This window comes from Triticum urartu, chromosome 2A (assembly GCF_056163025.1).
Source record: "Triticum urartu cultivar PI428250 chromosome 2A, HENAU_Tu73, whole genome shotgun sequence".
NCBI classification, from domain to species: Eukaryota; Viridiplantae; Streptophyta; class Magnoliopsida; order Poales; family Poaceae; genus Triticum; species Triticum urartu.
Genome location: NC_141874.1, coordinates 477717316 through 477789404, shown reverse-complemented (window position 1 = coordinate 477789404; position 72089 = coordinate 477717316). Strand labels below are relative to the sequence as shown.

The 72089-nt window shown below is 44.0% G+C and overlaps 1 protein-coding gene across 1 annotated transcript; it reads right to left on the bottom strand.

Annotated features, from left to right (window-relative positions):
- Positions 1-39653: 39653 nt before the first annotated feature.
- On the bottom strand, positions 39654-41774 carry LOC125541631 (Histone superfamily protein). Its single transcript, XM_048704987.2, has 4 exons — positions 41583-41774; positions 41397-41468; positions 40303-40383; positions 39654-40117 (listed from the first exon to the last, which is right to left on the bottom strand). Exons 1-4 carry the CDS (start codon positions 41725-41727, stop codon positions 39990-39992), a joined length of 426 nt encoding a protein of 141 aa, XP_048560944.1. The 5' UTR covers positions 41728-41774; the 3' UTR covers positions 39654-39989.
- Positions 41775-72089: the final 30315 nt, after the last annotated feature.

The window sequence follows — 72089 nt, the reverse complement described above, 5'->3', positions numbered from 1 at the left end:
ACAGTCCGAGGACAGTATCCAAACAGGCCCTGTATGCAAGATACTTCGAAGGAAGGCCTCGCAGGCGGGGGGGGGGGGGGGGGGGGGGCGGTGCAGAAGACATCCGGTGAGGTCTTATGAAGACGTGAAGTTTATCAACCCCTTGTCTAGAGTGCTCCAATTTTTTGAGTGCTCCAATTTTTTTCACTCAAAGATGGCTCTGTCCTCTCCTCCCTTCGCTCTGCCTCCTTCCTCACCCTCCTCTCCGACGTCCTCTCCCTCGAGTGCCTCCTGCCCCCGCCCCTTCCGCTCCTCGCACTCCCTCGCAGTCACTGGTTCCTTCCTCCCCCTTCCCGGTTCTCTTCCCTCCCCCTAGCGGCTTTGTTGGCCGCCCATCTCTCGGCCCCTGGATCCATTTCCAATCGATCTTGGGCTTTGGATATGAAGATGGTGTGGATTTAGATGAGGAGACCTCCCTAAGGGGAGGTGCTCTCGATTAGGTTTCGTCTTTTGTACTGGCGACGATGGCGGCCAGCTTGGTGGGTGTTGGTCGGCGCAATTTTCCCCTGGTGGTCGCCTCCCCGCTCGTCGTGGGTTCCCCTGCGCTCCCGATCCATCCTGGGCGGTGGTTCCCGGCACTCGCGGCCCGTAAGCTTCTCCAACCGTCGGCGGCGAGCGGTTTGCTTGGTTCCTGTCCTGGCTCCCCACTCGCTTCCACATCTGCTTCGTGTTCCACCCCCCTTGTCGTGAGCTAGTGGTGCCGACCGTAGTGGCGGCAACAGTGCCAACATCACCCATTTTCGTGTTCGGTATGAAAACCCTAGTGGGGGTAGGCGATGAGTTGGTATTGGTCGGTGTGTTGGGCCCTGTTGCGGATTGCGTGGATTGTAGCTTGGTTCCCGCCCATTACTTTCTTTCGATCTGCTGTCCTCTGAGGCGTTTCCTCCCTTCTTGGGCTAGCCTCTCTCGCAGGTGGGCCCAATCGGTCTGTATGTGGCTTGTGCTCCAGACCCGCCCGTGCCTGCTCTGTGTGGATATTTATGGATCCCCAAGGGCTTTGTCGACACAATTTTCTTGGGTTTCCTGCCCCGCTGCCGATACCCATAGATATCACTCTCCTCGCACAATAGTTCTTCTTCCTCCTGCCTCACCACTCCTTCGCTCCTTTGCCGAGGTGTTATTCATGTATCAGTCCGTGGATCTTCCAGTGAGCGGAACTCCAACAGTAAGTGTCGTCGAAAAGGTTTCGGAGGCCGATGTGGAGGCTTTGTCGTATGAGACCGAGCTCGCGCTAAGCTTGAGCGCGAGCAGGCGTTGCAGGATCGCGGAACCAAGGAGCGGAAAGCTAGGGGCTCCCCATCAGCGTGGTTTCCTGATGAGGAGCGCCACAAGGAGAAGCGGGATCTGGAGGAGGAAAGGCTCGAGACGGCGCGACATAAGGCCTCTGTCGTTCTTTCTCTGTCGGTGCCCACTGTGGTGTTGCCAGATCTGTGGGAATAGATCGTGGTTGGCTCTCAAGCGCCTCCTTCCGATGTCGTCCGGCCACCTGCTGATAGTTCACGTACCCCACCTCCCTCTGGTGTTGGGGGATCAGGTCCCCACTATGGTGTTGGGCAGTTTAGATCTAATCAAAGGTATTGTGGCTTCAACAACTATTAGAACTACTACCCTCCCAACAAGAATCGAATGTTTTGAACTCGTGAGCCCCGCTGGATCTGGTGATGGCATTTTACCTCACCCCCCCCCCCCTCGTTGAGGACCCCATGCTCCTACTGGTGGTTCTAGCACGATTAAAGGACCAAGGTAGGGATCAATATAGAGGGTTTACAGGCACAAGATAAAGGCTGTTCGTGGAGTTTGCAAAAAAAAAAAGATTTCCCAACAACCCCAAAATGAAGGTCCAATATCATGGATGTATCAAAATTTTCGATACGAATCCAACGAGCCGAAGAACGTCAAAATCAGAGTTCGTATGAGAAAATGGCCACCAAAATACGAAACTCCACACGTGTAGTCCAGAGAAGAAATTGTGTGTGGCACGACCGTGCGTGGTCGTACCGCAGCTCGTAGCGAGTGCTAGGAGCTATGTAAATAGGGTCCAATCTCCATGATTCTTCGTGGATTTCATCTCTGTTTGTTCCCATGACTTCCTTGGACACTAAGGGAGGTATTGGGATATGATTTGGCTCATCTAGAGCCCTTGGATCAAAGGAGATAAGTCACATCCACAGAGGAGACTTGTGGAGGTCTTCTATATATACACCATCAAGTGTAGCCATCAGCTATGATCATTGTCATCAGGATCGTCATGCCCATCACGTTCGTTATTGCTCCAAGATCAATTCCACCATATAGGAATGTCCAAGACCAATAAGAAGGAAGAGGGAGGCTTCGTCGATGCCCCGCACTGACCTTCGGGCCGATGTCATCTCCACCCACGTTGCCATGTTCTTCTTCCCCAACTCGACAATGGCATGTAACTTGACTCTCTCTTTTATGTTTTCCCTTTACATGTTTGAGTAATTGTATTAGTTCTTAGGAATATAGATGAACTCTAGTACGATTAGAATTGAATGCCCATAAGAGATCCAATATCTTTATGTGACAACTTATTTATTCCTCTTGATGTTGTGTAAGGTCAGTCACTCATCATTTTCCCTTTTATATTTGAGGAATTTACTACCTGTGCGATGTTGGGTTGAGGATGCATTTAGTGACAATATTTATTTCCCTCCTTCCCCGATAAAAGAGCATGGTGCCCCCATGTTTGGTTTTGATAATTGATGACAATTCCTATGGACTAATGGTTGCCTTGAGTTATATTTGAAGGGTTTGTCCATATGCATTGCTTGAATACCATTTGTTGGTTTCAAGGTTATTACAAGAATATTATGTGTTAACCAAGGTGCTATTAAAGGAGTTGTCCAAAGATTGGTCATGTGAGAGTTGAGGCTATTGCAAGCATGTCTTGAAGAAGAAGATTTTGTGAACATTCATGTTTACCTTCAAGACATCATCTTAATGAAGAGATTTGGAAATATACAAGGTTGATCAAGACTAAGTACAAGAGTGATTCAAATTCATGAACACACAAGGCTAGAAGATGTATCGAGTTGGATCAAGTGATCTCATGGTATAGTAAGCATTGTCCATTACACTTTGTGTACTAACCCATTGTAACCCCCCGGTAGTCAAGCTACAGCAAGCACACCCTAATGGTGCCATGTCATCACAACTAATTTGCTAAGCCTCACTTTGATCCAAACCAAGCTCAAATTCAATTTTTTTAAAATAAAGTAAAAATAATAGTTATTCAAAAAGCAAGATAAAAATGTTCATGGTATTACAATTAACCACTAAGTAATTGTAATATAAGAATAAAAATATTTAGAAGTAATTAAATGCTCCTAACCTATTTAAAACAAGATCAACAACACTAAATATGGCCTTTTCAAAATTTACAAAAGGCTAGACATTTTCCAGTTGACCCCAAACTTTGTGGACAACCCCATAATATCGCAGGATATTTATGGGACAAGTATCATATTTATCAAAACTCGTTCTTGTATTAATATAAAGTACAAAGGGGAGAGAAAAATATAAAACAGAAAGGGAAAAAAGAATAAGGTAAGACTTACCTGCTGGACTGGGCCGCAAGTGCACAGTGCACGGCTCAGCCCAACTCACCTGGCGTCTCCCCCTGTTCACGCGCCCCCCGTGGACGCAGCGAGCGTCGTCCATAGCCGGATCAGCCACGGGGCGACCATCCCGCGCCTCCCCGTCGTTCCCCGCGACGGATAAGGCCACCCCGCATCCCCCTGCTAACCCTAACGCCCCCACTTCCCTCGTTTGCCCCTTTCCTCTCCCTCTCGCATGAGCCGCCCGAGCTCGGCCGTCACCGCGTCACCGTCGTTAACGTGCACCGGAGCTTCCCCAAGCTACAAGAAGGTGCCCAGGAGCCTCGTCACCCTCGTCTCCTTCGTCCTCGCCTGTGGATCGAGGCCAAAATGCCGCGTAGCTTCGTCATCGGGTCGTCTTCCCCGCCACGGCCACCGCAACACCGCCGCTCGATCCGCCGTCATCTGCCCACATCGAGCCTCCCCTGAGCCCGCTTTACACATCTGCAGGGGCGCTGTGAGCTCCTCTCCTTCTCCCCTTACTCCCCTGCTCATCTCCGCGCTCGTAGCTGCCGACCACGTCATGGCCGTACTCGTCGCCGTGGACGAGCTCGCCACCGTGACCACCGTAGCCCGAGCTCGTAGGAGCCCAACGCCGCTCCCCGCATCGCTTGACGTGCCCCCACATCGCCGTAACCACCAACGCCCGAACTTCGGCGTCCGCGTAGCCGCTCACCGCCATGACGAGAGCTCCGCTCCCCGTGCGTGTGCGCGCTCACCGCGCCTTGTCTCGCCCCAGCCCCCCCCCCCCCCCCCCGCGCGCGCGTGCTGTCGCTAGCCGTTACGGTCGGTTGCTGCTACTGCTTGCCATGGCCGTGCGTGTGTGCGCGAGTTGTGCGTGCGTGTAGTGTGTGTGCGCGGTGTGTGCGTGCAGTGTGTGTGTGCGCTGAGTGTATGGCCGCGCCCACCTCCGGCCTGGCCGGCCTCGCCACGCCGCCACCGCCGCTCCATGTTGCTGCTCTGCCCGCTGCACTCGGCTGCTGCTCCTCTGTTACAGTAACGTTCAGTTATTGTAGCAGTAGCCAGCTTTGCAACTATTACACTGACTAGCCCTCTTGACATCCTCAAAACAACAACTAAACAAAGCTTAACATAGCTAAAATAAATATGTGCAGGTAGTACACTTGACAAGGTTCAAAACATCCCATTGGACCAAATTCAAAAGATGTAAGGATTAAATCCTATGAAAATCACAAAATCCTATGTTCGTATATTTTAACAGTTTTTGGAATTAACTTCAAGTGGCACTTTTCAAATGCAGTTTCGATTAAGCCACTGAACTCTAACATGGATGTCAATGATACTGTCATGTAGATCACAGAAAGATGATAAAAATTGGTAGAGGGCACTAACCCATAGGATGGACAGAACTACCGTTATAGCCTACAGAAAACAACTAAGTGGTGTTAAAACTGAGCGATTCTTAGACTTAGCCAATTTTCAAGAAATTCCAAATAACTGTTTAAAACTTTGAAAAATCATAGAAATTAAACGGTAACTTGGATGAAAATGTTTTTTACATGAAAGTTGCTCCAAAAAATGAGACGAATCCGAATACGTGGTTCGTTTACTTATCAGATGCCTCTAACTATGTGAACATGGAACATTTCCCCCTCCGGTCATCTGTCTGACACAGGTCCGGAACCGGGAAAACATTCGCGGTTGAATTCCCCCTTCACCTATCGTGCATCACTTCGTTAGGTCGACCCTAGTTATGCTTCTCGTCATGTCACGCTTAGTGGTACCCCTGTTTGCTCTGTATTTACTGTTTCTTCCCCCTCTTCTCTCTGGTAGACCTCGAGACCGATGTTGATGTCGCTGTGATCGACTATGTCACCGACGCCCCTTCTTCCTTTTCAGCAGAGCTTCCAGGCAAGCAACCCCCCCTTGAGCATTCCGATATCGCACATTCCCTTCTCTCTTATGCTTGCATTAGAACTGCTACTGCTTTTTTTATGATCCTACTCTATTGCATGGCCTGTTTATTGTAACCTGTTGTTGTTACCTACCTGCTTATCCTAAACTGTTTAGTATAGGCTGGGTAGAGACCCATCGGAGACGCCCACTTTGTCCCGACTGCCCCGCTGGATTATTAAAAGACCTGATCAATGTGATCGACGTCCAGGCCCCAACACTGCACATCACCCCCCTTAGTTGTACGACTCTGCAGAGTTATTATCGAGTGCTGAGGGTGATACCTCATCAGCACTTTTGATGTTAACCCTATAGTGTAGCTATTCGGTCGTGGTCATCGAGGGTGATTCCTCCTTGACCACTCCCAATAATGACTCTGTCGCGCAACCCCTCAAGTGTTGACCAACGAGGGTGATTCCTCCAAGTCCACCTCGATGGTTACATCGAGTGGGAATCCATCGAGGGTGATTCCTCAGGTTTCCCCCTTGGTGTTAGACACACGGTTACTATGGTTACTATGACTTTACACTAAACCATGATACTAAAGACAGGTCAGTCGTGAGGAGTACCCGCGCGAGCATATTTGCGAGTGATGAGGAGTCGGGTTGACCTGGAGGGTGCCCGCAAGATAATTACAAGGCCTGGTCGGGCATTCTTAGCCCTTGCCGCAAGTCCTCGAGACGGGGTGATAGGGTCACATCTTTCGTGAGTCTCTGCTTGTTACCGTGGGTTCCTAATCCACTACGATTTGGATATTTGATCTGAGGGGCCTCTGGCCTGATAGCACTAACCATCACATGGGCATAGTATGGGCGTTCTGCGTCGTATACATCAGTTGAATCTTAATTGATGTTAGCGAGGAGCGGCCCATGCCGGATTGGACTGGTTAAGCTCGCGCTTGTATTAAGGGGGCTTGGTCTGCTTCCGACCGTGTTCGCAACGCACAGGAGTCCCCGGGGCGAAGGCCCAAGACCCCTGGGCGCATAGGTTAGTCCGGCGTGCTGACCTCTCTGTTAAGTTTTCGGTCAGGTTGCGGCGTATCGTTTGGCCAAGGCCGGGCATGACCCAGTAAAGTGTGTCCGGCCGGAGTTAATCGAGTGTGGTGGGTAAGTTGGTGCGCCCCTGCAGGGAAGAAAACATCTATCGATAGCCTGTCCTACGATAACGGACGCTTAGAGTTGTATCCCGATTGATACAACTAGAACTAGATACTTGTGATGAGAAATGGATAATATGGCTCTGGGATTGCTTTCTCGCAGGCAGTCAAGGAAGAATCTCTTGGTGAGGTTGATAACACTACTACTACTTTACTTTATGCTAGTATGCACTCTTCTAAAGCTGCAAGAACGCTGAAGATGCTGAAGATGCTAGTCTTCGATAGGACTAGGATCTCCCCTCTATTCTGGCATTTCTGCAGCCCAGTCCACATATACAACCTTCCTTTGATAATGTTGCATATGTAGTGTAGATCCTTGCTTGCTGAGTACTTCCGATGAGTACTCACGTTTGCTTTGCTTTCTCCCCCCATATCCGTTTGATGAAACCAGATGACGGAGCCCTTGAGACCGCTGCCCCTGCCGACGACTACTACTACTACCCCGAGGGTGCCTACTGCTACGTGACGGATGCCGGTGACCAGGAGTAGTTAGGAGGCTCCCAGGCAGGAGGCCTTGCCATTTCGATCGTAGATGCTTTTGTGCTGGCCTTCTTAAGGCATACTTGTTTAACTTATGTCTATTCTCAGATATTGCTGCTTCCGCTGACTCATTTGTATTTGGGCTTATGTATTCGAGCCCTCAAGGCCCCTGGCTTGTAATATAAAGCTTGTATTAATTTAAGTTGTGTCTAGAGTTGTGTTGTGATATCTTCCTGTGAGTCCCTGATCTTGATCGTACACATTTACGTGTATGATTAGTGTACGATTGAATCGGGGCGTCACACCCATGGTCTGTGTGAGAGTTCCTAGTGGGGTTATGTATGTTTCCATGGGCGTGCAACAAGATATCATATACCCATAGAGGATGACATCAAGTGGTGATCGTCATCAAAATTGCGGTGTGCAAGTTCAAGTGGAGTATCACGAAGAGATCATGCTTGAAGCTTGTCGTCCATTCTCGTGATAATGGACATGTGATGTTGTGCTGAAGAGAGGCAAACCCATAGTGGAGTATGGGGGAGCAATCTACTAGTCTTCATCGAGCCAAAGCAATCAACAAAGGTGGTCCGACTTGAGGAGGACAAGATCGTCATCATCTAGCTCAAGTGGACTATGTGCAAGGCAAATATTTTTCCTTGATAGATTTTCTATTTTTTTACCGGTCTCATGGTGTTAGTTGGAAGATCGGGTTATAGGATTGATTATCATACTATCAAGGGGGGATCTCGAGTGAGTATCTTGCTAGTATCGTTCGTAGAGAGCTCAAACCATTGCATCATTGGCATCATCTTTCTTGGTTCTTGTTTGGCTTTTTTGCTTTGTGAGTTTTGGAGCTTGTAGTCATCTTCATGCCAAGCTCAAGTTCATTGAAAATGGATTTCGTATGCATCATCTATGATGTTTTTGATGTAGGAGTTTTTGCTAGTTCTTCACTCATGGAGGTTTCAGACCTCTATATCATTGACATGTTTTCTCTTACCACTTCCGAAGATGTCGTGCTTTGACAGCTCTTGACGTTTGCTTTCTATCAAGCTTCAGTTCGTCGAAATTAGAGTTCGTTTGGAGAAGTTACGACAGTTTTGGTCTTTCCTGCATCCATTTGTTTTGCTTGGGCACTTTTGCAGTACCCAGGCGGTAGTACCACTTGGCTCAACGGTAGTACCGCTTCGCCGGTACTTCTGTTGTGAGCTACCGCACCAACTACCATTTGGGATTGGACTTCCATTAGCTTACCCATAATAAACGCAATAAAACGGTAGTACTACTTGCGCGATACTTTCACGTTCTATTGTCGCTGCTACGTACTACTGCTTATTTTGGGGCTTCTGTTTCCCTTTGCAACTTTTACGGTACTAGGGCGGTAGTACCTGAAGGAAATATGCCCTAGGGGCAATAATAAAGTTGTTATTTATATTTTCTTACATCAGGATAAATGTTTATTATTCATGCTAGAATTGTATTAACCGGAAACTTGATACATGTGTGAATACATAGGCAAACAGAGTGTCCCTAGTATGCATCTACTTGACTAGCTCGTTAATCAAATATGGTTAAGTTTCCTAGCCATAGACATGTGTTGTCATTTGACGAACGGGATCACATCATTAGAGAATGATGTGATGGACAAGACCCATCCGTTAGCTTAGCACTATGATCGTTTAGTTTGTTGCTATTGCTTTCTTCATGACTTATACATGTTCCTATGACTATGAGATTATGCAACTCCCGAATACTGGAGGAACACTTAGTGTGCTATCAAACATCACAACATAACTGGGTGATTATAAAGATGCTCTACAGGTGTCTCCGATGGTGTTTGTTGAGTTGGCATAGATCGAGAATAGGATTTGTCACTCCGATTGTCGGAGAGGTATCTCTAGGCCCTCTCGGTAATGCTCATCACTATAAGCATTGCAAGCAATGTGACTAAAGAGTTAGTTATGGTATGATGCATTTCGAAACGAGGAAAGAGACTTGCCAGTAACAAGATTGAATTAGGTATGAGGATACCGATGATAGAATCTCGGGCAAGTAACATACCGATGACAAAGGGAACAACGTATGTTGTTATGCGGTTTGACCAATAAAGATCTTCGTAGAATATGTAGGAGAAAATATGAGCATCCAGGTTCCGCTAATTTTTATTGACCGGAGATGTGTCTCGGTCATGTCTACATAGTTCTCGAACCTGTAGGGTCCGCACGCTTAACGTTGATGATGATTTGTATTATGAGTTATGTTATTTGATGTACCGAAGGTTGTTCGGAGTCCCGGATGAGATCACGGACATGACAAGGAGTCTCGAAATGGTCGAGACGTAAAGATCAATATATTGGAAGGCTATATTCGGACATCAAAAAAGGTTCTGAGTGATTCAGAAATTTTTTGGAGTACCGGAGAGCTGCGGGAATTTGCTGGGGGAAGTAGTGGGCCTTAATGGGCCATACGGGAAAGGAAAGAAGGGCCTCAAGGGGTGGTCGCGCCCCGCCCCATGGCAAGTCCGTATTGGACTAGGGAGGGGGCGGCGCCCCCCTCTCTTTCCTTCTCCCTCTCCTACTCCTTCCCTCTCTCCCCTCTTGGAAAAAGGAAGGGGACTCCAACTAGGATTGGGAATCCTAGTTGGACTCCCCCTATAGGCGTGCCCGTCCTAGGACGGCCTCCTCTTCCCCCCTCTTTTATATACGTGGGCAGGGGCACCCCAAAGGCACTCCAAGATTTTTCTTAGCCGTGTGCGGTGCCCCCCTCCACAGTTTTCCACCTCGGTCATATTGTCGTAGTGCTTAGGTGAAGCCCTGCATTGGTAACTTCATCATCACGTCACCATGCCCTCGTGCCGACGAAACTCTCCCTCAGCCCCAACTGGATCAAGAGTTCGAGGGACGTCACCGAGCTGAACATGTGCAAATCGCGGAGGTGCCGTGCGTTCGGTACTTGGATCGGTTGGATCGCGAAGACGTTCGACTACATCAACTGCGTTACTAAACGCTTCCGCTTTCGGTCTACGAGGGTGCATGGACACACTCTCCCCACTCGTTGCTATGCTTCTCCTAGATAGATCTTGCGTGATCGTAGCAATTTTTTTGAAATACTATGTTCCCCAACAGTGGCATCCGAGCCAGGTCTATGCGTAGATGTTATATGCACGAGTAGAACACAAAGAGTTGTGGGCGATAATAGTCATACTGCTTACTAGCATGTCATACTTTGATTCGGCGGTATTGTTGGATGAAGCAGCCCACACCGACATTACATGACCGCGTTCATGAGACTAGTTCTACCGCCGTGCTTCGCACACAGGTGGCTAGTGGGTGTTTGTTTCTCCAGCTTTAGTTAAATCGAGTGTGACTATGCCCGGTCCTTGTTGAAGGTTAAAACAACACACTTGACGAAAAATCGTTGTGGTTGTTGATGCGTAGGTAAGAAAATTTCTTACTAAGCCCGTAGCAGCCATGTAAAACTTGCAACAACAAAGTAGAGGACGTCTAACTTGTTTTTGCAGGCCATGTTGTCATGTGATATGGTCAAGACGTGATGAGATATAAATTTTTGTATGAGATGATCATATTTTGTTAAAGTTATCAGTAACCGGAAGGAGCCTTATGGTTGTCTCTTTATTGCATAAAATGCAAGCGCCATACAATTACTTTACTTTATCGCTATGCGATAGCAATAGTTGCAAAAGCAATAGTTGGCGAGACGACCATGTGACGACACGTTGATAGAGATCAAGATGATGGAGATCATGGTGTCATGCCGGTGACGATGGAGATCATGACGGTACTTTGGAGATGGAGATCAAAGGCACAATATGATAATGGCCATATCATGTCACATATTTTGATTGCATATGATGTTTATCTTTTATGCATCTTATTTTGCTTAGTACGGCGGTAGCATTATAAGATGACCCCTCACTAAATTTCAAGGTATAAGTGTTCTCCCTGAGTATGCACCATTGCGACAGTTCGTTGTGCCGAGACACCACATGATGATCGAGTGTGATAAGCTCTACGTTCTGCTACCTCTTGAGCATGCGTTGGTTTTCCCTTGAAGAGGAAAGGGTGATGTGGCAAAGTAGCATAAGTATTTCCCTCAGTTTTCGAGAACCAAGGTATCAATCCAGTAGGAGACTACACGCAAGTCACCTAGTACCTGCACAAACAATCAAGAACCTTGCAACCAACGCGATAAAGGGGTTGTCAATCCCTTCACGACCACTTGCAAAAGTGAGATCTGATAAAGATAATAAGATAAATATTTTTGGTATTTTTGTTGTATAGATTGGAAAGTAAAGATTGCAAAATAAATATTAAACTAGAATTGTAGATTGGAAACTTATATGATGTAAAATAGACCCGGGGCCATAGGTTTCACTAGTGGCTTCTCTCAGGATAACATATATTACGGTGGGTGAACAAATTACTACCGAGCAATTGATAGAAAAGCGCATAGTTATGAGAATATCTAGGCATGATCATAAACACAGGCATCACGTCCGTATCAAGTAGACCGAAACGATTCTGCATCTACTACTATTACTCCACACATCGATCGCTATCCAGCATGCATCTAGAGTATTAAGTTCAAAAGAACAGAGTAACACATTAGGCAAGATGACATGATGTAGAGGGATAAACTCAAGCAATATGATATAAACCCCATCTTTTTATCCTCGATGGCAACAATACAATACGTGTCGCTTCCCTTTCTGTCACTGGGATCGAGCACCGCAAGATTGAACCCAAAGCTAAGCACTTCTCCCATTCCAAGAAAGATCAATCTAGTAGGCCAAACTAAACCGAAAATTCGAAGAGACTTGCAAATATATCAAATCATGCATATAAGAATTCAGAGAAGAATCAAATATTGCTCATAGATAATCTTGATCATAAACCCACAATTCATCGAATCTCGGCAAACACACAACAAAAAGTATTACATCGAATAGATCTCCAAGAACATCGAGGAGAACTTTGTATTGAGAACCAAAGAGAGAGAAGAAGCCGTCTAGCTAATAACTATGGACCCGAAGGTCTATGGTAAACTACTCACACATCATCGGAGAGGCTATGGTGTTGATGTCGAAGCCCTCCGTGATCGAATCCCCCTCCGGCAGATCGCCGGAAAAGGTCCCTAGATGGGATATCACGGGTACAGAAGGTTGCGGCGGTGTGAAAGTGGTTTCGTGGCTCCCCTGGATGTTTTCAGGGTATAAGAGTATATATATGCGAAAGAAGTAGGTTGGTGGATTTCTGTGGGGCCCACGAGGGTGGGGGCGCGCCTATCCCCCTAGGTGCGCCTCCCTACCTCGTGGTCGCATCGTTGCTTCCTTGACCTCCACTCCAAGTCTCCTGGATTGCGTTTGTTCCAAAAAAGATCCTTGTGAAGGTTTCGTTCCGTTTGGATTCCGTTTGATATTCCTTTTCTGTGAAACACTGAAATAGGCACAAAAAACAACAATTTGCACTGGGCCTTTGGTTAATAGGTTAGTCCCAAAAATAATATAAAAGTGCATATAAAAGCCCATTAAACATCCAAAACAGATAATATAATAGCATGGAACAATCAAAAAATATAGATACGTTGGAGACGTATCAAGCATCCCCAAGCTTAATTCCTGCTCGTCTCGAGTAGGTAAATGATAAAAACAGAATTTTTGATGTGGATTGCTACCTCACATAATTTTCAATGTAATGTTCTTTATGGTGGCATGAATTTTCAGATCCGAAAGATTGAAAACAAATGTTTAATATTGACATAAAACAATAATACTTCAAGCATACTAACCAAGCAATTATGTCTTCTCAAAATAACATGGCCAAAGAAAGCTATCCCTACAAAATCATATAGTCTGGCTATGCTCTATCTTCATCACATAAAATATTTAAATCATGCACAACCCCGATGACAAGCCAAGCAATTGTTTCATACTTTTGATGTTCTCAAACTTTTTCAATCTTCACGCAATACATGAGCGTGAGCCATAGATATAGCACTATAGGTGGAATAGAATGGTGATTGTGGGGAAGACAAAATGGAGAAGATAGTCTCACATCAACTAGGCGTATCAACGGGCTATGGAGATGCCCATCAATAGATATTAATGTGAGTGAGTAGGGATTGCCATGCAACGGATGCACTAGAGCTGTAAATGTATGAAAGCTCAACAAAATAAACTAAGTGGGTGTGCATCCAACTTGCATGCTCACAAAGACCTAGGGCATTTTGAGGAAGCCCATCATTGGAATATACAAGCCAAGTTCTATAATGAAAAATTCCCACTAGTATATGAAAGTGACAACATAAGAGACTCTCTATCATGAAGATCATGGTGCTACTTCGAAGCACAAGTGTGGAAAAAGGATAGTAGCATTGCCCCTTCTCTCTTTTTCTCTCATTTTTTTATTTGGGCCTTTTCTTTTTTTCTTTTTTATGGCCTCTTTTTTTTCTTTCTTTATTTTTCGTCCGGAGTCTCATCCCGACTTGTGGGGGAATCATAGTCTCCATCATACTTTCCTCACTGGGACAATGCTCTAATAATGATGATCATCACACTACTAGGAAAAGGCCTACTAGTGGCGCACCAGTTTTGCCTACTAATGGCGCACTACTGGTGCGCCACTAGTACCACACCACTAGTATTTTTTACTAATGGCGCACCACTGGTGCGCCATTAGTATCTGGTATACTAATGGCGCACCACGTCATGCGCCATTAGTATAGACCACCATGCGCCATTAGTATGCCTCCTAGGGGGCCATATTTACCCACGTGCTTTGGCATACTAAGGGCGCACTGTGGGGTGATGCACCATTAGTATCCTTTGGCATACTAATGGCGCACTGTGGGGTGATGCGCCATTAGTATCCTTTGGCATACTAATGGCACACTGTGTAGTGATGCGCCATTAGTATCCTTTGGCATACTAATGGCGCACTTTGAGGTGATGCGCCATTAGTATGAATATTAGGTTTTATTTTTTTTACTTTTCTGATTTTTGCATAGGTTACAAAATATATTATTGGACAGAATATAGACAGCAGCACAGAGCAACAACAGATTCATCGAATACAATAGAAGATTAGTCTCCGAATACAATTCATCATATTAGTCTCCGAATTCAAAAGACCAAACAAAGATAAAACATTACAAGTCTCGAGACCGCGAGTAGCAAGTTTGTCTTTACATTACAAGTCGATATCGATCATCTAAACTACCATCACATAGAAGAGAGCTGCGGTCATCACGATGAGCATCATTGCGATGAAACTGGTCTTCATCCGGTTCCTCCAACGCTCCCTCCTCTCTCCCGCTAGATAGCGGGCGTATCTAGATTCTGCATCCGCCCTAGTGGTGTACCCTTTGTAACTGTTACCGCTGACTCCTCCCAGTCGTCGTAGACTCCGGGAACCTTACCCTTGTACACGACATACGACGGCATCTCTATGCACAAGCCAAACAACAGACAATACATAAGCAATATATAAGTATGCAACAAAAGGATCGGAAGAGAAAAGCAAGACATTAATAGCATGATTCATGGTCCTACTAATAAATAGCATCGATTACATCTAAGTTGAACGACTGTGCAAACCAAAGAGACATACAATTCATTAAAGTTTAATTACAACATGAGCTAATCAATGTTTCAGAACTACACATAGCATCACTACTTTCGACTCGACTCATGGGACCGGAGCATGGATGAAGCCGCCGTCTGTCGTGATGGTCATGAAATCGCGGGCGTTGTCAGCCTGCATTTGTAGCGTTGTGTCTATCTCACTGTTGGACGGTTGATATCTGAGGTAGAACTGCCCCGAGGTATGAAGGACATCTTGATGGATGATTTCCGCTAACTCTGACTAGATGCGCAAGAATTCTTGTCTGATGTCCGCGTCCTGGATTGCCGACAAGCTCGCGGCCCAATCTTTGAGATTATCTGGTAGCAGAAGGTGATGATGGTCCTGTACGATCGCCCGCATGTGATGGAGGGCGTAGTAGGCATCCTTTTGACCGCCAGGCGGCTGCTTGACGCAGCAGAACTTAGTATTGTGGGTGAACATGTGCCTGCCGTACCTACGAACTGGCCTGGTGAAGGTGCCTCCAGATTTGGCGTAGCCGGGGAGAACATCATCAAGAACTTTCTTGATATTTGTGTAGACTATCTTGGAGTCACGGTTCGGGTCAAAATACGTGGCCATGGAATATTTTGGGCTTAAAAGGATGAGTGTGCAATGTGTGTCACTGCATAGAACACGGAGTGTTAGAAAAAAGAAAGAACGATCGAAATCTAAGAAATCATTTGTTTCGGGGCGGTTAAGGGATGACTTACTCGGGAAAGTAAGACACGACGAAGTTATCCTTATCTGGGTTTGCCAGAATGACGCCTTCGAGGTGTGAACTCGCAACTTGGCGGTCCCCAGCGCTGCCCAAGAGCTTGGCACATGTAGAAGGGGTCGACTATCACGATGTCCGGGGTCCTGTCTCTAATGATCCGCATCTCCATACTCAGCGAAAACAGCCGAACGAAGGTGTAGTGCAGCGGATGAAGGTTAAACATAGCAAAGATGTCATCAAACCGCAGGACGATCGTACCCCCGATGGCGCCATCAACAGAGCCCTTGCCCTCTGGCACCTTGGCCACGAAAACCGGGTATGCCACATCATTCTCTCTGAGACGCCGCTTCTCCAAAGAAAGAACACTGTCATGCAGACTCCGCATAACACCGGTTGCAGCATTGAGCATATTTGTCGGTAGCATCGCCCTACCCACCACATGCACCCTCCTCGAGATATCCTTAGGTGAAGGTGGCCTGTCCTGAGCACGGATAGTACTCGGTGCTGGCTGGCTCGCACCGGTGCCCTTTTTAGCCTTTCGTTTCCGTCCCTTCTTCTTGATCTGCTGTAATGGGACCGAGTTCTGCTCACAGACCGCCTTCTTGAGTGTGTTGGGGCTGATAATATTTGGCACCTCAGCTATCTGAGGCTCGGTGAAGGCAGCAGCTGGAGGCGTCTCCTGAGAACTGAACGCCAGACGACGCCTGTTGCAACTGGGTTTCTCCGCCGTACCAGCTAGATCGCGGTCGTCTTGGTTGGGTTCTTGAGAAGGAGGCCCGCAGAACTCGTTACCGTACCTATGTTCGTCAAAGTACATATCGACATTGGTAAATGTACCGTCGTCGTTGTCATCGTCGTCCGGATCCTGTTCCATATGCATGTCTGGATCCTGTGCCATAGGGATGTCCGGCATGTCCGGTAGCGTTGCGGCGTTCTTGCCATGGCTTGGCGCCGGCACGACTGGCGGTCTTGTCTGTGGGGTGGTGTCCCCCGCCCCCAAACGAATCTGGCTCTTTGGCCAAAGCAGGGGCCAGCTTACGCAGGCCCTGAGGGTCATCTCTTCTTCTTCGTCGGCCCCAGCGGGTCGAATCGGAGGTAACAACACGTCACAGCCTGGCAGCACCCGAACCACTTCAACCCTATACACTGTGGGTGGCATCGGATTACCGTGGAACACGGGGTTGCCCGGTTGAACGATTCTGCCCTTGGCGACATCGAGCAACTCGCCGCCCACGAAGTGCAGGAGGGTGCAAGGAATGTTGGCGGTGCCCTGCGAAAACATGTAGGGCGTCAGGGATGCCCAGTCAAAGGCAAGGAGATGAAGTCATCGGCCGAGAGGCTTAGTTACCGTGATGCCGTCGAGCTCGGCTAATGTCGAGGCACCGCCAACGGCGGGCGTGCAACTGACGGAGGGGCCGCTTGCTGGCGAGGTGCCGGCTGGCGTACACCCGGGTGCATTAAGCTCCAATGCCCGTGCCGGCGCCGGAGACATGAATACCGCCTCCGCTGGAGACACCAATGGCGCCGCCTGCGCTGTGCGAGTTGCTGGCCGTGAAGCTGGGAACTGGGGGAGGCCCCTGTTGGCCGCCCGCAATCCACGTCGTCAGCCCATGAATCAACGTAGGCACCATGGCGTTGAGCTTTGTTCCCAGTTGTTGTTCCACTTGCTCTTGGACAAGCTCCGGAATCCGCGCCACTTGTGCCTTGAGTGCTTCAACCTCACGCGACTGGCTTTCCGAGCTGGTCTTTTTCTCCTTTCGCCCACCAGCGGTATAGTATGACGACCATTTTGTGGACAAGCCTTTGCCGGCCACACGACCAGCTGACGTCGGCTTACTGAGCTTATCCTTGTTTTTCATTACGTTCAGCGCCCTATTCAAAGGGGTGTCGAAAGGGGAGCTCTGAGATGACCCCGCGCTACTGCTTTCATTGTCCCGCGGAAGGAACGTGAACCATTTAGAAATATTGGGGATTAATTAGAATGCAACCATATGGAGCTAATTACGCGGGGGTGTATTCCTTACCAGAACAAGCTCAAGCGCCTTGGTCTTCGGATCCGTGGTAAGCTCCTTTGTTACCGGGTCCTCCTTGTACCGGGCCCTGAGAAAGTTCCTGGTCTGCTGTCACGGTATTTCTCGAAGCGGGGCGGTAGGCCTTGCTCGGCACGCTCCGCGTCCTCCTTGTCCCATATAGGCTCCGCCACTCTGTAACCGCCGAGACCGAGTTGGTGGACCCCTAAGTTCAACTGCCGCATTTCTTTCCCCCACTGACTTGATTCGGAGGTTGCGGGGCTCTCGCACTTGATCTTGAACTCCTTGTAGTCATCTTCGCTCATCAAAGGATATTTCGCCTTGATCTTCTCATAACTATCACCTTTTTCAATCATTGCCTTCACCGTGCTTTTCCAAGTAGACAGGGTTGTGCTCATCCTCGTGAGGGCGGCACCGTTCACTTTTATTCCCTGAGAGGCGTGTGTTTGCAAACTCAGCGGGGAACTTGTATCGTTCATGCAGCTTCGTGAAGAGGAGGCTGCACAAATTCCCTCGGTCCTTATGCCTTAGGTTCTCGGTGCTGATCGAGATGGTGCTCCGGAGAATGCACCCGAGCTGAACCGAGTACCCCTTGACTACATGTTTGGGCTCCGTCGGATGCCCGTTGGAGTTCACTTCAGTAAATTCCTCCCTGACGGTGCCGAGCACGCTCGAGCGCCGGTCCTTCCGTTGCCTCTTCGGTTGGCTGTCATCTGTGCGTGCGCCGCCATCATCAGTGGTGGCATCCGCGGCGCCATCATCAGTGGTGTCATCCCCGACGCCACTAGGGGTTGTGTAGTCAGGATCGGTGTCTTCCGCGGCGTCCTCATAGCGGTGAGGTTCTTCCTCCAACTCCTGGGACAGCTCCCAGAATTGCTTGCCGCCCGAACCATCGACCTCATCGTTGTGGGCCATGTTTCGCTCTAAATAGGAAAAAAGTTTGGTCAAAAAGTTGGTTATTGTCACGGAACAAGATCATGGTCTCATCATTTAGGGTTTTTCGACACCGAGGCATCCTAAAAGCTAAGATTTTATCATTTAGGGTTTGTCGACACCGAGGCACCCTAAAAGCCTAAGCGTACATCATTTAGGTTCTCATCGACACCGAGGCACCCTATAGAAGCCAAGTTAAGTTTTCATCATTTAGGGTTTATCGATGCCAAGGCACCCTAGGTTGGGCCTAATCACTTGGCTCTATTGCCACCTATGTTGGGTTTATCATCTAGGGTTTATCGATGCTAAGGAGAATTCTAAGTTGGGCCTAATCACTTGGCTCTATTGCCACCTATGGTTTAATGCAGCAAGAATGGCGGGGCAGTTGATCCTACTTAACTAAGTACTAAGATACCCCGGCCCATGCATTAGTCGCAAGTACCCCATATGTCCTATTTTTAGCAAAGTCATGCTAAAATTCACGGAAAATTCCAGCATGACCTTTGCTGAAAATAGGACATATGGAGTACCCGAATTTGCCGGAATAGAAGTTAATCGACATTCCGGCAAACTCAAGGGCCTCTCGGGGTACAGCAGCAGCATCACAAGTTGACAAAATTACACCATGATGATACCAAATTCTTGTAGCAGTACAATGAGTTCACAGGATAAAAAATCATCCACATTCACCAACCCAAACTGGTGGAGACACAGCAAACCAGAACATAGCCTCTTAAATTATTTGTTATAAGGTTGTGATTCCATGATGTTATAAGGTACCTGTTTTGATCAGAAGCAGCAATTGCCACAAAGTAATTTCACACACATATTCCAACAAGCACTTCAAAACAGTAGAATATTTACTAGCATGTGTTTGCCAAACTGCAACTATGTGATAGTGAACAACACAAGAGGTGTTGCTGCTCTGGGCTTCAATTTGAAATACTACTGGAAGATAACTAACTAAAAATATGTAGAAGTGGAGCATTACTACTCTACTGAAAGATAACGCAATGTAACAAAAGTGTAACTCTATCTATCTACAATGAGTGGAAATGGCCAAGCCTAAACAACTTACTACTTAACCAATTCTTAGGCAGGCCATACACAACACGGTGGCTCATAACGCACCAACCAGTCAGATAACAAGAGCAGTTTAGCACCACTCATACAGTGCTCCAGCTACCAAACCAAACAAGTAAATCAATTACCACACCAGCAGAACCATACGGTCAGTCCCGTGACCCTCACCATACATGTCACTATGATAGAGCATTTGAAGGGAAAATCACATGTTAGGCACGCATAGTGATATGGGGCACATTCAGATTCATACTAGTACAACATGCACATAGAAATGGTGCTCTTTTTTACTATCTGATTCTGTCAAAATGCAAGCATGTGTTGCAAACAAGTAGGTGGCTCTGCTTGCGCACGCCGTCTGTAAAGAAAGAAGAGTGGATTACTAGATCACAAAATTTCCTAGAGAGCTCCAACCGGCGCAAGCACAAAAACAACAATGTGGGGGAGGCAAGGCGCACTCGTCGCTAAAATGATGGACGATTGAACCAACCTACAACAATTTCATACTATAGTTGCCGATAATTACCAACTCCTGACAGTTTCAGACTACAACAGTTTCAGTTAACTATTTTTTAAACTACAACAATTTCAGTGAACTTTTCCTCGGACTATAACATGTGATGCATAGACATTGAACTTTTGTAGGAAAAAAATAATTACTGAATGTGGCCGGTCCCAGCCACCAACAAATGTGGCCACTGTCATATCATTCAAGATATGATCCATACATCCTATGGAATGTTACATGTCTGTCTTGGATAGGATGCAGGTGTACATGGACTAGAAAGAAATCTAGTACTAAGGAATTTATAGAAGATGTGTAGTGCAATGCAAGAACCCCAAGTCTGCGACTTACCGTGGCCGATGCACGAAATTCGGTTGTAGCTGAGGTTGAGCACGCGAAGCTTCGTCAGTTCCCGAAGCCCCTCGACGTTGGCGATCTTGTTCCACGACAGATCCAGCAAGTGCAGGCCCTTCGGCAGCGATCCGGGGGAGATATGAACTGCATGACGAACAGAACAACCCAAATTCAGCGGAGCACGGGAGCACGCAAGCGCGCGAGCATGCAGGAACTGCGGCCGCACCTAACCCTAGGTCGCCGCCCCGTGGGGGCATGGGGATGAGCGGGGGAGAGAGGGAGGGAGGGAGAGAGACTAACCAGGCCGCGTGGGGAGGCTCGCGCCGCCGTCGAGGAGCGCGTCCGACGAGGCTAGCCGCCGTTGAGGGGCAGCTCCGACGAGAGAGATTTGGTGGTGGCTGGAGCGGAGACGACGGAGGGCGGAGACGGCGAGCTTGGGGGAGGCGGGGATAGACGGCGGGGAGGTCGCGGGCTTCTAGGGTTTCGAGGGAGGCGGCGCTCGGGGGGGGGGGGGGCTCGGGGGGAGGCGGCGCTCGAGGGGGAGGAATGGGAGAGGGAGGCGGCGGGGGCGCGTGGGCGGCTGCGGTGCAGTGGGTCGTGGCAGCGGCGGCGGCGCGGTGGAGGGAGGGACGAGGGAGGGAGCGGCGCGGTGGAGGGAGAGGGAAGTGTCTGTCAAGAGGGAGGGACGAGGGAGGGACGAAGTGTATGGATGGGGAAGATTACTAATGGCGCACCCCCAGGCGGTGCGCCATTAGAATGTTTTTTTTCATAGCAATGGCGCGCCAGCGGGACAGTGCGCCATAAGTATACTTTTTTTAGATAGCAATGGCGCACCAGCCACCCGTGCGCCATAAGTAAGATTTTTTTTACTTTTAAAAAAATGAATATGAATATGAAACAGTAATATTTTTTTATAAAAATAGTAATAATTGTTGTTTAACAACAATTGTAGTCTACACTTTATTATTATTATTTTTTTAAAAATGAGTATGAATATGAAACAGTAATATTTTTTTATAAAAACAGTAATAATTGTTGTTTAACAATAGTTGTAGTCTACACTTTATTATTATTATTATTTTAAATGAATATGAATATGAAACAGTAATATTTTTTTTATAAAAACAGTAATAATTGTTGTTTAACAACAATTGTAGTCTACACTTTATTAGTATTATTTTTAAAAAAATGAATATGAATATGAAACAGTAATATTTTTTATAAAAACAGTAATAATTTTTGAATTCATGGGCGGCGGTGGAGCTAGCGGGGGAGGGTGCGGGTGGGATCGAGATCGAGATGGAGGGGGATAGCGATCGAGATGGAGGGGGATCAAGATCGAGATGGAGGGGGAATCGAGATCGAGATGGAGGGGGATCGAGATTGAGTGTCCTCATGAATTCAAAAAGTGCCCATGAAATTTAAAAATATTCATGATATCAAAAAGTGCCCATGAAATACAATCGAGAAATGAAGACTACGATTTAAATATAATTGATCTTAGCTAGCTATCTGTTCACAATCTTCTTGCCCTTCTTTTTCACAAATGGAGTTCTTCTGTGGAACGGACGTCCTTTAGGTAGGGTGGTCCTGCTTCTTCTTGTGGTGTATGCTGCTACTTCATCGTCATTGTCATGTTCGATCTTCGGGTCGCCGTACTTGTCGAAGTCTTGCTCATTGGCTACTCCATCCATTCCGATGATCTTCCTTTTGCCTCTCCTCACGACAACACGACTGGGCTTTGATAGGTCGGTAATGAAGAAGCATTGCTCCACTTGGGAAGCCAGTACCCATGGCTCATTTTTCGCGGTGACGTTTGCGCCCGTGGTCTTGGATTTGGCTTCGGGTATAACCATGGTGGTGAAATACCGGTCTTCTCTTAGGACGCTCTTGGTCCATCTGACACGGAACATCAGGACCTTCTCTCCAGCGTAGCTTAGCTCCCAGATCTCCTCGATCCTTTCGTAGTATCTGTCCTTGTCGTTACCGGTGTAGGATTCCATCGTTACCCCGGAGTTCTGATAACCATCGCTCTTCATGTCCTTGTCCTCGGTGTAGAATGTGTAGTCGTTGATATCGTACGCCTCATAGGTCATCAGGTTGTGCTCGGCGCCCTGTGACAAGGCGAATATGAGTTGTTCTTCTGCGGAAGAATCCTCATGTAAAGGGTACGACAGAAGCTTTTGCTTGAACCAACGCGTGAAACATGAGTTGTGCTCTTTGATTATATCTCCGTCCGTCCTCTATTGGCCTCGGTCATTGTACGTCTTCTCAATAAAGGTTTTGTGCTCTACCACCCAAGGATCGACCACGTCTACGTGTTGTAGCGCGACTAGGTTTGCTCTTTCAAAGTCGGCGAGTCGACCGTCGAAGTCGACATGCATTTTGTGGCGACCCTCACGGTGACCCCATCCAGTGAGCCTACCGAGGTGGCTGTTGACGGGCAGACCAACGGGGTTCTCGATGCCTAGATAATTCATGCAGTAGGAGATGCACTCTTCGGTCAGAAAGCCCCTGGCTATGCTTCCCTCTGGACGTGACATGTTGTGAACGTATCCTTTGATGACACCATTCATCCTTTCGAACGGCATCATGCTGTGCAGGAACGTCGGCCCGAGTTGGATGATATCCTCCATGATATGGACCAGCAGATGCACCATAACGTCGAAGAATGCGGGCGGGAAGTACATCTCAAGCTCGCATAGTATCACCACGATCTCTTCCTGTAGCCTTCTGAGTTGCCTCACGCCAACCGACTTCCGAGAGATGACGTCGAAAAAGTTGCATAGGCCACATAGCGTTTCACAGACGTGCGCGTCCATGATCCCATGGATTGCAACTGGAAGTATCTGCGTCATCAGCACGTGACAGTCGTGAGACTTCCTCCCGCTGAACTTCTGCTTCGCTGGGTCTAGGTATCTTCTTATCTTCCCCGCGTAACCGTAAGGAAGTTTTACTCCTATGAGGCAGGTGAAAAACTGCTCGATCTCCTCCTGACTTAGAGTGAAGCACGCGGGAGGGTAGTCATTTCCGGTCTTCTTGGCCTTTTTGCCTTTGCGACGACTTTCTGTGTCCTACTTCGCCTCATCATCATCATCATCATCAACATCATTAGCGTGAAGCTCCTGCCTGATGCCCATTGATTTCACGTCTGCCCTTGCTTTCGGCCCATCTTTGGTCCTCTCTGGCATGTTGAGCAGGGTACCAAGCAGACTCTCACACACGTTCTTCGTGATATGCATGGCATCAAGGCTGTGAGGCACACGATGGATCTTCCAGTACAGCAAGTCCCAGAAAACAGACCTCGTTTTCCATACCTTCAGCAGCGGCTCTGGCGCCTTTCTCTTCTTTCCCGGCTTTGGTGCCTTTTGCTTCTTTCCCGGAAGTGGGAAATATTTCCAATTTTTCAACAGCTCGTCTATTTCCTCGCCGCTCCTCGTACGCGGGCGTCTTCGGGGTTCGGTTTCACCATCGAACAGATCCTTGCATTTCCTCCACGGGTCATCGTCGCGAAGCCACCTTCGATGTCCCATGAACACGGTTTTCGAAGACCCGGGATCTCTATCTAGCTGGCGATATGTTGTGTCATCCATGCACCTGACGCATCCAGAAAATCCATGGACCACCTGCCCTGCGAGATATCCGTAACCGAGATAGTCGTGCACCGTCGTGAGCAGTGCGGCTCTCATAGGGAAATATTCTTTCTCTGCGGCGTCCCACGTATTGGCTGGCATTTTCCACAGCGTGTTTAGCTCCTCTTTCAGCAGCCCCCGATACAGATTGATGTCATTCCCTGGTTGTTTCGGCCCTTCAATTAGCATACTCATGTGAATGTACTTCCTCTTCATGCACAACCATGGGGAAGGTTGTACATCCACACAAACACAGGCCAGGTGCTATGTGTGCTTCTCTGGCTGCCAAACGGATTGACTCCATCGGTGCTCGCGCCCAGCACAATGTTCCTTGGATCCTTCCCAAATTCTGGGTGTTCGAAGTTTAACGCTTGCCACTGGCTCCCATCCTTAGGGTGACTCAGCATCTTGTCTTTTTTATTTATCTCCAGATCATTTGCGTCATCTTCTCGCTTCTTCTCCTCCCTATCTGCGTGCCAACGCAGGAGCTTTGCTACCTTAGGGTCCGCAAAATACCGCTGCAGACGAGGAGTGATCGGAAAGTACCACACCACTTTTCGAGAGCTTTCTTCCTCTTCTTGTATCAAGTGATGCCGCACACTGGACATATGGTAGACTCCGCGTGCTCGTCCCGATAAATGATGCAATTGTTCATGCACACATGGTATTTCACGTGCGGTAAATCCAGAGGACACATGATTTTCTTTGCCTCCTCGAAATTGGTAGGGCACTTGTTCCCCTTGGGAATACGTTCGTGCCAGAATGACATGTTCTCGTCGAAGCATGCGTCGGTCATTTTGTGTTTTACCTTCATCTCCAGAGCCATGAGCGTTACTTTCAGGCGGGTATCCTCGGGCATGCATCCTTCATACAATGGAGTAACCGCGTCTATCTCCAGTTGATCCAGCTTGGCTTTCTCTCGGGCGGCAGCTCTTGCGTTATCCGTCTACTTGAGAAGCAGCTCTTGAATATGAGGGTCCTGCACCCAGCCCATCGATGGTCCATTGTCGTCTGCTCCGCCGGCATCTTCATCTTCATGATCATGCCCTTCGTCTGCTCCAGCATCTTCCTCATCATCATGTCCAGCATCTTCTACATGATGACTGTGTACAGCATCACCATCGTGATCATGTCCTGGAGATTCTTTGTCTTATCGCCCGCCCGAGCCACGGTGGTTGTCTTGCTGCCCTTCCTCATTTCTTGCCCGGCCCCCATGGACGACTTCATAGTCATCTTCATCACCTTGCCACCGATAGCCATCCATGAAACCACGCAAGAGTAGGTGGTCCCGCACCTGCCCGCAATCCGGGTCCGCAATAAGGCTCTTTAGCTTGCATCTTCGACACGGACAACTTATCTCCGTCTCGTTCTTTTGAAGCATCTCGGCCTTCGCGGAGCTCAAAAATCTATTCACGATGCCTTCAGTCATCGTGCAGACCATGGTCGCCTGCGGGGTAGAGCAAAACGATATTTTAGAACCAAGAAAAAATTTGGCATGACTTTCCCTAAAAATAGGACCAAAAAGAATGCATAGTGCCAAAATTCTCGCCGAAACGGAAATGAATCAACATTCCGGCAAAATATTGGCAACTATCGCATTTCAAATACCGGTACCTGCAAACACAAACATATATGCAACACCACAAACATATGCAACACCACAAACATACATAGATCTAGCTAGGCCACAAAAAATACATGTGCACATTGTTGGAGCGAGTTAGGGAGAAAAAAAGTAGATCTACAACATGAAGATAGCTTTCCCCTTACTTACCTATAAAAAAAAAGGTAATTTCACCCCTTAATTTTGATGAATCTATGGTGTAAATGAGGTGAGGAGGAGGAGGCAGCCGACAAGCTTGGAGAAGGAGGTGGAGGGAATGAAGTGGGGAAAGTGAGTGTGTAGGTGTGGCTGTCCAAAATATCTAGCTGGTCCCAGGTTACTAATGGCGCACCACCCAGCCATGCGCCATTAGTAACCCAACATACTAATGGCGCACCTGTTGGCCGTGCGCCATTAGTAGTTTTGCAAAAAAATAAAAATATATATATATATATATACTAATGGCGCACCGTGGCATAGTGCGTCATTACTAGTTTAAACTAGTAATGGCGCACTGTACCACGGTGCGTCATTAGTAGTTTTGCAAAAAAGAGTAAAAAAATACAGTAGTGGCGCACTCTATGGCTGGTGCGCCATTACTAGTTAGAACTAGTAATGGCGCACTTTGCCCGGATGCGCCATTAGTATGTTTGGAAAAATGAAAAAAAAATTGTTACTAGTGGCGCACCTTGTGTCTGGTGCGCCATTAGTGTCTTCCACACTAATGGCGCATCGGCACATGATGCGCCATTAGTATATAGTAGTGGCGCACCACTTCTCTGGTGCGCCATTAGTGTCAATTTCATCTATAGCCCTTTTCCTAGTAGTGTCACACTTTTATTTACTTGCAACTCAAGAATTAAAAGTCGATACTTAGAACAAAATATGACTCTATGTGAATGCCTCCGGCGGTGTACCGGGATGTGCAATGAATCAAGAGTGACATGTATGAAAAATTATGAACGGTGGCTTTTCCACAAATACGATGTCAACTACATGATCATGCAAAGCAATATGACAATGATGGAGCGTGTCATAATAAACGAAACGATGGAAAGTGTTGCATGGAAATATATCTCGGAATGGCTATGGAAATGCCATAATAGGTAGGTATGGTGGCTGTTTTTAGGAAGGTAAATGGTGGGTTTATGGTACCGGCAAAAGTTGCACCGTACTAGAGAGGCTAGCAATGGTGGAAGGGTGAGTGTGTATAATTCATGGACTCAACATTAGTCATAAAGAACTCACATACTTATTGCAAAAATCTATTAGTTATCGAAACGAAGTATTACGCGCATGCTCTTAGGGGGATAGATTGGTAGGAAAAGACCATCACTCGTCCCTGACCGCCACTCATAAGGAAGACAATCAAAAAATAAATTATGCTCCGACTTCATCACATAACGGTTCACCATATGTGCATGCTACGGGAATCACAAGCTTTAACACAAGTATCTCTCAAATTCACAACTACTCAACTAGCATGACTCTAATATCATCATCTTCATATCTCAAAACAATCATAAAGAATGAAACTTCTCATAGTATTCAATGCACTTTATATGAAAGTTTTTTATTATACCCATCTTAGATGCCTATCATATTAGGACTAATTTTATAGCCAAAGCAAATTACCATGCTGTTCTAAAAGACTCTCAAAATAATATAAGTGAAGCATGGGAGATCAATAATTTCTATAAAATTTAACCACCACTGTGCTCTAAAAAGGTATAAGTGAAGCACTAGAGCAAAATTTATCTAGCTCAAAAGATATAAGTGAAGCACATAGAGTATTCTAATAAATTCTGATTCATCTATGTCTCTCCAAAAGGTGTGTACAGAAATTATTATTGTGATAAACTAAAAAGAAAATACTCAAATCATACAAGACGCTCCAAGCAAAACACATATCATGTGGTGAATATAAATATAGCCTCAAGTAAAGTTACCGATAGACGAAGACGAAAGAGGGGATGCCTTCCGGGGCATCCCCAAGCTTAGGCTTTCGGTTGTCCTTGAATTTTACCTTGGGGTGCCTTGGGAATCCCGAAGCTTAGGCTCTTGCCACTCCTTGTTCCAAAATCCATCAAATCTTTACCCAAAAACTTGAAAACTTCACAACACAAAACTCAACAAAAAATCTCACGAGCTCCGTTAGTATAAGAAAGCAAACCATCACCTTAAGGTGCTGTAATGAACTCATTCTTTATTTATATTGGTGTTAAACCTACTTTATTCCAACTTCTCTATGGTTCATACCCCCCGATACTAGCCATAGATTCATCAAAATAAGCAAACAACACATGAAAAACAGAATCTGTCAAAAACGGAACAGTCTGTAGCAATTTGTAGGTTTCGAATACTTCTGTAACTCCAAAAATCCTGAGACATTAGGAAGTCCTAAATAATTTGTATATTGATCTACTGCAGTTGGAATTGGTATTTTATCGCTCTCTGGTAAAAAATGACAATTATTCTCGTGAGTGCATACTTTCTGTTTTTTTCAGCAAGATCAAATAACAATCACCCAAGAAGATCCTAAAGGCTTTACTTGGCACAAACACTAATTAAAACATAAAAACACAATCATAACAGAGGATAGATGAATTATTTATTACTAAACAGGAACAAAAAGCAAGGAACAAAAATAAAATTGGGTTGCCTCCCAACAAGCGCCATCGTTTAACGCCCATAGCTGGGCATAAAAGCAAGAATAGATCTAGGTATTGCCATCTTTGGTATTGGGAAAGAAAAGAGAAAATCTATTATCTATAGCATTTATCTTTTTATTTTGATAAAGCACGTGGCCATTAATGGTGGAAGAAAGATTAAGCACGCTACGGAAATATGCATCTAAGCTAGTCTTCATCTCTTTGATAATTTCATTTTGATAAAAGCACAAAACAGAGGTGGATTCAACCTTCTCACTCATGGGGTGACCAAATATAGTTTTCATCTTTTGATAGGTATCTACGGCATCCCCCTCAATAAAACCTTCTTCGAAAATAGAATCTAAAACTTACTTGAATGAAGAGGGTAAGCCAACATAAAAGCTTTTCAGGTATATCTCAATTTGATATTGGGGTACATAGCTGGCTCGGATCCTTAATAGCCTATCCCAAGCATCTTACAAAGACTCATCAAGTAAATAACGAAAAATCCCAGGATCATCTTCATCGAAATTATTCAAACTCTCAATAATAACCCCGGTAGGTCTTTCCATGGCATCATTATTTATGATCTTAGAGAGGACAGAGGGACTATCCATAGTACTAAAACCCGGGAGAGAAACCTTACCCCTTTTTGATTCGGCCATGGCGAGAGAAAGGCAAACGGAAAAGAGGTGAGGAAAAGGCAAAGGTGAAGTGGGGGAGAGGAAAACGAGAGGCAAATGGCAAATAATGTAATGCGAGGGTTAAGAGTTTGTGATGGGTACTTGGTATGTCTTGACTTGGCGTAGATCTCCCCGGCAACAATGCCAGAAATCCTACTTGCTACCTCTTGAGCATGCGTTCGTTTTCCCTTGAAGAGGAGGGTGATGCAGCAAAGTAGCGTAAGTATTTCCCTCAGTTTTTGAGAACCAAGGTATCAATCCAGTAGGAGACAACACGCAAGTCACCTAGTACCTGCACAAACAATCAAGAACCTTGCAACCAACGCGATAAAGGGGTTGTCAATCCCTTCATGGCCACTTGCAAAAGTGAGATCTGGTAAAGATAATAAGATAAATATTTTTGGTATTTTTGTTGTATAGATTGGAGAGTAAAGATTGCAAAATAAATAGTAAACTAGAATTGTAGATCGGAAACTTATATGATGTAAAATAGACCCGAGGGCCATAGGTTTCGCTAGTGGATTCTCTCAAGATAGCATATATTACGGCGGGTGAACAAATTACTGCCGAGCAATTGATAGAAAAGTGCATAGTTATGAGAATATCTAGGCATGATCATAAACATAGGCATCACGTCCGTATCAAGTAGACCAAAACGGTTCTGCATCGACTACTATTACTCCTCACATCGACCGCTATCCAGCATGCATCCAGAGTATTAAGTTCATAAGAATAGAGTAACGCATTAGGCAATATGACATGATGTAGAGGGATAAACTCAAGCAATATGATATAAACCCCATCCTTTTATCCTCGATGGCAACAATACAATACGTGCAGTTCCCTTTCTGTCACTGGGATCGAGCACTACAAGATTGAACCCAAAGCTAAGCACTTCTCCCATTGCAAGAAAGATCAATCTAGTAGGCCAAACTAAACCGAAAATTCGAAGAGACTTACAAATATATCAAATCATGCATATAAGAATTCAAAGAAGAATCAAATATTGCTCATAGATAATCTTGATCATAAACCCACAATTCATCGGATCTCGGCAAACACACCGCAAAAAGTATTACATCGAATAGATCTCCAAGAACATCGAGGAGAACTTTGTATTGAGAACCAAAGAGAGAAGAAGCTATCTAGCTAATAACTATGGACGCGAAGGTCTGTGGTAAACTACTCACACATCATCGGAGAGGCTATGGTATTGATGTAGAAGCCCTCCGTGATCGAATCCCCCTCCGGCAGATCGCCGAAAAAGGTCCCCGGATGGGATCTCATGGGTACAGAAGGTTGCGGCAGTGGAAAAGTGGTTTCTTGGCTCCTTGGATGTTTTCAGGGTATAAGAGTATATATAGGCGAAAGAAGTAGGTCAGTGGAGTTCTGTGGGGCCCACAAGGGTGGGGGCGCGCCTCCCTACCTCGTGGCCGCCTCGTTGCTTCCTTGACCTCCACTCCAAGTCTCCTGGATTGCATTTGTTCCAAAAAAAGATCCTCGTGAAGGTTTCATTCCGTTTGGATTCCGTTTGATATTCCTTTTCTGCGAAACACTGAAATAGGCAAAAAAAACAGCAATTTGCACTGGGCCTTCGGTTAATAGGTTAGTCCCAAAAATAATATAAAAGTGCATATTAAAGCCCATTAAACATCCAAAACAGATAATATAATAGCATGGAACAATAAAAAATTATAGATACGTTGGAGACGTATCATGTTCACATACAACAGGTGCAAGACAGTTTTGCACACACGGAATACTCGGGTTAAACTTGACGTGCCTAGCATATGCAAATTTGGCCTTGGAACACTGAGACCGAAAGGTCGAGCGTGAATCATATAGAAGATATGATCAACATAGTGATGTTCACCATTGAAAACTACTCCATCTCACGTGATGATCGGACATGGTTTAGTTGATATGGATCACATGATCACTTAGATGATTAGAGGGATGTCTATCTAAGTGGGAGTTCTTAAGTAATATGAATAATTGAACTTTAATTTATCACGAACTTAGTCCTGGTAGTTTTTGCATATCTATATTGTAGATCAATAGCTCGCGTATAGCTCCCATGTTTTATTTTTGATATGTTCCTAGAGAAAAATAAGTTGAAAGATGATAGTAGCAATGATGCGGACCGGGTCCATGATCTGAGGATTATCCTCATTGCTGCAGAGAAGAATTATGTCGTTGATGCACCGCTAGGTAACGGACCTATTGCAGGAGCAGATGCAGACGTTATGAACGTTTGGCAAGATCGGTATGATTACTACTTGATAGTTTAGTGCGCCATGCTTTACGGCTTAGAACCGGGACTTCAAAAACCGTTTTGAACGCCAAAGAGCATATAAGATGTTCCAAGAGCTGAAATTGGTATTTCAGACTCATGCCCGAGTCGAGAGGTATAAGACCTGACAAGTACTTTGCCTACAAGATGGAGGAGAATAGCTCAACCAGTGAGCATGTGCTTAGAATGTCTAAGTACTAAAATCGCTTGAATAAAGTGGGAGTTAATCTTCCAGATAAGATAGTGATTGACAGAGTTTTCTAGTCACTATCACCAAGTTACTGGAACTTCGTGATGAACTATAATATGCAAGGGATGACGAAAACAATTCCCAAGCTCTTCGTGATGCTGAAATCGACAAAGGTAGAATTCAAGAAAGAGCATCAAGTGTTGATGGTTAATAAGACCACTAGTTTCAAGAAAAAGGGGCAAATGAAAAGAAAGGGAACTTCAAAGAATGGCAAGCAAGTTGCCACTCCTGTGAAGAAACCCAAAGCTAGACCTAAGCCAGAAACTGAGTGCTTCTACTGCAAAGGGAATGGTCACTAGAAGCGGAACTATCCCAAATACTTGGCGCATAAGAAGGATGGAAAAGTGAACAAAGGTATATTTGATATACAGATTATTGATGTGTACTTTACTAGTGTTCATAATAGCCCCTGGGTATATGATACTGGTTCAGTTGCTATGATTAGTAACTTGAAACAGGAGTTACAAAATGAACAGAAACTAGTTGAGGGCAAGGTGACGATGTGTGTTGGAAGTGATTCCAAGGTTGATAAGATCACCATCACACACTCCCTTTACCTTCGGGATTAGTGTTGAACCTAAAATAAATGTTATTTGGTGTTTGTGTTGAGCATAAATATGATTGAATCATGTTTATTGCAATACGGTTATTCATTTAAGTCAAAGAATAATTGTTGTTCTATTTACATGAATAAAACCTTCTATGGTCGTACACTCATTATAAATGGTTTATTGAATCTCGATCGTAGTGATACACATATTCACAATATTGAAGCCAAAAGATGCAAAGTTAATAATCATAGTGCAACTTATATGTGGCACTGCCGTTTAGGTCATATTGGTGTAGAGCGCATGAAGAAACTCCATGCTGATGGGCTTTTGGAATCACTTGATTATGAATCATTTGATGCTTGCGAACCATGCCTCATGGGCAAGATGACTAAGACTCCGTTCTCCGAAACAATGGAGCAAGCAACTGACTTATTAGAAATAATACATACTGATGTATGCGATCCGATGAGTGTTGAGGCTTGCGGCGGGTATCGTTATTTCCTGACCTTCATAGATGATTTGAGCAGATATGGGTATAACTACTTGATGAAACATAAGTCTGAAACATTTGAAAAGTTCAAAGAATTTTAGAGTGAAGTGGAAAATCATCGTAACAAGAAAATAAAGTTTCTACAATCTGATCGCGGAGACGAATATTTGAGTTACGAGTTTGGTCTTCATTTGAAACGATGTGGAATAGTTTCACAACTCACGCCACCTGGAACACCATAGTGTAATGGTGTGTCTGAACGTCATAACCATACTTTGTTAGATATGGTGCGATCTATGATGTCTCTTACCGATTTATCACTATCATTTTGGGGTTATGCATTAGAGACAGTTGCATTCACGTTAAATAGGGCACCATCTAAATCCATTGAGACGACACCATATGAATTGTGGTTTAGCAAGAAACCTAAGCTGTCGTTTCTTAAAGTTTGGGGCTATGATGCTTATGTAAAAAAGTTTCAACCTGATAAGCTCGAACCCAAATCGAAGAAATGTGTATTCATAGGATACCCAAAGGAAACTGTTGGGTACACCTTCTATCACAGATCCGAAGGCATGATATTCATTGCTAAGAATGGATCCTTTCTAGATAAGAAGTTTCTCTCGAAAGAAGTGAGTGGGAGGAATGTAGAACTTGATGAGGTAATTGTACCCTCTCCCGAATTAGAAAGTAGTTCATCATAGAAATCAGTTCTAGTGATTCCTATGCCAATTAGTGAGGAAGCTAATGATGATGATCATGAAACTTCAGATCAAGTTACTACCGAATTAGAAAGTAGTTCATCATAGAAATCAGTTCTAGTGATTCCTATGCCAATTAGTGAGGAAGCTAATGATGATGATCATGAAACTTCAGATCAAGTTACTACCGAACCTCGTAGGTCAATCAGAGTATGGTCCGCACCAGAGTGGTACGGTAGTCCTTTCTGGAAGTCATGTTACTAGACCATGACGAACCTACGAACTATGAGGAAGCGATGATGAGCCCGGATTCCGCAAAATGGCTTGAGGCCATGAAGTCTAAGATGGGATCCATGTATGAGAACAAAGTGTGGACTTTGGTTAACTTGCCCAATGATCGGCAAGCCATTGAGAATAAATGGATCTTCAAGAGGAAGACAGGCGCTGATAGTAGTATTACTATATATAAAGCTCGAATTGTCACAAAAGGTTTTCAACAAGTTCAAGATGTTGACTACGATGAGATTTTCTCACTCGTAGTGATGCTTATGTTTGTCTGAATCATGTTAGCAATTGCCACATTTTATGAAATCTAGCAAATGGATGTCAAAACTGCATTCCTTAATGGATTTCTTAAAGAAGAGTTGCATATGATGCAACAAGAAGGTTTTGACAATCCTAAAGGTGCTAACAAAGTGTGCAAGCTTCAGCGATCCATCTATGGACTAGTGCAACCATCTCGGAGTTGGAATATATGCTTTTGATAAAGTGATCAAAGCATATGGTTTTATATAGACTTGCGGTGAAGCTGTATTTACAAGAAAGTGAGTGGGAGCACTACAGCCTTTCTGATAAGTACATGTAAATGACATATTGTTGATCAGAAATGATGTAGAATTTTCTGGAAAGCATAAAGGAGTGTTTGAAAGGAGTTTTTCAAAGAAAGACCTCGGTGAAGCTACTTACATATTGAGCATCAAGATCTATAGAGATAGATCAAGACGCTTGATATATTTTTCAATGAGTATATACATTGACAAGATTTTGAAGTAGTTCAAAATGGAACAGTCAAAGAAGGAGTTCTTGCCTGTGTTGCAAGGTGTGAAGTTGAGTAAAGACTCAAAACCCGACCACGGCAGAAAATAGAAAGAGAATGAAAAGTCATTCCCTATGCCTCAGCCATAGGTTCTATAAAGTATGCTATGCTGTGTACCAGACCTATTGTGTACCTCACAAAGAGTTTGGCAAGAGGGTACAATAGTGATCAAGGAGTGGACCATTGGACATCGGTCAAAATTATCCTTAGTGGAATAAGGATATGTTTCTCGGATATGGAGGTGACAAAAAGTTCGTCGTAAAGAGTTACGTCAATGCAAGTTTTGACACCGATCTAGATGGCTCTGAGTCTCAATCTGGATACATATTGAAAGTGGGAGCAATTAGCTAGAGTAGCTTCGTGCAGAGCATTGTAGACATAGAAGAATTTGCAAAATACATACGGCTCTGAGTGTGGCAGACCCGTTGACTAAATTTCTATCACAAGCAAAACATGATCACTCTTTGGGTGTTAATCACATAGCGATGTCAACTAGATTATTGACTCTAGTAAACCCTTTGGGTATTAGTCACATGGAGATGTGAACTAATCACATAAAGATGTGAACTATTGGTGCTAAATCACATAACGATGTGAACTAGATTATTGACTCTAGTGCAAGTGGGAGACTGAAGGAAATATGCCCTAGAGGCAATAATAAAGTTGTTATTTATATTTCCTTATATCATGATAAATGTTTATTATTCATGCTAGAATTGTATTAACCAGAAACTTGATACATGTGTGAATACATAGACAAACAGAGTGTCCCTAGTATGCCTCTACTTGACTAGCTCGTTAATCAAACATGGTTAAGTTTCCTAGCCATAGACATGTGTTGTCATTTGATGAACGGGATCACATCATTAGAGAATGATGTGATGGACAAGACCCATCCGTTAGCTTAGCACTATGATCGTTTAGTTTGTTGCTATTGCTTTCTTCATGACTTATACATGTTCCTATGACTATGAGATTATGCAACTCCCGAATACTGGACGAACACTTAGTGTGCTATCAAACATCACAACATAACTGGGTGATTATAAAGATGCTCTACAAGTGTCTCCGATGGTGTTTGTTGAGTTGGCATAGATCGAGAATAAGATTTGTCACTCCGATTGTCGGAGAGGTATCTCTAGGCCCTCTCGGTAATGCTCATCACTATAAGCATTGCAAGAAATGTGACTAAAGAGTTAGTTATGGGATGATGCATTTCGAAACGAGTAAAGAGACTTGCCAGTAACGAGATTGAATTAGGTATGAGGATACCGATGATAGAATCTCGGGCAAGTAACATACCGATGACAAAGGGAACAACGTATGTTGTTATGCGGTTTGACCGATAAAGATCTTCGTAGAATATGTAGGAGAAAATATGAGCATCCAGGTTCCGCTAATTGTTATTGACCGGAGATGTGTCTCGGTCATGTCTACATAGTTCTCGAACCTGTAGGGTCCGCACGCTTAACGTTGATGACGATTTGTATTATGAGTTATGTTATTTGATGTACCTAAGGTTGTTCGGAGTCCCGGATGAGATCACGGACATGACGAGGAGTCTCGAAATGGCCGATACGTAAAGATCGATATATTGGAAGGCTATATTCGGACTTCGGAAAGGTTCTGAGTGATTTGGGCATTTTTCGGAGTACCGAAGAGTTACGAGAATTCGCCGGGGGAAGTAGTGGGCCTTAATGGGCCATACGGGGAAGGAAAGAAGGGCCTCAAGGGGTGGCCACGCCCCCCCATGGCAAGTCTGAATTGGACTAGGGAAGGGGCGGCGCCCCCCTCTCTTTCCTTCTCCCTCTCCTACTCCTTCCCTCTCTCCCCTCTTGGAAAAAGTAAGGGGACTCCAACTAGGATTGGGAATCCTAGTTGCACTCCCCCTATAGGCGCGCCCCTCCTAGCCCAGCCTCCTCTTCTCCCATCCTTTATATACGTGGGCAGAGGGCACCCCAAAGGCACTCCAAGAATTGTCTTAGCAATGTGCGGTGCCCCCCTCCACAGTTTTCCACCTCAGTCATATTGTCGTAGTGCTTAGGCGAAGCCCTGCGTCGGTAACTTCATTATCATCGTCACCATGCCGTCGTGCTGACGAAACTCTCACTCGGTCTCAACTGGATCAAAAGTTCGAGGGACGTCACCGAGCTGAACGTGTGCCGATCGCAGAGGTGCCGTGCGTTCGGTACTTGGATCGGTTGGATCGCGAAGACCTTCGACTACATCAACCGCGTTACTAAACGCTTCCATTTTCGGTCTACGAGGGTACATGGACACACTCTCCCCGCTCGTTTCTATGCTTCTCCTAGATAGATCTTGCATGATTGTAGGTTTTTTTTGAAATACTACGTTCCCCAACAGTACCGCTTCATGCGGTACTTCCGCTCTGGCATCTCTGGCATCTCTTTGTACCGTTGTTCCTATGTACGAGGTGACCCTAAGCGGTAGTATCGCTGATCGATGGATGGTAGTACCGCTCCGGCGACACTACCACTCTAGCACTTCATGTGCTCACTTTGCTACTCCTGGAATAGCCGCTTTAAGCGGTGGTACTGCCGTACCGCGGGCTGAGGCATAATGGTTGGATTTGTCCTTACCTATAAAAGGGGGTCTTCTTCCCCTATGAACCTTATCTGTTTGAGCTTGTGTTCCCCCTCCATTGATGACCCTCCTCGATCTTGCTATCTCCCAATCCCTTCAGTGATTCTTGCTAGTTTTTGAGGGAAAAGAGAGAGGAGATCTAGATCTACGTTTCCACCAATCCATCTCTCTTCTAAGTGAGGGGAACCCTTTGGATCTAGATCTTGGAGTTCTTTGTGTTCTCTTCTTCGTTCTTCCTCTCATATTCCTCCGCAACATTTGTTGCTTTGGTGGGATCTGGGAGAGAAGGACGTGGGCACTCCGCGTGCCCTTGCCATTACATTTGGTGCATCAGTTTGAGTTCTCCACAGTGATACGCGGAAGTGAAAGTTGAGAAGCTTATTACTCTTGGGTGTTTAGGCACCCTAGAGCTTGTGCCTCTTGGGTGCTTGGGCATCCTAGATGGTTGGTGGTGTCGCAGAGATCAATCATTATGGTGTAAATCTTCAGGGTCTCCAATTAGCTTGTGGAGATTGCCCCAAGCAATTTGTACGGGTTCGGTGACTACCCCCAAGGGTTGCCAATTGTATGGGTTCGATTATCGTCCTCAAGGGTCCCTTGGTGGAATCACGACATCTTGCATTGTGCGAGGGCATGAGGAAATTATGGTGGCCCTATTGGCATTTTGGGGAGCATTGTACCTCTACACCGTTCCAAACGAAGATTAGCACCCGCAAGGGTGTGAACTTCGAGATACATCGTCGTCTCCGCGTGCCTCGGTTTTGTCTTACCTGAGCCCTTTACTTACGGGCTTTACTTTGTGATAGCCATAGTGTTTCATGTTTTATATCTTGCTATCACTTAGTTGTTTATCTTGCTTAGCATAAGTTGTTGGTGCACATAGGTGAGCCTAGTCGATTTAGGTTTTGTGCTTGATTAACCGCTAGTTTTATTCTGCATTTGTTCAAGCCTAAACCGTAAATATTTTAAAGAGCCTATTCACCCTCTCTCTGGATGACATCCATGATCTTTCACCCGACCTTAGATAGAGGAATAACAGAGAGCCCCGAAGCTTTACAGAAAAAGGCTCGTGCACCGTTTTATAGATAAAGGAACAATCGTCATACAACGCGACACCACAAGACGACAATACACACACAGAGGGCAAGATACAAGATACATGAGTGCTTAAACAGCTACACAACCCCAAACCACTTCAACCAAACCAGAAATATGACGAAAGGCAGTTTACTTGAAGTCGTCGGGGCCTCAACCGTGAGCGAGTCACCGTGAAGAGGCGAAGCCGTGCACGAGAACCCGGATGCTCCAAGGCGGCGCCTTCAGAAAGGGCACGACACCGGAGCGCCGCACCGCCCGATCCATGGATCAAGGATTCCCTGGAGCAACATGGAGGTGCAGAGGAACCGCGATGACACCTTCAAGAAGGAGATGACACCCATAGAGGCTGTCGTTGTCAGTCTGGCATATACAGGTAGGGTTTTCACCCCAGCAAGTTCTCTACACCTCCAAGACGTTGTGCATAAAGCCCCGAGATGCCTTCCGTACCATTGTCACCGACCGTTGTACAATAGGAACCACACCGCCCACACGACCATGGCCACTAGTCGACCCCCGAGCCACGGGCTCTGCCCACGAGCACCGCGGCTTCCACCACCAAGGCCGTCGCCCGGACATCCATGACCCTAACTCCATCCCCTCCCTAGGTTGCAACGATTGCTCGGTGCCACCAGAGTCGCCGTCGTAGAAGATCCAGGACCGTGACGCGACGATACGTTGGACCCTGACTGAGTTCGGATTTGAGCAATTAGGTAGGGTGGGAGAGGTAGGGAAGAAAACCGCTTCTTTCGGATCAGACGCTTGCCCCAACTGTTCAGCCGGCCGCACCCATGCGGACCAGCCACCGCCCAATCAGCGGCTGGCGATGTCTCATAGCATATAAATGGAAAAAGAGAATTATTATATTTTTTTGCGAAAAAATGGAAAAGGAAAAGGAGAATTATATGTATTAAGTTGGCTTCAATGACGAAATAAGTAATTACTTTCTTACCTTGAACTGAAAATGTTGCACTGAAAGTCTATTAATGGCCGTTTTTGCTAACTAGAAAGCTATTTCTGTTTGTTTGATACTAGTACAAGATGTACATGTTGGACACAGAAACTTCCGTCTTTCACTCTCTTATCATATCATGGCGATCACTATCAATTTAGACGAGGCAGAGACCATCACCATATGCCAAAGAAGAAGTATTCAGCCGAATCTGAAGAAACGGCCAGGAGGTATCGAGCCCACGTTCAAGTTCAGCCCAAAGTCATGAGCCGACTTCTCTCATATCCTTTATGTAGAGCAAGTTGCCTCTAATTTGTCAATTAAACAAACTGCCTTACAAAAAAAACAAGTGAAGTTTGATCTCATCGGGCTATAAATTATCCATTAGTTTCCTGCGGTTGATCCAGCTTAACAAATAGACACAAAGACTGATAGTTTTACTTACACGGAAGGTAATTGGCATACACTTTTGTTTTCCCTGTGATCCCAGCAACTCATTAGTGCTCCATGTGCACAATTTGGTCGAGATAAGCTTGCACGATTGTCAAATCTTAATAAGCAGAAGACTATGGCAGCACATAAATTTCGTGAAAGAACTGATTTCTAAATATGCCAATACCACTTGACACCATCAGTTTAAAACAGAGCGTCAAATGTGACGGATAAACCTGGGAACATTGACTATGGCAGCACATAAATTTCGTGCAACAACAGATTTCTAAATATGCCAATACCACTTGACACCAACAGTTTCAAAACAGAACGACAAATGTGACAGATAAACCTGGTAACATTATACATGCACGCTCAGGGATCTCCAAATGCGTTGAGTACTAGTTAGTGGATATTTTGGGTGCTTCTGCAGTGTCAATTCAGCCTACACTCTTTGCACAATTAGGGATAAGGATAATATCTGAGATCAGATGACGGTCATGTTATCGTCCTTCTTGGATGATTTCTTTCTCTTCTTCCCGGTGCAAGGTTCTTTTCCTTTCAGGTTTTGAGAAAATGTTCGCAGCTGGCCCATAAGATGCTCATTTCTGTGCGCTGGGATTGCAATGCAATAGTCAGCGTGAGGAGAAAAAATACATTAAGAGAGCCATAAAGAGAGTTGGAAAATTTTGAGTACACAAGTATCTCAAACAACCTTCTGTAGAGAACAACAATTCCAGGAAGCCAATATTCTTTTCTTCTCTTTCAGGCATTAGTAAAGACATTGTTTGCTCAAGTACCTGTGAGGATAACATCGTCCATCCTAATGGATTTACGACTAGCATGCTGTGCAAACAGCTCAACATCCTTAGCCAGTTGCTCTGCACATTGCGAACAAATATATTAATTACACTAACCCATATAGTTTCCAAATATGCAAATCTAACAAGATTCAGAACCATTCTTATTCTGAAGAGTGCAAATAAGCAGTTCAGTACAGATAGTACAGCAGAACGCTGTAGTTTCAGAGATGCTGCTCTGAAAATCCACTTCCTTATGTTCTGATACATCTCCTTTACTCATACCGTGCAACCAAAATTTTGTGGTTCCCACAAGATCCCCGATCCCGAGCTGGAAATGTGCTCAGCTATTGCTTTCTAGCTGATACAGTGTGCCACTTAAAGGATGTGATTCTGGAGTTTGTGGATGGGATTGGGTGATCTTCAGTGCAACTTGATGTCTTATTTCTCACGTGTATTCTATAACCCACCAAGGTCTGGAAGTCAGGTCGGCTAAACATTACCTAAATGCATAAAAAAGTGCTTTGCTTTCTTCAAGAGCACATTTCCAATTCAACTAAATATCTTCAATTGTGTTAGAGGAGCATGCAAATCATATATAAAGATAGTATCTATAGCAGAGATTGTTTCTTAGAGTTTGGTATATTCTCATCATGAATGTTTTGTCTATGCAGAGCTTGTTGTAAGAGAAAAAATCATTAGTATCAGCATGAAATTTGAGATACTGATTAACACAGAAACAAACATCTACCAAATCAAAGCCTTCTTTTAAAGGTGATATCAAATAGAAGCGCATCCCTGTCACACAAAAAAGAAGTTCCTTGCTGCAGGCACACAGAAGAAATCAAACACGAGCTTGTGCTAAGATCTAATGCTCCAGGCATTCTGGACAAATCTAACATGAAGTGCATCGCTCCAGCTCCATGCAATCTAAACTGCCACTAGACAACCAACACGCATTTTGGCTAAGGTAGATCAGCTGGTTCTGTTCCACGCCAAGACTCGGTCTAAAATTGGCCAGATGGATATTAAAAAATGGGCAGAGTCAGTTGTGAAAACAAATACAACAAAAGGAGGTAAAGATTTCGGGTAACCTGCGCTCTTGAAGGCCAAGTCGGCGATGCAGGCGACGACGGGACCCGCAACCTCCATGCCCGCCTTCTTGCCTGCAAAGCACGAATGCTTCATACATTACTGCTCCGAATCCCGATCTCAGTTGCAAGAGAAAGAAGTGATAGCGGAAACTGGACACCAGGTGAAGTGGTGCCATTTTAACCTACCTTCAGAAGTCGCGATGTTGATGACGGCGAGCCTGAAGCGGTCACGAAGGAGTTCGGCCTCCGCCTCCGCCTCGAATCTATCGGCCTCACCGCCGTCACCGACGAGTGCGTCGTCGTCGGCGAGGGTTTCCACGTCTGGGTCCATGGTGGGGATAGGGATTTTTCGGTTTTCTCCGCTATTTGGTCCCTGAGTTTATTTGTATTTCACCTCCGAGGTTTGCGAGGAAGTATTTGAATTCTGATTTGTATTTTTTGGGTTGATTAATCAGAGATTTCTTTTTTTTCTTTTCATTAAGCAACCTGTAGGAGCAATGTCGCATTTTTCTGTATATAAACATTGGACATGTTTGTTTTTATGTGAAAATATGATGCTATTCATCACCCAGGGTGCAGAATAAGTTATTCTTCACCCGAAGTAATCTTACGATCGCTTTCCAAATAAATTACGTTTAGAATATAAATAGTTACATGCATATTGATTCAATATGTAAAATTTGATATAAAAAATAGGTTATAAGACCAGAAAAAATACATTTTACGTATGTTTTACACTATATTTTTACATTCGTAATTTTACGTAACATAATTTTTTTACGATGAGTACATATTTTCTTACGTTCTCTTTTTATATATGAAATAAGACAAAATTTACGAAACGTAAAAATACGGTGCATTGATGTCAAAATAGAGAGGGGATGAGAATAACTATTCCTCACCCAGGGTGACGAATAGCGCGACCCATATTCCTTATATATATATACCTTAAGCAAAATGGGAAAACATGTCCAATGTTTATATTATATTTCCTTATATCATGATAAATGTTTATTATTCATGCTAGAATTGTATTAATCGGAAACTTGATACATGTGTGGATACATAGACAAAACACAGTGTCCCTAGTAAGCCTCTACTAGACTAGCTCGTTAATCAAAGATGGTTAAGTTTCCTAACCATAGACATGTGTTGTAATTTGATGAACGGGATCACATCATTAGGAGAATGGTGCGATGGACAAGACCCATTCATTACCTTAGCATAATGATCGTTAAGTTTTATTGCTATTGCTTTCTTCATGTCATATACATATTCCTTTGACTATGAGATTATGCAACTCTCGGATACCGGAGGAATACCTTGTGTGCTGTCAAACGTCACAACGTAACCGGGTGATTATAAAGATGCTCTATAGGTATCTCCGAAGGTGTTTGTTGGGTTGTCATAGATCGAGATTAGGATTTGTCACTTCAAGTATCGGAGAGGTATCTCTAGGCCCTCTCGGTAATACGCATCATGATAAACCTTGCAATCAATGTGACTAATGAGTTAGTTACGGGATGATGTATTATGGAACGAGTAAAGAGACTTTCCGGTAACGGGATTGAACTAGGTATGAAGATACCGAAGATTGAATCTCGAGCAAGTAACATAGCGATGACAAAGGGAATAACGTATGTTGTCATTAAGGTATGACCGATAAAGATCTTCGTAGAATATGTGGGAACCAATATGAGCATCCAGGTTTCGCTGTTGGTTATTGATCGAAGGGGTGTCTCGGTCATGTCTACATAGTTCTCGAACCCGTAAGGTCCGCACGCTTAACGTTCGATGACGATTTTGTATTATATGAGTTATGTGATTTGGTGATCGAATGTTGTTTGCAGTCCCGGATGAGATCACAGACATGGCGAGGAGTCTCAAAATGGTCGAGAGGTAAAGATTCATATATTGGTCGATGATATTCGGACACCCGAAGTGTTCCGGGGGTACCGAGTACATATCGGGTCACCAGAAGGGGTTCCGGACATCCCCCGGCAACTACATGGGCCTAATGGGCCAAGAAGGGGACAGACCAGCCCCTAGGGGGCTGGTGCGCCCCATGTAGGACAAAATAAGGGGGAAGGAAAGAGGGGAAGAGAGAAAGAAAGGGGAGCAATTCGGCCTCCCCTGAATTGGAGGCACCCAAGTAGGATTCCTCCTACTTGGGGCACCCCCTTGGCTGTGCGGGGGGCACCGCTAGAACACACATCAACAGTTGTTAGCCGTGTGCGGCGTCCCCTCCATAGTTTATGCCTTCGGTCATATTCACGTAGTGCTTAGGCGAAGCCCTACGCGGATCATTTCACCATCACCGTCACCACGCTATCGTGCTGATGGAACTCTCCCTCGACACTTTGCTGGATCAAGAGTTCGAGGGACGTCATCGAGCTGAACGTGTGCAGAACTCGGAGGTGTTGTACGTTCGGTGCTTGATCTGTCGGAACGAGAAGAAGTTCGACTACATCAATCGTGTTGTCAAACGCTTCCGCTTTCAGTCTATGAGGGGACATGGACACACTCTCCTCCTCTCATTTCTATGCATCTCCTAGATAGATCTTGTATGAGCGTAGGATTTTTTTAAAATTGCATGCTACGTTTCCCAACAAGAGCAGGACGTGGGGTTTACCTCTATAGAGAGTCCCCGAACCTGGGTAAATCCCCTGTGTGTTCTTCTCCTGTTACCCATCAATCTGATCTAATAGCTCGTCCCCTACCCAAGATCTGCCGCATTTGATACCGACAAGTAGTTTACCTTCGCTTTACTGCTTCTGTTTATATTTTTTTCGCTGTGCTGTGCTGAGAGATTTGAATATTTTGAAAGAAATTTAAATCTCCCATTTCCTCCTCCCCTCTGGTCGATATACTCCGATCCTACATGGACAATTTTTTTGGAGAATTATAGAGAGAGAGGGGGCTGCCTTTGCGCATGATTTGTGTGTAAAAGAAGGTGCACCCCCTCAAGTATGTAGGTTCAAGGGAGGGGTGACTTGGAGGAGGGGTTCCTCCCACTTGTGGCGATGCACCAAGGGGTGGGGCCCACCTCAAACCCTATCCACAACAAGCTAGGCTTGGGCGCCAAAGCTAGGGGCGCCCCTTCTTGGGCCTTAAAGGCCCATGCGGCTGCCCCTATAGGCCTTTCCTGTATGGGCTTCCCCCTGGTGCCTCATAATTCTAGGTGGCCCCGGAAAAAAAAATTCGAAGCCCTCCTACATCATCATTTACCTCCCAACACTATTTCCTCCTCCCAGTTTTATCTGTTTTCTCTGAAACGCTTTTGTTTCTCTAAAACACTTCCGGTTCTCTCTCGAAACGATTTCTATTATCTTTGAACTCTTCTAGTGATATTCTCCTATGCTCCTAAATCAACCAGCACTCAAACAGATCGAAGACCCTTAAGCACATGGCCCTGTAGGTTCAGTGAAATATAGACATGACCGGAACACCTTCCGTTCAATGATCAACAACAGAATGATGAGCATCCATATTGACCCCTATACCCACAGAAATGATTATCTAGTGAACCTGTAGCTACCGTATGCTATTACTTTTGCTTCGTGATTATTTACAAAAGCCCGTGGTGAGATATATCGGCATCCCCGTCAATCAGCACATGATCACTACGCCAGTTTCCTCGTTACCGGTTTTGTTCTCTTTCCTCATTCCCATGTTTTGGCATCTCCGCGAGCAAGTCATGTTGTGTCTGGCCAGACAATGATGGATATTGTTACACCCAGAGGACCCTAAGAATATCTCTTCATCATCAAAGGAGCAAATTCTAGTCTTGAGTATCTAGTCCCTTGTCATGCATTTCCGGTGTACCTGAAAGTTCCCGTTATGGTCACCCTCTTACGTTTTACGTTAGAACGATCCCAAAGTGCATCGTCTAGTATGAAGTGACTTGATACTCTTATGGTCTAAGAAATTATGCATACATTAACTTTCTCTTTGTTATAAACTATAGACTTGTGAGGAAAGCATCTTGTAATGTAACATACAATTTGGGTCAATTCAACACAAGTGTTCTTCTAACATTCGACCCATGAGTGGTAGCTTCCCCTCATAGGAACAATATCATCACGACCGGTCTAAATTGGGGTCGTCTGTGGTGAATTTTCCTGCTAAATCTATGTCATCTTATTCTACCATTGATGGTTGCTCGGCTCCTCGTTAGTGCGAATACTTGGTGACTATAGGCCATAGTGAACCAGCTAAAACATGTTGAAAAGGCAGCAATTGTCCAAAATAGCAAGTTCGGGGTGCAACCTAGGTTAAAAAATTGAAAGAAAGCTACAAGTCAAAGTCGGAAAAAGAAATCCCATAGGAATTTCCATTTTGGGGTAGGGAATAAATACCATATTTAACAATATGGCATCATTTTTGTATATCTTTAGCTGATCCAAAGCGATCAGGCAACGAAGAACCAATTCAAAGCATAATGCAAGAAAACAAAAAGGAAGCCACTATTGAGCATTCGTCCCCTTTTAGTTCTTTACCTGTGGGCCTCAGGTGTACCTATCATCCAACAAAACGTTGGTTTTGCACTCTGGGTCGAACTGCCCTTGCCCACAGAGAACAAAACACTCCCCTCCCCGGTAATAAATTTTTGCAGCTATTATGTTCTTGTAAACTAAGACAGACTAAATATGATACATATAGTTTTGGTAGAAAATGAAATTTTGTGGTTTCTGAATATAGACTGAAAGAGTATTAGAACGATTGTTCTGCGAGTTTTGGTTCAAAAGAAAAAATGACTGAAAGAGTATTTGCTCATGTTAGAAAATTTGTGGCAACAGTCCATGCCGTTTAGCCGGTAAACAAAATGGCATCAGCAAGCCATCATCCTTACACAAGCTTAAGGGCAGTGTTATGTCATGGTCAGAGAAGATAGGGCTCGTGAGACCACCACAACATATAGTGCCCTTTTATTTTAAGAAAATGAGTGCGAATGGATAGGGTCATGCTTCCTGCACCGAAAGGGAGGCAACGACATATATTGATGAAAAGACTTAACTATTTTGTATTTTGTATTTGATAAAACGGAGACAAGGCCAAGGAATAATTGGGTTACTTAATTGATCTGTGTTAGTGCAGTCCTTTTAATACTATAAACTACATACCTACTGAAATAAGTGAACAGATACAATAGAACATGTCTATATACATTTCATTCGGACAAAATTAGAACATCTTATAATTCAAAACAGATGTAGCAGATCATAAAAAAAAAAGGTTCTTGGTGAGCGCGCAAATGGCTGTTTGGGTCACACGGCAATTACTGGGAATCCCTACATAGTTTATATGGGGCTAGCTACGAGTTCGGTGAGGCCATTTGCTGCTCTTGGCTCCCTGCCTTGTAGGGTTGCATTGCCAGATTTTTTTTTCACTTCCATTGTTTTCACTTTTCAATTTTTCTTCCTTTTATTATTTACCTTCTTTCATTTTATCAGAAGTTTTGGCTTTTTACTTTCTCTTGATCTGTGTTTTGTTATTTATTTATTTTATACATTTCCCAGGGTAGATGAGATATATATTTACACACATATGTGCTACTACATCCGTCCTGGTTTACTAGTCCCTCTCTTATTTATCATCATTTTAACTAATAAAATATAAGCTATGCATAGAAAAAAAATATCAGTGAAAACTACACTCAAATATGAATCCAAAAATATAATTTTTGGTGATATGCATTAAAAGTTTCTAGTCAAATATGTGGTCAAACTTTAATCCAAAATACGACCGAGACTAATAAACCCAGACGGAAGCAGCACTATTGAAAATGTATGCTTTTTATAAAAAAACACGTCAACTTTTAAGACAAAAATATATTTTTCAGTATATAAATATTTCTTGACTTTGTTACAAAAATTTTATTTTTATTTACATGAACATTTTTTATCAACGTACACAAATAATATATTATTTTCCTCAACATAGTTTTTCCTTTCTTAAAACTAAATTTTGACAACATTTTGGAAACCTTCTTAAACAAAAGAATTTGAAATATAAAAAATTTACAGTCTGAATGATAGTGCCCACAACCAACCCATGTAAGACCGCTTGAGGTGTTTGCATGAAATCTAGCGCAAAATAGGGGGACTCTCCGCCGGGCTCCATGTCAGCAGCCATGCCGGTAACTACTCACTCAATTACCAAAAACCAAAGTACCCACACAGTCTAAATCATAAAGTTACACATCACATAGTGTACCAGAACTACCTAAGGCCTCTCTAAGCCCATGTGTACCGAGAATGGCGTTTTGGCTTCCGGAAGCGGGCGCTCTTGCGTCAATAGTAAACAAAAAAAATACATAGTAAATGTTTTTAAAAAAATCTGAAACTTTTTAGTAGATGTTCATGTTAGTGTCGCAAGCATTCTTAAAAATTTTCATGTGAAACGAAGCAGCGTTGTTTCGCCGGTGAAAAAAGCAAATTTAAGGTGACATTTTGGGATAACATTTGGTGTTTTTTTGGGGTTTATTCACAGACCAAAATGTTTAATCTTTTTGCCTATAAATTTGTATGTAGCATTTGGATGTGGCAAAGAATACAGACTTTTTGTTGGAATTTTTTTGACATTTCAAAAAATATTTTCGCGGGCAGGAGAGCGCGCTCCCGAGAGCACCAACGAATTTCCGCATGTGTACCTAGATACTTGCGCACTATCTCTACAAGACATAGAAAGACAAAATTACATGCGAGGCACAGAGGTCAACACGACAATGTTTAGGGCAATATCCAAACAACCTGTTGTACATGTTAACAAAAACTCTGTCGTGTGCGAGCCTAGCTGACGCAGCCACGTCGACTCATCCATGACAACTGTCCACACATCACTAACCATCATACATAATCCCTCGTACCGTGTCCGCCAAAAATAATAATATTAATTTAGTGTCAAACATTTTAATGCATTCTTCTTCTATTTAGCCCAAGCCCATATTGAAAAGAGTGGCACATGCATATGCCAAATCCCCTCTAAGTTTATGCAGTGTTTACTAGGCGCCTCCTCAGATCACTCCTCTGCGAGCTTCATTATCCATTAGATCCTAGATAGCTATCTTAGCCACCAAATTAGGCTGGTGAACATATTTGTTTTTACTTCGATTATAGTCTCTCCCATGAGTGTGAGGGGTTATTTTCCTCTGAGTTAAGTCACTACGCGATCGATTACTCTTGCATGTCGCTTTGGCATGCTAGATGTGCCGTGGGGTACCTGCTATGGGTGTCGCTAGTGGGGCGTGGGGTGTGTGATCAATTTTGTTTCGCATGGTGGGGGCAATCTGATTAAGTAGCGGGGTCACCGAGTTAAGGGATCGGTTCTCTCGGGCTAGCTGGTTTATGCATGTGTTTGTTTAGACTGGTGGATCGTCTAATGTCTGTCATGTGACGGTCTCGCTGTTCGGTGCCAGTTGATTTCTTTGGGGGTGTTCATTCGTTGCTGCTTTATGTGTCCTTAGGTCAAGGTTTAGTTGTGGTTGCTTTGGTGGCATGGATTTGTTGCTTTCATTATTTCCCTTGGCTGCTGCTCAGGCCCACACACCAATGTCAATAACAACCACACCTTATCGGCTTTCCCCATCTTCTTGTTGGGGAACGTAGCATGCAATTTCAAAAAAATAAATTTCCTACGCTCACGCAAGATCTATCTAGGAGATGCATAGCAACAAGAGGGGGAGAGTGTGTTCACGTACCCTCGTAGACCGAAAGCGGAAGCGTTTGACAACGCGGTTGATGTAGTCAAACTTCTTCTTGTTCCGACCAATAAAGTACCAAACGTTGTACGACACCTCCGAGTTCTGCACACGTTCAGCTCGATGACGTCCCTCGAACTCTTGATCCAACAGAGTGCCAAGGAAGTAGATGAGTTTTGTCAGCATGACGGCGTGGTGACGGTGATGTTGAAGTAATCCGCGCAGGGCTTCGCCTAAGCACTACGAAGATATGACCGGAGGCGTAAACTGTGGAGAGGGGCGCCACACACGGCTAACAATTCTTGGTGTGTGTTCTAGCATCACACCCCAAATATATATAGGTTGGAGGGGAGGAGAGGCAGCCAAGGGGGCCCCCAAGTAGGACGAATCCTACTTGGGGTCCTCCCCAATTCACCCCCTTCCTTATTAACCGGAGGGGAAAGGAAAGAGAGGGAGAGGGAAGGAAGGGGGAGGCCGAATCCTCCCGTTTCTTTCTCCCTTCCCCTCTTTCCTTCTACTCCTATTTTGGCCTATATGGGGGCACGCCAGCCCCTTGTGGGCTGGTCTGTCCCTCTCTTGGCCCATAAGGCCCATATCTTTGCCGGGGTTGCCCGAAACCCCTTCCGGTAACCCGATATGTACCCGATACACTCCGGAACACTTTTGGTGTCCGAATACTATCGTCCTATATATCAATCTTTACCTCTCGACCATTTCGAGATTCCTCGTCATGTTCGTGATCTCATCCGGGACTCTGAACAACATTCGATCACCAAATCACATAACTCATATAATACAAAATTGTCATCGAACGTTAAGCGTGCGGACCCTACGGGTTCGAGAACTATGTAGACATAACCGAGACACCTCTTCGGTCAATAAACGATAGCAGAACCTGGATGCTCATATTGGCTCCTACATATTCTATGAAGATCTTTGTCGGTCGAACTATTATGACAACATACGTTATTCCCTTTGTCATCGGTATGTTACTTGCCCGATATTCGATCTCGGTATCTTCATACCTAGTTCAATCTCGTTACCGGCAAGTCTCTTTACTCATTCCGTAATACATCATCCTGCAACTAACTCATTAGTCACATTGCTTGCAAGGCTTCTTATGATGTGTATTACCGAGAGGGCCCAGACATACCTCTCCGATACTCAGAGTGACACATCCTAATCTTGATCTATGCCAACCCAACAAACACCTTCGGAGATACCTGTAGAGCATATTTATAATCACCCAGTTATGTTGTGACATTTGATAGCACACAAGGTATTCCTCCGGTATCCAGGAGTTGCATAATCTCATAGTCAAAGGAATATGTATATGACATGAAGAAAGCAATAGCAATAAAACTTAACGATCAATATGCTAAGCTAACAGATGGGTCATGTCCATCACATCATTCTCCTAATGATGTGATCTCGTTCATCAAAGGACAACACATGTATATGGTTAGGAAACTTAACCATCTTTGATAACGAGCTAGTCTAGTAGAGGCTCACTAGGGACACGGTGTTTTGTCTATGTATCAGCACATGTATCAAGTTTCCGGTTAATGCACTTCTAGCATGAATAATAAACATTTATCATGATATAAGGAAATATAAAATAACAACTTTATTATTGCCTCTAGGGCATACTTCCTTCACTTCTGACAAAGATGTGCACGACAACCACTCACCAACACCATGTGACCATCGTCATTTTCGGTGACGAGCCAAACTTTCACCAATGACTAGCCAATTTGTCACCTAAGATCCTTTTTGTAACGATAATCGGTTCACAGGTTTGACCGATCAAAGATTCTGACAAATGGGCCCAGCTGTTGCTGACATGGCAGCTGTTGGGGAATGCAGTATTTCCAAATTTTCCTATAATCACGCAAGATCTATCTAGGAGATGCATAGCAATGAGTGGGGAGAGTGTGTCCACGTACCCTCGTAGATCGAAAGCGGAATCATTTAGTAACGCAGTTGATGTAGTCGAACGTCTTCGTGATTCAACCGATCCTAGCACCGAACGTACGACACCTCCGTGTTCAGCACATGTTCAGCACGATGACGTCCCTTGACCTCTTGATCTAGTTGAGGACGAGGGAGAGATCCGTCAGCACGACAACGTGGCAAAGGTGGTGATGAATTTATCGGCGCAGGGCTTCGCCTAAGCACTACAACGATATGACTGAGGTGTGTAACTGTGGAAGGGGGCACTACACACGGCTAAGAGAAGACTTGGTGTGCCTTTGGGGTGCCCCCTCCTGAAGGAAATATGCCCTAGAGGCAATAATAAAGTTGTTATTTATATTTCCTTATATCATGATAAATGTTTATTATTCATAGCATTGTATTAACCGGAAACTTAGTACATGTGTGAATACATAGACAAACAGAGTGTCACTAGTTTGCCTCTACTTGACTAGCTCGTTGAATCAATGATGGTTATGTCCTAACCATAGACATGAGTTGTCATTTGATTAACAGGATCACGTCATTAGAGAATAATGTGATTGACCTGACCCATCCATTAGCTTAGCACGATGATCGTTTAGTTTGTTGCTTTTGCTTTCTCCATAACTATACATGTTCCTATGACTATGAGATCATGCAACTCCTGAATATCGGAGGAACACTTTGTGTGCTACCAAATGTCACAATGTAACTGGGTGATTATAAAGGTGCTCTACAGGTGTCTCCGATGGTGTTTGTTGAGTTGGCATGGATCGAGATTAGGATTTGTCACTCCGATTGTCGGAGAGGTAGCTCTGGGCCCTCTCGGTAATGCACATCACTATAAGCCTTGCAAGCAGTGTGACCAATAAGTTAGTTACGGGATGTTGCATTACGGAACAAGTAAAGAGACTTGCTGGTAACGAGATTGAACTAGGTATTGAGATACCGACGATCGAATCTCGGGCAAGTAACATACCGATGACAAAGGAACAACGTATACCGTTATGCGGTTTGACCGATAAAGATCTTCGTAAAATATGTAGGAACCAATATGAGCATCTAGGTTCCGCTATTTGTTATTGACCGGAGATGAGTCTCGATCATGTCTACATAGTTCTCAAACCCGTAGGGTCCGCACGCTTAACGTTCGGTGACGATCGGTATTATGTGTTTATGTGTTTTGATGTACCAAAGGTAGTTCGGAGTCCCGGATTTGATCACGGACATGACGAGGAGTCTTGAAATGGTCGAGACATAAAGATTGATATATTGGAAGCCTATATTTGGACATCGGAATGGTTCCGAGTGGTTCGGGCATTTTTCTGGGGTACCGGGAGGTTACCGGAACCCCCCGGGGAGTATATGGGCCTTATTGGGCCTTAGTGGAATAGAGGAGAGGGAAGGGAAAAGAGGGAGGCGCCCCCCAAGCCCAATCCGAATTGGGAGGGGGGCCGACCCCCCTTTCCTTCCTCTCCTACTCCTACTTGGAAGGGCTCCTAGTTCTACTAGGAAAGGGGGGAATCCTACTCGCGCCATAGAGAGGGCCGGCCCTCCCCATCCTCCACTCCTTTATATATGGGGGAGGGGGCACCCCATGGATACACAAGTTGATCAGTTGGTCTTTTAGCCGTGTGCGGTGCCCCCCTCCACCATAATCCACCTCGGTTATATCATCATCACGCCGTCGTGCTAACGAAACTCTCCCTCGAAGCACTACTGGATCGTAAGTTCGCGGGACGTCACCGAGCAGAACGTGTGTAGATCGCGGAGGTGCCGTATGTTCAGTACTAGGGATCGGTCGATCATGAAGACATACGACTACATCAACCGCGTTGTCATAACGCTTCCGCTTATGGTCTACGAGGGTATGTGGACGGCACTCTTCCCTCTCGTTGCTATGCATCACCATGATCTTGCGTGTGCGTAGGAATTTTTTTTAAATTACTACGTTCCCCAACAGTGGCATCCGAGCCAGGTTTATGCATAGATGTTATATGCATGAGTAGAACACAAAGGAGTTGTGGGCGTGGGTATATACATATTGCTTTCCATCACTAGTTGATTCTTGATTCAATGGTATTGTTGGATGAAGCGGCTTAGACCGACATTATGCGTATGCTTACGCGAGACTGGTTCTACCTACGTGCTTCACACACAGGTGGCTAGTGGGTGTTTGTTTCTCCAGCTTTAGTTGAATCAGATTCAATGAACATGGTTCTTCTTGAAGATCAAAAAGCAATCACTATACCGCGTTGTGGTTTTTGATGCGTAGGAAAGAACGGTTCTTGCTCAGCCCGTAGCAGCCACGTAAAACTTGCAACAACAAAGTAGAGGACATCTAACTTGTTTTTGCAGGGCATGTTGTGATGTGATATGGTCAAGACATGATGCTAAATTTTATTGTATGAGATGATCATGTTTTTAACACAGTTATCGACAACTGGCAGGAGCCATATGGTTGTCGCTTTATTGTATGAAATTTCAATCGCCATGTGATTTCTTTACTTTATCACTAAGTGGTAGCGATAGTCGTGGAGGCAATAGTTGGCGTGACGACAACAATGCTTCGATGGAGATCAAGGTGTCAAGCCGGTGACTGTGGTGATCATGACGGTGCTTTGGAGATGGAGATCACAGGCACAAGATGATGATGGCCATATCATATCACTTATATTGATTGCATGTGATGTTTATCCTTTATGCATCTTATTTTGCTTAGTTCGGTGGTAGTATTATAAGATGATCTCTCACTAATTTCAAGTTATAAGTGTTCTTCCTGAGTATGCACCGTTGCTACAATTCATCGTGCCGAGATACCACGTGATGATCGGGTGTGATAAGCTCTACGTTCACATACAACGGGTGCAAGCCAGTTTTGCACACACGGAATACTCGGGTTAAACTTGACGAGCCTAGCATATGCAGATATGGCCTTGGAACACTGGAGACCGAAAGGTCAAGCGTGAATCATATAGTAGATATGATCAACATAGTGATGTTCACCATTGAAAACTACTCCATCTCACGTGATGATCGGACATGGTTTAGTTGATATGGATCACGTGATCACTTAGATGATTAGAGAGATGTCTATCTAAGTGGGAGTTCTTAAGTAATTTGATTAATTGAACTTTAATTTATCATGAACTTAGTAGTCGATAGTATTTTGCATGTCTATGTTGTTGTAGATAGATGGCCCGTGTTGTTGTTTCGTTGAATTTTAATGCGTTCCTAGAGAAAGCTAAGTTGAAAGATGATGGTAGCAATTACATGGACAGGGTCCGTAACTTGAGGATTATCCTCATTGCTGCACAGAAGAATTACATCCTGGAAGCACCGCTAGGTGACAAACCTGCTGCAGGAGCAATGCAAGATGTTATGAACACCTGGCAAATCAAACTGATGACTACTCGATAGTTCAGTGTGCCATGCTTTACGGCTTAGAACCGGGACTTCAACGATGTTTTGAACGTCATGGAGCATATGAGATGTTCCAGGAGTTGAAGTTAATATTTCAAGCAAATGCTCGGATTGAGAGATATGAAGTCTCCAATAAGTTCTACAGCTGCAAGATGGAGGAGAATAGTTCTGTCAGTGAACATATACTCAGAATGTCTGGGTAAACAACCACTTGACTCAACTGGGAGTTAATCTTCCTGATGATAGTGTCATTGACAGAGTTCTTCAATCATTGCCACCAAGCTACAAGAGCTTCATGATGAACTATAATATGCAAGGGATGGATAAGACGATTCCCGAGCTCTTCGCAATGCTAAAGGCTACGAAGGTAGAAATCAAGAAAGAGCATCAAGTGTTGATGGTCAACAAGACCACCAGTTTCAAGAAAAAAGGGTAAAGGGAAGAAGGGGGACTTCAAGAAGAACATCAAGCCAGTTGCTGCTCAAGTAAAGAAACCCAAGTCTAGACCTAAGCCTGAGACTGAGTGCTTCTACTGCAAAGGAGCTAGTCACTAGAAGCGGAACTGCCCCACGTATTTGGCGGAGAAGAAGGATGGCAAAGTGAAAGGTATATTTGATATACATGTTATTGATGTGTACCTTACTAATGCTCGCAGTAGTGCCTGGGTATTTGATACTGGTTCAGTTGCTAACATTTTCAACTCGAAACAAGGGCTACAGATTAAGCGAAGATTGGCTAAGGATGAGGTGACAATGCGCGTGGGAAATGGTTCCAAAGTCGATGTGATCGCCGTCGGCACGCTACCTCTACATCTACCTTCGGGATTAGTTTTAGACCTAAATAATTGTTATTTGGTGCCAATGTTGAGCATGAACATTATATCTGGATCTTGTTTGATGCGAGACGGTTATTCATTTAAATCAGAGAATAATGGTTGTTCTATTTATATGAGTAATATCTTTTATGGTCATGCACCCCTGATGAGTGGTCTATTCTTACTAAATCTTGATAGTAGTGATACACATGTTCATAGTATTGAATCCAAAAGATGCAGAGTTGATAATCATAGTGCAACTTACTTGTGGCACTGCCGTTTATGTCATATTCGTGTAAAGCGCATGAACAAACTCCATTCTGATGGACTTATGGAATCACTTGATTATGATTCACTTGGTACTTGGGAACCATGCCTCATGGGCAAGATGACTAAAACACTGTTCTTCGGAACAATGGAGCGAGCAACAGATTTGTTGGAAATCATACATACTAATGTATGTGGTCCAATGAATATTGAGGCTCACGGCGGATATCATTATTTTCCCACCTTCACAGATGATTTGAGCAGATATGGGTATATCTACTTAATGAAACATAAGTTTGAGACATTTGAAAAGTTCAAAGAATTTCAGTGTGAAGTGGAAAATCATCGTAACAAGAAAATCAAGTTTCTACGATCTGATCGTGGAGGCAAATATTCGAGTTATGAGTTTGGACTTCATTTGAAACAATGCGGAATAGTTTCGCAACTCACGCCACCTGGAACACCATAGCGTAATGGTGTGTCCGAACGTCGTAATCATACTTTACTGGATATGGTGCGATCTATGATGTCTCTCACTGATTTACCACTATCGTTTTGGGGTTACGCTTTAGAAACAGCTACATTCACGTTAAATAGGGCACCATCTAAATCCATTGAGACGACACCTTATAAACTATGGTTTGGCAAGAAACCCAAATTGTCGTTTCTTAAAGTTTGGGGCTGCGATGCTTATGTGAAAAAGCTTCAACCTGATAAGCTCGAACCCAAATCGGAGAAATGTGTCTTCATAGGATACCCAAAGGAAACTGTTGGGTACACCTTCTATCACAGATATGAAGGCAAGATATTCGTTGCTAAGAATGGATCCTTTCTAGAGAAGGAGTTTCTCTCGAAAGAAGTGAGTGGGAGGAAAGTAGAACTTGACGAGGTAATTGTACCTTCTCCCTTATTGGAAAGTAGTTCATCACTGAAATCAGTTCCAGTGGTTCCTACACCAGTAAGTGAGGAAGCTAATGACGATGATCATGAAGCTTCTGATCAAGTTACTACCGAACCTCATAGGTCAACCAGAGTAAGATCTGAACCAGAGTGGTACGGTAATCCTGTTCTGGAAGTCATGTTACTTGACCATGACGAACCTACGAACTATGAGGAAGCGATGATGAGCCCAGATTCCGCAAAATGGCTTGAAGCCATGAAATCTGAGATGGGATCCATGTATGAGAACAAAGTGTGGACTTTGGTTGACTTGCCCGATGATCGGTAGGCCATAGATAATAAATGGATCTTCAAGAAGAAGATTGACACTGACGGTAATGTTACTGTCTACAAAGCTCGACTTGTTGCAAAAGGTTTTCGACAAGTTCAAGGAGTTGACTACGATGAGACCTTCTCACCCATAGCGATGCTTAAGTCCATCCGAATCATGTTAGCAATTGCCGCATTTTATGATTATGAAATTTGGCAAATGGATGTCAAAACTGCACTCCTTAATGGATATCTTAAAGAAGAGTTGTATATGATGCAACCAGAAGGTTTTTTCGATCCAAAAGGTGCTAACAAAGTGTGCAAGCTCCAACGATCCATTTATGGACTGGTGCAAGCCTCTCGGAGTTGGAATATACGCTTTGATAATGTGATCAAAGCATATGGTTTTATATAGACTTTTGGAGAAGCCTGTATTTACAAGAAAGTGAGTGGGAGCTCCGTAGCATTTCTGATATTATATGTAGATGACATATTGTTAATCGGAAATGATACTGAATTTCTGAATAGCATAAAAGGATACTTGAATAAGAATTTTTCAATGAAAGACCTCGGTGAAGCTGCTTATATATTGGGCATCAAGATCTATAGAGATAGATCAAGACGCTTAATTGGACTTTCACAAAGCACATTCCTTGATAAAGTTTTGAAGAAGTTCAAAATGGATCAGGCAAATAAAGGGTTCTTGCCTGTATTACAAGGTGTGAAGTTGAGTTAGACTCAATGCCCGGACACTGCAGAAGATAGAGAGAAAATGAAAGGTGTTCCCTATGCTTCAGCCATAGGCTCTATCATGTATGCAATGTTGTGTACCGGACCTGATGTGTGCCTTGCTATAAGTTTAGCAGGGAGGTACCAAAGTAATCCAGGAGTGGATCACTGGACAACGGTCAAGAACATCCCGAAATACCTGAAAAGGACTAAGGATATGTTTCTCGTATATGGAGGTGACAAAGAGCTCGTCGTAAACGGTTACGTAGATGCAAGCTTTGACACTGATCCGGATGACTCTAAGTCACAGACCGGATACGTGTTTTTATTAAATGGAAGAGCTGTCAGTTGGTGCATTTCCAAGCAGAGCGTCGTGGCGGGATCAACGTGTGAAGCGGAATACATAGCTGCTTCGCAAGCAGCAAATGAAGGAGTCTAGATGAAGGAGTTCATATCCGATCTAGGTGTCATACCTAGTGCATCGGGTCCAATGAAAATCTTTTGTGACAATACTGGTGCAATTGCCATGGCAAAGGAATCTAGATTTCACAAGAGAACCAAGCACATCAAGAGACACTTCAATTCCATCCGCGACCAAGTCAAGGAGGGAGACATAGAGATTTGCAAGATACATACAGATCCGAATGTTGCAGACCCGTTGACTAAGCCTCTCTCACGAGCAAAACATGATCAGCACCAAGACTCCATGGGTGTTAGAATCATTACAATGTAATCTAGATTATTGACTCTAGTGCAAGTGGGAGACTGAAGGAAATATTCCCTAGAGGCAATAATAAAGTTGTTATTTATATTTACTTATATCATGATAAATGTTTATCATTCATGCTAGAATTGTATTAACTGGAAACTTAGTACATGTGTGAATACATAGACAAACAGAGTGTCACTAGTTTGCCTCTACTTGACTAGCTCATTGAATCAATGATGGTTATGTTTCCTAACCATAGACATGAGTTGTCATTTGATTAACGGGATCACATCATTAGAGAATGATGTGATTGACTTGACCCATCCATTAGCTTAGCACGATGATCGTTTAGTTTGTTGCTTTGCTTTCTCCATAACCATACATGTTCCTATGACTATGAGATCATGCAACTCCCGAATACCGGAGGAACACTTTGTGTGCTACCAAACATCACAACGTAACTGGGTGATTATAAAGGTGCTCTACAGGTGTCTCCGATGGTGTTTGTTGAGTTGGCATGGATCGAGATTAGGATTTGTCACTCCGATTGTCGAAGAGGTATCTCTGGGCCCTCTCGGTAATGCACATCACTATAAGCCTTGCAAGCAATGTGACTAATAAGTTAGTTATGGGATGTTGCATTACGGAACGAGTAAAGAGACTTGCCGGTAACGAGATTGAACTAGGTATTGAGATACCAATGATTCGATGACAAAGGGAACAACATATACCGTTATGTGGTTTGACCGATAAAGATCTTCGTAGAATATGTAGGAACCAATATGAGCATCCAGGTTCCGCTATTGGTTATTGACCGGAGATGAGTCCCAGTCATGTCTACATAGTTCTAAAACCCGTCGGGTCCGCACGCTTAACGTTCGGTGACGATCGGTATTATGAGTTTATGTGTTTTGATGTACCGAAGGTAGTTCGGAGTCCCGGATTTGATCATGGACATGACGAGGAGTCTCGAAATGGTCGAGACATAAATATCGATATACTCCCCTAGGGTGCGCCATAGAGAGGGCCGACCCTCCCCCTCCTCCACTCCTTTATATATGGGGGAGGGGGGCACCCCATGGATACACAAGTTGATCAGTTGATCTTTTAGCCGTGTGCGGTGCCCCCCTCCACCATAATCCACCTCGGTTATATCGTAGCGGTGCTTAGGCGAAGCCCTATTCCGGTAGCATCATCATCACCGTCATCACGCCGTCGTGCTGACGAAACTCTCCCTTGAAGCTCTACTGGATCGTGAGTTCACGGGACGTCACCGAGCTGAACGTGTGCAGATCGCGGAGGTGCCGTACGTTCGGTACTAAGGATCGATCGATCGATCGTGAAGACGTACGACTACATCAACCGCGTTGTCATAACGCTTCCGCTTACGGTCTACAAGGGTATGTGGATGACACTCTTCCCTCTCGTTGCTATGCATCACCATGATCTTGCGTGTGCGTAGGATTTTTTTTTAAATAACTACGTTCCCCAACACCTCCCACGTATATAAAGGAGGGGGGAAGAGAAGGCCAGCCCAAGGGGGGCGCGCCAAAGGGGGGAGTGCTACTTGGACTCCCGGTCCAAGTAGGATTCGCCCCTCTTCCGATTCCATCTAGGAGAAGGAGGGAAGGAGGAAAAGGGGAGAAGGAAAGAGGGGGGCCGGTGTCGGTGTCAAAACCGGCCGATCTCGGGTAGGGGGTCCCGAACTGTGCGTCTGAGGATTGAAGGTAACATGAGACAAGGGACACGATGTTTACCCAGGTTCGGGCCCTCTTAATGGAGGTAATACCATACTTCCCGCTTGATTGAGTTTGGTGAGTATAGGGGTTACAAGAGTTGATCTACCTCGAGATCGTAATGGCTAAACCCTAGATGTCTAGCCTATATGATTATGATTGCCTCTATGGACTAAACCCTCTGGTTTATATAGACACTGGAGGGGCATAGGGTTGTACATAGTCGGTTTATAGAGAAAGGAATCTTCATATCCGAACACCAAGCATGCCATCCACACAAAGGAGAGTCCCATCCGGACACGGGGGAAGGCCTTCTATCTTGTATCTTCATGGACCATCAGTCCGACCCATGTCACATAGCCCGGATGCCCGGGAACCCCCTAATCCAGGACTCCCTAAGTAGCCCCTGAACCAGGCTTCAACGACGATGTGTCCGTCGTGCAGATTGTCTTCGACATTGCAAGGCGGGTTCCTCCTCTGAATACTCCAAAGTAGTTGAACGAAAGAACAATATCCGGCTCTGTATAATCAGTTACAACCCTGAACCACAAGGGTGAAATATTTAAACAAAACAAGTCATGCCCACTGATAGCTTTTTCGGCGAGACGTTATGTTCTGGCCTTATCATTATTTCGAACCATTTTGTGGCCTCCCGCTCCGCGCCTCGAGGCGCGGCCTCTATTGACACGTCTTGTCAAAACAGAGATCGTGTCCCCTTATTGCGGGATTCTCCTCAATATGGGTTTGGGTAATCCAACCGTGCCGTTTGCACGGCCCCTTGGGAATAGGAGAGTTTTAAAGCCCGTGGGAGGGCGCTTGATATTCACTGCCTTTATAAGAGGATAAGGATCCATCTTTCTACCCCATGCCTTCTTCTTCCTCAGCCCATCCGCCCTCGAGCTCCAGCGCCCAAGATTCAATCTTTTCCGTTCCCACCGAACACTCCAGCCATGTCCGGCTCTGGCACACAGGGCAAGTGGATGGCTTTGCTCCGTCATAGAGGGAACATCAAGGAACTCCGAGAAGCGGGGTACTTGGCCACGGGAATCGTTCACCGGCTCCCTGCAAAAAAGCAGATCATCCCCACTCCGGAGCCTAACGAGAGGGTAGTGTTTATCCCCCACTTTCTCCGTGGACTAGGGTTTCCCCTTCACCCTTTCGTCCGCGGGATAATGTTCTATTACGGGCTAGACTTTCACGATCTAGGCCCGAATTCCTTTCTCCACATTTCAGCGTTCATCGTCCTGTGCTCTCTCCTCCCACAAGGGAGATGAAGATGAAGAGGAGGAGGAGAGCAATTCTCCCCTTAAGGGAGGGGGGAGAAGAAAAGGGCGGCGTCCGTGGACCTAGAGGCGGAGGTGTCCAAGAAGGGGAAGATCTCCCTTTCGGACGATTCGGATTCGGACACCGAAGTCATCCCCGAGCGGCGCCTCAGGCCGAAGCCCTTGGCCGAATCGTAAGTATTCAAAGATACTATACATATATCTGGCCTTTTACAAATTGTAGGATAACATATCATTTATGTATTCCAGTCCGTCCCGTGATGTCCACAAACAATCATCGTCTTCGGGGAACTCGTTGGCGCCGGAGATGATGGAGAGTGAAACGCCTCCGCGAGCCTCTCCGCCACATGTCGCGGATGACACCAAGGTGTTGTACCAAAGGACCTCTCCAGTCCAGGGAGAGGTGCGGAAGGCCGCTGAAACGGCGTTATAGGGTAATGCCTCGGCTGCCGAAAACATGGGGGGCACAACCCCCATGGAAACTGACAACGGGGGCCTGGATCAGTCCGGCCCCTAGCCGAATAAAACTTCGGAGACCCACATGGCTCCAGAGTCGAGCGAGCAGCCCCCTTTAAAGGAGGGGGGAGTGCCGACTCCATCGGTGACCTCTATCAATCCGGAGGCGCTGGATATTGATAACCCACAAGTATAGGGGATCGCAACAGTTTTCGATGGTAGAGTATTCAACCCAAATTTATTGATTCGACACAAGGGGAGCCAAAGAATATTCTCAAGTATTAACAGTTGATTTTTCAATTCAACCGCACCTGAAAGACTTAATATCTGCAGCAAAGTATTTAGTAGCAAAATAATATGGAAGTAATGGTAACAATGACAAAAGTAACAATATTGGTTTTGTAGTGATTGTAACAGTGGCAATGGAAAAGTAACTAAGCAAAGATCAATATGTGAAAAGCTCGTAGGCAATGGATCAGTGATGGATAATTATGTCAGATGTGATTCCTCATGCAATAGTTATAACATAGGGTGACACAGAACTAGCTCCAGTTCATTAATGTAATGTAGGCATGTATTCCAAATATAGTGATGCGTGCTTATGGAAAAGAACTTGCATGACATCTTTTGTCCTACCCTCCCGTGGTAGCGGGGTCCTATTAGAAACTAAGGGATATTAAGGCCTCCTTTTAATAGAGTACCTGATCAAAGCATTAACACTTAGTGAATACATGAACTCCTCAAACTACAGTCATCACCGGGAATGGTCCCGATTATTGTCACTTCGGGGTTACCGGATCATAACACACAGTAGGTGACTATTGACTTGCAAAATAGGATCAAGAACTCACATATATTCATGAAAACATAATAGGTTCAGATCTGAAATCATGGCACTCGGGCCCTAGTGACAAGCATTAAGCATAGCAAAGTCATAGAAACATCAATCTCAGAACATAATGGATACTAGGGATCAAACCCTAACAAAACTATCTCGATTACATGATAAATCTCATCCAACCCATCACCGTCCAGCAAGCCTACGATGGAATTACTCACACAAGGAGGTGAGCATCATGAAATTGGTGATGGAGGAAGGTTGATGATGACGATGGCGATGGATTCCCCTCTCCGGAGCCCCGAACGGACTTCAGATCAGCCCTCCCAAGAGAGATTAGGGCTTGGCAGTGGCTCCGTATCGTAAAACGCGATGAATCTTTCTCCCTGATTTTTTTCTCCTCGAACGTGAATATATAGAGTTGGATTTGAGGTCGGTGGAGCTTCAGGGGGCCCACGAGACAGGGGGCGTGCCCCCACCGTCGTGGACAGGGTGTGGGCCCCCTGGTGTTGATTCTTTTGCCAGTATTTTTAATAAATTCTAAAAATATTCTTCTTGAAGTTTTAGGTCATTCCGAGAACTTTTATTTCTGCACAAAAAGAACACCATGGCAATTCTGCTGAAAAAGCGTCAGTCCGGGTTAGTTCCATTCAAATCATGCAAGTTAGAGTCCAAAACAAGGTCAAAAGTGTTTGGAAAAGTAGATACTATGGAGACGTATCAACTCCCCCAAGCTTAAACCTTTACTTGTCCTCAAGCAATTCAGTTGACAAACTGAAAGTGATAAAGAAAGACTTTTACAAACTCTATTTGATGTTGTTGTTGTAAATATGTAAAGCTGACATTCAAGTTTTTAGCAAAGATTATGATCAAACCATAATCACAATAACACTAGGTCTCATGTTTACTCATATCAATGGCATAATCAGCTAGCGAGCAATAATAGTAAATCTCGGATGGCAACACTTTCTCAAAACAATCATAATATGATATAACAAGATGGTATCTCGCTAGCCCTTTCTGAGACCATAAAACATAAATGTAGAGCACCTCTGACATTCAAGGACTGACTAAACATTGTAATTCATGGTAAAAGAGATCCATTCACAGTCATACTCAATGTAAACTAATAGTAATGCATGCAAATGACAAAGTGCTCTCCAACTAGTGCTTTTTAATAAGAGGATGATGACTCAACATAAAAGTAAATAGATAGGCCCTTCGCAGAGGGAAGCAGGGATTTGTAGAGGTGCCAGAACTCGATTTTTGAAATAGAGATAAATAATATTTTGAGTGGCATACTTTCATTGTTAACATAACAACTGAGAGATCTCGATATCTTCCATGCTACACACATTATAGGCGGTTCCCAAACAGAATGGTAAAGTTTATACTCCCCCACCACCAACAAACATCAATCCATGGCTTGTCTGAAACAATGGGTGCCTCCAACTAACAACAATCCTAGGGGAGTTTTGTTTGCAATTATTTTAATTTAAGCATGGGACTGGGCATCCCGGTTACCAGCTATTTTCTCGTGAATGAGGAGCGGAGTCCACTCCTCGTGAGAATAACCCACCTAGCATGGAAGATATAGACAACCCTAGTTGATACATGAGCTATTTGAGCATACAAAACAGGATTTCATTTGAAGGTTTAGAGTTTGGCACATACAAATTTACTTGGAATGGTAGGTATATACCGCACATAGGAAGGTATGGTGGACTCATATGGAATACCTTTTGGGGTTTATGGAAGTGGATGCACAAGAATTATTCCCGCTTAGTACAAGTGAAGGCTAGAAAGAGACTAGGAAGCGACCAGCTAGAGAGCGACAAAAGTCATGAACATGCATTAAATTTAATCAACACTGAATGCAAGCATGAGTAGGATATAATTCACCATGAACATAAATATCATGGAGGCTATGTTGATTTTGTTTCAACTACATGCATGAACATGTGCCAAGTTGAGCCACTCGAATCGTTTAAAGGAGGATACCACCCTATCATACCACGTCACAACCATTTGAATAGCATGTTGGCACGCAAGGTAAACCATTATAAACTCCTAGCTAATTAAGCATGGCATGAGCAACTATAATCTCTAGTTGTCATTGCAAACATGTTTCATTCATAATAGGCTGAATTAGGAACGATGAACTAATCATATGTAAAAAAACAAGAGAGGTCGAGTTCATACCAGCTTTTCTCATCTCAATCAGTTCATCATATATCGTCATTATTGCCTTTCACTTGCACAACCAAATAGTGTGGAGAATAATAATAGTGCAGGTGTATTGGACTAAGCTGGAATCTGCAAGCATTCAATATACAGGAGAAGACAAGGTAATATGGGTTCTTTGTTAGATCAACAATAATGCATATGAGAGCCACTCAACATTTTCATCGAGGTCTTCTCCTCTCAACCCCCCAAAAAGAAAAGAAACAAAACTATTTACACAGGAAAGCTCCCAACAAGCAAAAGAAGAACAAGCAATCTTTTTGGGTTTTCTTTTTAATTACTACTATTACAAGCATGGAAAATAAACTAGCTAAAAGCTACAACTAATTTTTTTGGGTTTTCTTAAGTTTTTTCAAACACACAAAAAGAAAGCTTAAAAAGAAAATAAACTAGCATGGATTATACAATGAAAAAGTACGAGCACCGACAACTGGAATGAGTGTGTGAACATGAATGTAATGTCGGTGAGAAATATGTACTCCCCCAAGCTTAGGCTTTTGGCCTAAGTTGGTCTAGGGCCACGGCTGGCCTGGTGGATATCCAAAGTTGTAGGTGGGGTTGTACTGAGATGCAGCAGCCACCGCCCGACGAGCTGCAGCTTGGAGGCGAGCTGCTGATACATCTCCGTCGTATCTACTTTTCCAAACACTTTTGCCCTTGTTTTGGACTCTAATTTGCATGATTTGAATGGAACTAACCCGGACTGACGCTGTTTTCAGCAGAATTGCCATGGTGTTATTTATGTGCAGATACTAAAGTTCCCGGAATGACCTGAAACTTCACGGAACGTCTTTTTGGAAATAATAAAAAATCCTGGCAAAAGATGAAGACCAGGGGGCCCACACCCTAGCCACGAGGGTGGGGGGCGCGCCTGCCCCCCTGGGCGCGCCCCCCTACCTTGTGGGCCCCCTGGAGCTCCTTCGACCTCAACTCCAACTCTATATATTTGCTTTCAGGGAGAAAAAATAAAGGAGAAGGATTCATCACGTTTTACGATACGGAGCCACCGCCAAGCCCTAAAACCTCTCGGGAGGGCTGATCTGGAGTCCGTTCGAGGCTCCGGAGAAGGGATTCCGTCGCCATCGTCATCATCAACCTTCCTCCATCACCAATTTCATGATGCTCACCGCCGTGCGTGAGTAATTCCATCGTAGGCTTGCTGGACTGTGATGGGCTGGATGATATTTATCATGTAATCGAGTTAGTTTTGTTAGGGTTTGATCCCTAGTATCCACTATGTTCTGAGATTGATGTTGCTATGACTTTGCTATGCTTAATGCTTTTCACTAGGGCCCGAGTGCCATGATTTCAGATTTGAACCTATTATGTCTTCATCAATATATGAGAGTTCTTGATCCTATCTTGCAAGTCTATAGTCACCTACTATGTGTTATGATCCGGCAACCCCGAAGTGACAATAATCGGGACCACTCCCGGTGATGACCGTAGTTTGAGGAGTTCATGTATTCACTATGTGTTAATGCTTTGGTTCGACACTCTATTAAAAGGAGGCCTTAATATCCCTTAGTTTCTGCTAGGACCCCGCTGCCATGGGAGGATAGGACAAAAGATGTCATGCAAGTTCTTTTCCATAAGCACGTATGACTATATTCGGAATACATGCCTACATTACATTGATGAATTGGAGCTAGTTCTGTGTCACCCTAGGTTATGACTGTTACATGATGAACCACATCTGACATAATTTTCTATCACCGATCCATTGCCTACGAGCTTTCCATATATTGTTCTTCGCTTATTTACTTTTCCGTTGCTACTGTTACAATCACTACAAAATACCAAAAACATTACTTTTGCTACCATTACTTTTGCTATCGTTACCACTACTATCATATTACTTTTCTACTAAATACTTTGCTGCAGATATTAAGTTTCTAGGTGTGGTTGAATTGACAACTCAGCTGCTAATACTTGAGAATATTCTTTGGCCCCCCTTGTGTCGAATCAATAAATTTGGGTTGAATACTCTACCCTCGAAAACTGTTGCGATCCCCTATACTTGTGAGTTATCAAGACTATTTTCTGGCGCCGTTGCGGGGGAGCATAGCTCTATTCTTTGAGTCACGTGGGATTTATCTCTGCTTATATTAGGAAGAACTTGAGAGATCCAAAATCCAAGATTTATCCCTCAACTACGAGGGGAGGTAAGGAACTGCCATCTAGCTCTGCACTTGATTCACCTTCTGTTTTGAGTAAGCTTGCGACACCTAAACCTGCTTCTGATATTGATTCTGATATGTCACATGTTATTGATGATGCCACTTCTGCTATGCATGATACTTATGATGAAACTGCTTCTATGCTTGATACAACTATGCCACTTGGTGAATTTCTTGATGAACAACTTGCTAGGGTTAGAGAGAATGAAATTATTGAAACTGATAATATTGATGAAAGTGATGATGAAGACTCTCCCCCTAATAAATATGAATTGCCTGTTGTTCCCGAGGGTTATGTTCTGGATGAAGAATCTGCTAGAGCTATTTTAGCTTGCAATGATAGATATGATCTAAAGAGGTTATTAGCTAAATGGAAGTAGCAATCCCTTAATGCTAGAATGAAACCTGACCCTGCTTTTGCTACTTCACCTATCTATGTTACTGATAAGGATTATGAATTCTCTGTTGATCCTGATATAATTACTTTGGTTGAATCTAATCCTTTTTATGGCTATGAATCTGAAACTGTTGTGGCACATCTTACTAAATTAAATGATATAGCCACCCTATTCACTAATGATGAGAGAACTCGTTACTTTCATATCCTTAAAATATTTCCGTTCTCATTAAAGGGTGATGCTAAGATATGGTTTAATTCTCTTGATACTGGTTGTGTGCGTAGTCCCCAAGATATGATTTATTACTTCTCTGCTAAATATTTCCCTGCTCATAAGAAACAAGCTGCCTTAAGGGATATATATAATTTTGTGCAAATTGAAGAAGAGAGTCTCCCACAAGCTTGGGGGAGGTTTCTCCAATTACTTAATGCTTTGCCTGATTATCCTCTTAAGAAAAATGAAATACTTGATATCTTTTATAATGGACTAACTGATGCTTCCAGAGATTACCTGGATAGTTGTGCTGGTTCTGTTTTCAGGGAAAGAACACTGGATGAAGCTGAAATTCCATTGAATAATATGTTGACAAATGGAAATAATTGGACACTTCCTGAGCCTATTCCTAAACCAACTCCGAAGAAGAGAGGTGTTCTATTTCTCAGTCCTGAAGATATGCAAGAGGCAAAGAAATCCATGAAAGAAAAGGGTATGAAAGCTGAAGATGTTAAGAATTTACCTCCTATTGAATAAATACATGGTCTTAATTTACCGCCTGTCGAAGAAATGCATAATTTTAACCCATATCCTATTGAAGAAATACATGGTCTTGATAACCCGACATAGGTAGTAAAGGTAAATTCTCTCTATAGATATGATAAAGCTGAAATCCCATTTACTAAGTTTGCTAGCCCATGCTTAGATGAGTTTGATAAATTTATGGTTAAGCGAGAAGACTTCAATGCTTATTTTGGTAGAGAATCAAAACATAGTGCTAATATGCTTGAATACTTGGGTGATTATATGGCTAATGTCAAAGGTGAACTTAAACTTATTAGTAAACATGCTTCTATGGTTACCACTCAAGTAGAAGAAGTACTTAAAGCTCAAAATGATTTTCTCAATGAATTGAATAGTAAGAATAATGATTATGCTGTTAGAGTGGCTACTAGAACTGGTAGAATGACTCGAAAACCTTTGTATCCTGAAGGCCACCCTAAGAGAATTGAGCAAGATTCTTAGAGAAATAATATAGATGCACCTAGTCCTTCTAAAAGGAAGAAAAAGAAAAATGATAGGACTTTGCATGCTTCTAGTGAACCTATTACTGAAACACCTGAGAATCCAAATGATATTTCTACTTCTGATGCTGAAACACAATCTGGTAATGAACCTGAAACTAGTGATAATGTTAATGATAATGTTCATGTTGATGATCAACCTAGCAATGATAAATGATATAGAAATTGAACCTGCTGTTGATCTTGATAACCCACAATCAAAGAATCAACGTTATGATAAGAAATACTTTGTTGCTAGGAAACATGGTAAAGAAAGAGAACCATGGGTTCAGAAACCCATGCCTTTTCCTCCCAAACCATCCAAGAAAAAGGATGATGAGGATTTTGAGAGCTTTGCTGAAATGATTAGACCTATCTTTTTGCGTATGCGATTAACTGATATGCTTAAAATGAATCCTTATGCTAAGTACATGAAAGAAATTGTTACTAATAAAAGAAAGATACTGGAAGCTGAAATTTCCACCATGCTTGCTAATTATACTTTTAAGGGTGGAATACCAAAGAAACTTGGAGATCCAGGAGTACCCACTATACCATGCTCCATTAAAAGAAACTATGTTAAAACTGCGTTATGTGATCTTTGAGCCGGTGTTAGTGTTATGCCTCTCTCTTTATATCGTAGACTTGATTTGAATAAGTTGACACCTACTGAAATATCTTTGCAAATGACTGATAAATCAACTGCTATACGTGTCGGTATTTGTGAGGATGTGCCTGTTGTGGTTGCAAACGTTACTATTTTAACAAACTTTGTTATTCTTGATATTCCCGAGGATGATAGTATGTCTATTATTCTTGGAAGACCCTTTTTGAATACTGCAGGGGCTGTTATTGATTGCAACAAAGGCAATGTCACTTTTCATGTTAATGGTAATGAGCATACGATACACTTTCCGAGGAAACAACCTCAAGTCCACAGTATCAATTCTATTGGAAAAATTCCATCGATTATTTTTGGAGGTTTTGAATTTCCTCTTCCTACTGTCAAGAATAAATATGATATTCTTATTGTTGGGGATGTGCATATCCCCGTTGAGGTAACCTAGTGTTATTCAAAAATTCTCCGGTTCCATGTTATTCGGAATGAGTTTGTTAACAAGACTTGATCAACCTTGTTAATAGATTCCTTTTGATGATCATGAGATGGATGAATGTAGAAAACACAACTCTTTGTACCCTCCTTTTACTTTCTATTATTTATATTAAATAAAATAAAAATAGTATTTTCTATCTGTTATTTGAATCATCCGTTCAATATAAAAATACCCCAAAAATAAAAGTTCTCCAAATGCCCTGAAATTTAAATATGATTTTTTCTAGAATATTTGAGAACATTTGCCACCGAGAACACAACAGGGGGGCATCCACCTGGCCATGAGGGTGGAGGGCGCGCCTTACCCCCTAGGCGCGCCCCCTTGCCTCATGGGCCCACGGTGGCCCTCCTCCACTTATTCCTGCACCCACACACTCCTTCCTCCCACAAGAACGATTATCCAGTTCAAACCTGAGTCCAAGCTCATTTTTTCTGCCATTTTCGATCTCCTTGCTCACAGCACCTCTCACAAAACTGCTTGGGGGGATTGTTCCTTGCTATGTGACTCCTCCATTGGTCTAATTAGTTTTTGTTCTAGTGCTTTATTCATTGCAAATTTGTGCTGCCTAGGTGACCCTGTTCTTGAGCTTGCATGTCAAATTTATATGGTTCGAAGTAGTTTTGATGCATGATATAGGCTCTAGGCACTTGTAGGAGTAGTTGCTATCAATATTGTTGAGTTTGGTTTACTTTTATTTGAAGTTACTAAAAATTTCAGAAATTTTTCAGAGGAAGAAATATGTTTAGGAAAATGTACCAAGGTGGCTCTTCAAGGAAACAAGAACCCAGGCTTGCAATGCGTGATGCTGATGATGAGCCACCAAGGGACGCTCCAGTGCGGCCCTGTGAATGGCCTTCAGAGGACTTTATGGATCGAGCGGAAATCAAGGAAGAATTTAATGCATATTTGTGTAACGCTGATCTTGTGAGCTTCGAGGAGGAAGAGTGCCGCCAGTACCACTATCTCACTAGTTCCTTTGTGAGGAGGTTTGAATTTTCATCTTCACGCAATTCTCCAACTGTCCTGTTTGATATTTATGAAAAATCTTATACAATGGAGTTAGAGGATTTTACCACTTCTTGCAAACTTCCACAATGGGGTAGTGTTAGGGAACCTCGCAAATCTGAATTTAGAGTTTTTCTTGCTAGTATAACTGTGGGGGAATCTAGAGATATAACACAAGCTACCATAGGGGGCATTCACTTTCCTACTATACATTATTTTGCTCTCTTCATAGGTAGATGCATTAACGGTAAAGATGAGGCATGTCACATGTGTGTCCCTAACCTCAGTATTTTTAGGAGTGCTGTGTTAGGAGATAAATCTTATAATTTGGGAGCCATTATTGCAGTAGGTTGCATCTTAATAGATTTAATGGAGATTTCTTTGGTGGAATTTATGCAACCCGCATAGCTAATTTTCTTGGTATAACCATACGTGAAGATGATATTGAGTTGCCTCCTGCTTATTTGGATTATGAGGCTATGGTTCGTCATCAGTTTGTTGAGAGGAATGATCCGTTCCTCCAGTACCGACTAATCTTTGACAGACGACGCACCTATCACGTCGCTCTCCCTACTTCTACTTTATTTGACTTTCATGCAAAATGAGATATTTTATAACCAGAGAGGAGGCGGAAGAGTATAAGAGGAGAGCTGACATAGCTCGCCTCCAAGCTGCAGCCCACGATGCAATGACTGCTGCATCGCAGTACGACCCCAGTTACAACTTTGGATATCCGCCAGGCCAGCCATGGCCATAGACCAACTTAGGCCAAAAGCCTAAGCTTGGGGGAGTACGTATTTCTCACCGACATTACATTTATGTTCACACACTCATTGTTAGATGTCGGTGCTCATACTTTTTCATTGTAATATCCATGCTAGTTATTTTCTCCTTTTATGCTTTCTTCTTGTGTGTTTAATAAACCTTAAGAAAAACCAAAAAAATTGTTGTAGCTTTTAGCTAGTTTTAATTTCCATGCCTGTAGTAGTAATTAAAAAGAAAACCCGAAAAGATTTCCTGTTCTTCTTTTGCTTGTTCGGAGCTTTCCCGTGTAAATAGTTTTATTTTATTTCTTTTCTTTGGGGGTCGATAGGAGAAGACCATAATTAAATTGTTGAAGTGGCTCTTATATGCATTATTGTTGATCTGACAAAATAACCCATATTGCCTTGTCTTCTCCTGTTTATTGAATGCTTGCAGATTCCAACTTAGTCCAATGCACGCGCACTATTATTATTATTATTATTATCCACATCGTTCGGTTCTGCAAGTGAAAGGCAATTATGATGATATATGATGGACTGATTGAGATGAGAAAAGATGGTATGGACTCGACCTCTCTTGATTTTGTAAAT

Coding starts and splice junctions, on each gene's coding strand:
- LOC125541631 (XM_048704987.2), bottom strand. CDS start 41,727: ATGGACCCAGACGTGGAAACCCTCGCCGACGACGACGCACTCGTCGGT. Junction 41,469..41,582: donor CAACATCGCGACTTCTGAAG/GTAGGTTAAAAT, acceptor CGTGCTTTGCAG/GCAAGAAGGCGGGCATGGAG. Junction 40,118..40,302: donor GGACGATGTTATCCTCACAG/GTACTTGAGCAA, acceptor TTGCAATCCCAG/CGCACAGAAATGAGCATCTT.